This window comes from Heterodontus francisci, unplaced genomic scaffold (assembly GCF_036365525.1).
Source record: "Heterodontus francisci isolate sHetFra1 unplaced genomic scaffold, sHetFra1.hap1 HAP1_SCAFFOLD_106, whole genome shotgun sequence".
Classification (NCBI taxonomy): domain Eukaryota; kingdom Metazoa; phylum Chordata; class Chondrichthyes; order Heterodontiformes; family Heterodontidae; genus Heterodontus; species Heterodontus francisci.
Window position 1 is genome coordinate 2,432,738 of NW_027140940.1, and position 72,089 is coordinate 2,504,826.

General features: G+C 49.9%; 1 long non-coding RNA gene across 1 annotated transcript; it reads left to right on the forward strand.

Moving 5' to 3' along the window:
* The first annotated feature begins 6,350 nt into the window (after positions 1-6,350).
* Positions 6,351-54,619, forward strand: LOC137361429 (uncharacterized). Its single transcript, XR_010972205.1, has 3 exons — positions 6,351-6,404; positions 37,351-37,446; positions 54,489-54,619. It is a non-coding gene; the product is annotated as an uncharacterized lncRNA (long non-coding RNA).
* Positions 54,620-72,089: the final 17,470 nt, after the last annotated feature.

The window sequence follows — 72,089 nt, forward strand, 5'->3', positions numbered from 1 at the left end:
GGGACACAATCACTGACCAACGCAAACAAATGGACATGAAGTCCTGCGACATTGATCACAAGTCATGGGAGTCAGTTGCCAGCAATCGCTAGAGCTGGCGGGCAGCCATAAAGGCGGGGCTAAAGTGTGGCGAGTCGAAGAGACTGAGCATTTGGCAGGAAAAAAGACAGAGGCACAAGGGGAGAGCCAACTGTGTAACAGCCCCGACAAACAAATTTTTTCTGCAGCACCTGTGGAAGAGTCTGTCACTTTAGAATTGGCCTTTATAGCCGCTCCAGGCACTGCTCCACACACCACTGACCACCTCCAGGCGCTTACCCATTGTCTCTCGAGATAAGGAGGCCAAAGAAGAGATCCCATCTGCTTTATCATCCTGCCACCTTCAATGATTTGCGCACATATACCCCCAGGTCCCTCTGCACATCCATTCCACCAGTCTGTCTATGTCCTGTTGCAGTTTATCACGATCCTCTTCACAGTTGACCATATTTCCACGTTTTGTGTCATCTGCAAATTTTGAAATTGTACCCTCTACATCGAAGACTCAGTCATTAATATATATCGAGAAAAGCAGGGATCCCAACACCAACCCCTGGTGACCCCACTACATACCTTCCACCAGTTACAAAACTCTGTTTCCTGTTACTCAGCCAATTTTGTATCCATGCTGCTCCTGTCCCTTTTATTCCACAGGATTTAATTTTGCTGACAAGCCTGTTTTGTGGCTCTTTATGAAATGGCATTTGGAAGTCCATGAGCACCACATTAACCACATTACCATCATCAACCCTCTCTGTTAGCTCATCAAAAAACTCAAGCAGGTTAGTGAAAAACAATTTGCCCTTAACAAATGAAAGAGAGGTAGTGAAAGAGGATGTTGTGCTCGACTGTGTCAATGACTGCAGAGGTCGAGAAGAATGAGGAGGGATAGTTTATCACAGTCAGAGAAGGTGTTATTTGTGATTTGATTATCAGTTCAGTGCTGTGACAGGAGCGGAAACCTGATTGGAAAGATTTAAATACAGAGTTGTGAGGAAGAGGAACAGTGATTCGGGAGGTGACAAAACATTGAGAGGAAAGGGAGGCTGGAGATGGAGAGACACATGTCTAAATCTTCATCCACAGGTCAAACTGGGCAAGTCTCTGATCAAATCCTCTCCGCTGAAAAACCCAATTCACCTTTGTGCTTAAAGTTATAGAAGCTGTTAAACTCAGGTCACTTTGAATATTCCACACACTCTGGATGGGAGACTGGAATCTCTCAGTTCCACCAGAGCAGTTTGCTTGTTGCAGTCTCCAGAATTACAGCAAAGCTACAAAATATGCGGAATTGTCACTTCCCTTTTTAAATAGAATTTTTAAATGGAATTAACAGAACATATAAACAGGTTATTCGACCCAACTGCTCCACATGAGACTCCACCCACCCTTTTCTCAAGCCCTATCAGTGTATCCTTCTAATTCTTTCTCACTTGTGTGTTTATCCAACTTCTCCTGAAATGGATATTTTCTTTGCAGTGAGGATCAGTAACCTGAGCTTCCCTTCACATCGTCCCTGTACAGTTCACCTGTTGTTCCTCTGTCCTACTGACCCAGTCCCGCACCCACAACCACTGTCCCAGTCCCGCACCCACAACCACTGTCCCAGTCCCGCACCCACAACCACTGTCCCAGTCCCGCACCCACACCCACTGACCCTGCCCACACGCACTGACCCAGCCCCGCACCCACACCCACCGACCCAGCCCCGCACCCACACCCACCGACCCAGCCCTGCACCCACACCCACCGACCCAGCCCCGCACCCACCGACCCAGCCCCGCACCCACACCCACTGACCCAGTCCCACATCCACACCCACTGACCCAGTCCCACATCCACACCCACTGACCCTTCCCCGCACCCACCGACCCAGCCCCGCACCCACCGACCCAGTCCCACATCCACACCCACTGTCCCAGCCGCACACCCACCGACCCAGCCCCGCACCCAGAACCACTGACCCAGTCCCGCACCCAGAACCACTGACCCAGTCCCACACCCACTACCACTGACCCAGTCCCACATCCACACCCACTGACCCTGCCCCACACGCACTGACCCAGCCCCACACCCACTGACCCTGCCCCACACGCACCGCCCCAGCCCCGCACCCACCGCCCCAGCCCCGCACCCACACCCACCGCCCCGCATCCACCGACCCAGCCCCGCACCCACCGACCCAGCCCCGCACCCACAACCACTGACCCAGCCCCGCACGCACAACCACTGACCCAGTCCCGCACCCACAACCACTGACCCAGTCCCGCACCCACAACCACTGACCCTGCCCCGCACCCACTGACCCAGCTCCGCACCCGCAACCACTGACCTGGCCCCGCACCCACACCCATTGTCCCAGCCATTTAAAAATTCCTTTGGAATCTGCTTCCACCAATATTTCATGTCATGCATTCCAGATTTTAACAACCCTTTTTGTTCCATTCCCTCTCTTCATTTACCAATTATTTTAAATCTGTGATCTCTGGTTGCTGACACTTGCCAGAGGAAACAGATTCTCCAGACTTACTCAAACACAACCTCTCTATTTTTAATATCTCTGTTCAGTCTGCTCTTAAACTTCTCTGCTCTAAAACGAACAATTCCAGCTTCTCCAATCTCACCATGTAACTGAAACCTCACACCCCTGGTATTAACGTGGTAAATTTCCTCTGTACCCCCTCCAAGGACTTCCTGAAATGTGATTCCCAGAATTGTACAGAATTTTTTTCTTTTTTTTTCTTTGGCCTCCTTGTCTCAAGAGGCAATGGGTAAGTGCCTGGAGGTGGTCAGTGGTTTGTGAAGAAGTGCCTGGAGTGGCTATAAAGGCCAATTCCAGAGTGACAGACTCTTCCACAGGTGCTGCAGATAAAATTGGTTGTCGGGGCTGTTACACAGTTGGCTCTCCCCTTGCACTTCTGTCTTTTTTCCTGCCAACTGCTGAGTCTCTTTGACTCGCCACACATTAGCCCCGCCTTTATGGCTGCCCGCCAGCTCTGGCGATTGCTGGCAACTGACTCCCACGACTTGTGATCAATGTCACAGGACTTCATGTCGCGTTTGCAGACGTCTTTAAAGCGGAGACATGGACGGCTAGTGGGTCTGATACCAGTGACGAGCTCGCTGTACAATGTGTCTTTGGGGATCCTGTCATCTTCCATGCGGCTCACATGGCCAAGCCATCTCAAGCGCCGCTGGCTCAGTAGGGTGTATATGCTGGGGATGTTGGCCGATTCGAGGACTTCTGTGTTGGAGATACGGACCTGCCACCTGATGCCAAGGATTCCCCGGAGGCAGCGAAGATGGAATGAATTGAGACGTCGCTCTTGGCTGACATACATTGTCCAGGCCTCGCTGCCGTAGAGCAAGGTACTGAGGACACAGGCTTGATACACTCGGACTTTTGTGTTCCGTGTCAGTGCGCCATTTTCCCACACTCTCTTGATAAGTCTGGACATAGCAGTGGAAGCCTTTCCCATGCGCTTGTTGATTTCTGCATCTAGAGACAGGTTACTGGTGATAGTTGAGCCTAGGTAGGTGAACTCTTGAACCACTTCCAGAGCGTGGTCGCCAGAATTGAAATGTGGTTCCCAGAATTGTACAGAATTCTCCAGCTGAAACCTCACTAGTAACCAAGGCAGTAACAAGGACTTTAAACTAGTAAATGGAGGGAAGGGGTGGAGGTGGAAAAATAGTAATACAATAATGAATTATAAATAATAGCTCAAAAACAAATGAAAGAGATGAGAGTAGCAGTTAGAAACTGTTTTGGGGTGGCACAGTGGTGCAGTGGTTAGCACCGCAGCCTGACAGCTCCAGCGACCTGGGCTCAGTTCTGGGTACTGCCTGTGTGGAGTTTGCAAATTCTCCCTGTGACCGCGTGGGTTTCTGCCGGGTGCTCCGGTTTCCTCCCACAGCCAAAGACTTGCAGGTTGATAGGTAAATTGGCCATTGTAAATTGCCCCTCGTGTAGGTAGGTGGTAGGAGAATTGTGGGGATGTGGTAGGGAATATGGGATTAATGTAGGATTAGTATAAATGGGTGGTTGATGGTCGGCACAGACCTGGTGGGCTGAAGGGCCTGTTTCAGTGCTGTATCTCTCTATCTATAACTCTAACCTGTGTTTTATGCACTATAGGTATAGGGAAAACTAAAAAATGTAAAGAAATTTAATGGGCAGAAAGGAATAAACGTGATTAACATATTTGAGCAGAAGCACAGGTTAGGGGTTGTGACCAAAGTCCAAAATAAGCGTTCTTAATACAAACACACAGAGTGTAAAGAATAAATTGAATTCGGTGCAGAGTCAGCTTGGAGGATATTATATTGTAGCCCTGACTAGGACATGGCACCGGGAACTAAACAGGTTCGGGAACTAAATTAAATTATATTATATTATTATTACTGTTAATTTATCCGGTCTTTGAGAAGGAATGGGTGAATGAAATGTAAACAGGAGGTGCGATCCCTGCCCTTTCACCTCCTCCTTTATCATCATCCAGGGCCCCAAACACCCCTTCCAGGTGAAATAGTAATTGCCTTTTACTCCTTTCAGTTTAGTAACTGTATTTACTGATTACGATGCCATCTCCTCTACATTGAGGAGACTAAACATGTTTGAGTGCTCACCTTCCTCCATTCAGATAACTAACCTGGCCCTGACTCCCAGATCCCTGTCATTTTAATTCTGGTCTCCATTCCCACACTGTTCGCTCTGGCCTTGGCCTCCAGCCCTGTTCCAATGAAACTCAGCCTAAGGTCCAGGAACAATAGCTCATCTTTCAATTCAGCTCTTTACAGCCTCCAGATTCAGCCTCGATCAGGGCAGAACCTCTGCCCCAGGTCTATTTTAAATTTATTTTGTTTGTTTTTGTCCGGGAGCTCCTGGTGTTGACTCCCCATGTTCCCATTGACATGGACTCTCCCCCGGCTCCATCCTCCCTTTTTCCATTGATTCTCCCCCGGCTCCATCCTCCCTTTTCCCATTCCCACTGACTCTCCCTCGGCTCCATCCTCCCTTTTCCCACTGACTCTCCCTCGGCTCCATCGTCCCTTTCTCCGTTGACTCTCCCCCGGCTCCCTCGTCCCTTTTCCCATTGACTCTCCCGCGGTCCATCCTCCCCTTTCCCATTGACTCTCCCCCGGCTCCATCCTCCCTTTTCCCATTGACTCTCCCCTGGCTTCATGGTCCCTTTTCCCATTGACTCTCCCCCTGCTCCATCCTCCCTTTTCCCCATTGACTCTCCCCCGGCTCCATCCTCCCTTTTCCCATTGACTCTCCCCCGGCTCCATCCTCCCTTTTCCCATTGACTCTCCCCCGGCTCCATCCTCCCTTTTCCCATTGACTCTCCCCCTTTTCCCATTTCGCTGCCTTTACTCTCGGGTTTCCTAGTGACGGGCGGCAGGGGCTGATCGGAGTGATGCTGATGAACAGTTCCGGCCCCAACATTGGACAATATAAATATAAAGTGATATAAATATAAAGTGATACAATATTAATTTCAGCTGTCAGTACAGGGCCCGGTTAATTAATCTGCTGTTCCTGTAAATGGTGAATTTCCACCTCCATCAGTGAGAATATGGAAACAATTGGTGCAGACAGATCAAACAGAAATGATGAACCTTTTTTGAACTGAAACATTAATTTTCTTTCTATCTGCACAGTTATTGCCAAAGCTGCTGAATATTTCACTAAAAGCAAAATATGTGGATGCTGGAATATCTGAAATAAAAACAGGAAATGCTGGAAATACTCAGCAGGTCTGGCAGCAGCTCTGGAGAGAGAAGCAGAGTTAACGCTTCAGGGCAGTGACCCTTCTTTAGAACTGGCAAATATTAGAAATGTAAAAGACTAAAAGCAAGTAAAACGGGGATGGGGCAAGAGATAAGAAAGGAGATGTTGATAGGACAAGGTCACAGAATAGCTGACCAGAAGGTCATGGACCAAAAGCAAACAATATGTGAATGATGTTTTGAAAGACAAAGCATTAGTACAGAGAGGGTGTTAATGGACTGAATGGACTAAAGTATAAACATGAACAAAAACAGTGGGTGAGCAAACTGATCAAACTGAGATGAAATAAAATAAACACAAACAAAAAAGAAAAAAATAACTAAAAATAACAGTAAAATGAGGAGCCCCATCATGTTCCGATATTATTGAATTGTTTGTGTTTATTTTATTTCAGTTTGTTCACCCACTGACTCAGCAGGATTTTAAATTCACTGCGAATTCGAAATCGTTCAACGGCTCCTCGGCCGCGCAGGCGCAGTTACAGCCTTTCCCGCGCAGGCGCACCGTTCCTCGCTTCCGGTAATCCGGGGATTCCCAGTGACGGGCAGCGCGAGCTGTTGTCTCAGTGACGGTGAGGAAAAGCTGCAGCATTGAATAGTATTAATATCGAGTAAAATAGCAGGAATATAGAGTGATATAGTATTAATACAGTTATATATTAATGTAGAGTGTTAGTACAGGTTTAGACCTGGTTGGGTTAATCTGCAATTCGTAGACAAGATGGAGAATTTCCCGGGGAGGATCAGACAGTGAATAACCCGGGAAGGATGGACCCAGTGTGATCAGACAGTGTGTAACCCGGGGAGGATGGACCCAGTGTGATCAGACAGTGTGTAACCCGGGGGAGGATGGACCCAGTGTGATCAGACAGTGTGTAACCCGGGGGAGGATGGACCCAGTGTGATCAGACAGTGTGTAACCTGGGGAGGATGGACCCAGTGTGATCAGACAGTGTGTAACCTGGGGAGGATGGACCCAGTGTGATCAGACAGTGTGTAACCCGGGGGAGGATGGACCCAGTGTGATCAGACAGTGTGTAACCTGGGGAGGATGTACCCAGTGTGATCAGACAGTGTGTAACCTGGGGAGGATGGACCCAGTGTGATCAGACAGTGTGTAACCTGGGGAGGATGGACCCAGTGTGATCAGACAGTGTGTAACCCGGGGGAGGATGGACCCAGTGTGATCAGACAGTGTGTAAGCTGGGGAGGATGGACCCAGTGTGATCAGACAGTGTGTAACCCGGGGAGGATGGACCCAGTGTGATCAGACAGTGCGTAACCCGGGGGAGGATGGACCCAGTGTGATCAGACAGTGTGTAACCCGGGGAGGATGGACCCAGTGTGATCAGACAGTGTGTAACCTGGGGAGGATGGACCCAGTGTGATCTGACAGTGTGTAACCTGGGGAGGATGGACCCAGTGTGATCAGACAGTGAATAACCCGGGGAGGATGGACCCAGTGTGATCAGACAGTGTGTAACCTGGGGAGGATGGACCCAGTGTGATCAGACAGTGTGTAACCTGGGGAGGATGGACCCAGTGTGATCAGACAGTGTGTAACCCGGGGAGGATGGACCCAGTGTGATCAGACAGTGTGTAACCCGGGGAGGATGGACCCAGTGTGATCAGACAGTGTGTAACCCGGGGAGGATGGACTCAGTGTGATCAGACAGTGTGTAACCTGGGGAGGATGGACCCAGTGTGATCAGACAGTGTGTAACCCGGGGGAGGATGGACCCAGTGTGATCAGACAGTGAATAACCCGGGGAGGATGGACCCAGTGTGATCAGACAGTGTGTAACCTGGGGAGGATGGACCCAGTGTGATCAGACAGTGTGTAACCTGGGGAGGATGGACACAGTGTGATCAGACAGTGAATAACCCGGGGAGGATGGACCCAGTGTGATCAGACAGAGTGTAACCTGGGGAGGATGGACCCAGTGTGATCAGACAGTGTGTAACCTGGGGAGGATGGACCCAGTGTGATCAGACAGTGTGTAACCCGGGGAGGATGGACCCAGTGTGATCAGACAGTGTGTAACCTGGGGAGGATGGACCCAGTGAGATCAGACAGTGTGTAACCCGGGGAGGATGGACCCAGTGTGATCAGACAGTGTGTAACCCGGGGAGGATGGACCCAGTGAGATCAGACAGTGTGTAACCCGGGGAGGATGGACCCAGTGTGATCAGACAGTGTGTAACCCGGGGAGGATGGACCCAGTGAGATCAGACAGTGAATAACCCGGGGAGGATGGACCCAGTGAGATCAGACAGTGTGTAACCCGGGGAGGATGGACCCAGTGTGATCAGACAGTGAATAACCCGGGGAGGATGGACCCAGTGAGATCAGACAGTGTGTAACCCGGGGAGGATGGACCCAGTGTGATCAGACAGTGAATAACCCGGGGAGGATGGACCCAGTGAGATCAGACAGTGTGTAACCCGGGGAGGATGGACCCAGTGTGATCAGACAGTGTGTAACCCGGGGAGGATGGACCCAGTGTGATCAGACAGTGAATAACCCGGGGAGGATGGACCCAGTGAGATCAGACAGTGTGTAACCCGGGGAGGATGGACCCAGTGTGATCAGACAGTGAATAACCCGGGGAGGATGGACCCAGTGTGATCAGACAGTGAATAACCCGGGGAGGATGGACCCAGTGAGATCAGACAGTGAATAACCCGGGGAGGATGGACCCAGTGAGATCAGACAGTGAATAACCCGGGGAGGATGGACCCAGTGAGATCAGACAGTGAATAACCCGGGGAGGATGGACCCAGTGTGATCAGACAGTGAATAACCTGGGGAGGATGGACCCAGTGTGATCAGACAGTGTGTAACCCGGGGAGGATGGACCCAGTGTGATCAGACAGTGTGTAACCCGGGGAGGATGGACCCAGTGTGATCAGACAGTGTGTAACCTGGGGAGGATGGACCCAGTGTGATCAGACAGTGTGTAACCCGGGGAGGATGGACCCAGTGAGATCAGACAGTGTGTAACCTGGGGAGGATGGACCCAGTGTGATCAGACAGTGTGTAACCTGGGGAGGATGGACCCAGTGTGATCAGACAGTGTGTAACCCGGGGGAGGATGGACCCAGTGTGATCAGACAGTGTGTAACCTGGGGAGGATGGACCCAGTGTGATCAGACAGTGTGTAACCTGGGGAGGATGGACCCAGTGTGATCAGACAGTGTGTAACCCGGGGGAGGATGGACCCAGTGTGATCAGACAGTGTGTAACCTGGGGAGGATGGACCCAGTGAGATCAGACAGTGTGTAACCCGGGGAGGATGGACCCAGTGTGATCAGACAGTGTGTAACCCGGGGAGGATGGACCCAGTGAGATCAGACAGTGTGTAACCCGGGGAGGATGGACCCAGTGTGATCAGACAGTGTGTAACCCGGGGAGGATGGACCCAGTGAGATCAGACAGTGAATAACCCGGGGAGGATGGACCCAGTGAGATCAGACAGTGTGTAACCCGGGGAGGATGGACCCAGTGTGATCAGACAGTGAATAACCCGGGGAGGATGGACCCAGTGAGATCAGACAGTGTGTAACCCGGGGAGGATGGACCCAGTGTGATCAGACAGCGAATAACCCGGGGAGGATGGACCCAGTGAGATCAGACAGTGTGTAACCCGGGGAGGATGGACCCAGTGAGATCAGACAGTGTGTAACCCGGGGAGGATGGACCCAGTGTGATCAGACAGTGAGTAACCCGGGGAGGATGGACCCAGTGTGATCAGACAGTGAATAACCCGGGGAGGATGGACCCAGTGAGATCAGACAGTGTGTAACCCGGGGAGGATGGACCCAGTGTGATCAGACAGTGAATAACCCGGGGAGGATGGACCCAGTGTGATCAGACAGTGAATAACCCGGGGAGGATGGACCCAGTGAGATCAGACAGTGAATAACCCGGGGAGGATGGACCCAGTGAGATCAGACAGTGAATAACCCGGGGAGGATGGACCCAGTGAGATCAGACAGTGAATAACCCGGGGAGGATGGACCCAGTGTGATCAGACAGTGAATAACCTGGGGAGGATGGACCCAGTGTGATCAGACAGTGTGTAACCCGGGGAGGATGGACCCAGTGTGATCAGACAGTGTGTAACCCGGGGAGGATGGACCCAGTGTGATCAGACAGTGAATACCCCGGGGAGGATGGACCCAGTGAGATCAGACAGTGTGTAACCCGGGGAGGATGGACCCAGTGTGATCAGACAGTGAATAACCCGGGGAGGATGGACCCACTGTGATCAGACAGTGAATAACCCGGGGTGGATGGACCCAGTGAGATCAGACAGTGAATAACCCGGGGAGGATGGACCCAGTGAGATCAGACAGTGAATAACCCGGGGAGGATGGACCCAGTGAGATCAGACAGTGAATAACCCGGGGAGGATGGACCCAGTGTGATCAGACAGTGAATAACCTGGGGAGGATGGACCCAGTGTGATCAGACAGTGTGTAACCCGGGGAGGATGGACCCAGTGTGATCAGACAGTGAATAACCCGGGGAGGATGGACCCAGTGTGATCAGACAGTGAATAACCCGGGGAGGATGGACCCAGTGAGATCAGACAGTGAATAACCCGGGGAGGATGGACCCAGTGTGATCAGACAGTGAATAACCCGGGGAGGATGGACCCAGTGTGATCAGACAGTGAATAACCCTGAGAGGATGGACCCAGTGAGATCAGACAGTGAATAACCCGGGGAGGATGGACCCAGTGTGATCAGACAGTGAATAACCCGGGGAGGATGGACCCAGTGAGATCAGACAGTGTGTAACCCGGGGAGGATGGACCCAGTGTGATCAGACAGTGAATAACCCGGGGAGGATGGACCCAGTGTGATCAGACAGTGTGTAACCCGGGGAGGATGGACCCAGTGAGATCAGACAGTGTGTAACCTGGGGAGGATGGACCCAGTGTGATCAGACAGTGTGTAACCTGGGGAGGACGGACCCAGTGAGATCAGACAGTGTGTAACCTGGGGAGGATGGACCCAGTGAGATCAGACAGTGTGTAACCTGGGGAGGATGGACCCAGTGTGATCAGACAGTGTGTAACCTGGGGAGGATGGACCCAGTGAGATCAGACAGTGTGTAACCTGGGGAGGATGGACCCAGTGTGATCAGACAGTGAATAACCCGGTGAGGATGAACCCAGTGTGATCAGACAGTGTGTAACCTGGGGAGGATGGACCCAGTGTGATCAGACAGTGAATAACCCGGGAGGATGGACCCAGTGAGATCAGACAGTGTGTAACCTGGGGAGGATGGACCCAGTGTGATCAGACAGTGAATAACCCGGGAGGATGGACCCAGTGAGATCAGACAGTGTGTAACCTGGGGAGGATGGACCCAGTGTGATCAGACAGTGAATAACCCGGTGAGGATGGACCCAGTGTGATCAGACAGTGTGTAACCTGGGGAGGATGGACCCAGTGAGATCAGACAGTGTTTAACCTGGGGAGGATGGACCCAGTGTGACCAGACAGTGAATAACCCGGTGAGGATGGACCCAGTGTGATCAGACAGTGTGTATCCCGTGGAGGATGGACCCAGTGTGATCAGACAGTGTGTAACCTGGGGAGGATGGACCCAGTGTGATCAGACAGTGAATAACCCGGTGAGGATGGACCCAGTGTGATCAGACAGTGTGTAACCTGGGGAGGATGGACCCAGTGTGATCAGACAGTGAATAACCCGGGAGGATGGACACAGTGAGATCAGACAGCGTGTAACCTGGGGAGGATGGACCCAGTGTGATCAGACAGTGAATAACCCGGGAGGATGGACCCAGTGTGATCAGACAGTGTGTAACCTGGGGAGGATGGACCCAGTGTGATCAGACAGTGAATAACCCGGGAGGATGGACCCAGTGAGATCAGACAGTGTGTAACCTGGGGAGGATGGACCCAGTGTGATCAGACAGTGAATAACCCGGGAGGATGGACCCAGTGAGATCAGACAGTGTGTAACCCGGGGAGGATGGACCCAGTGAGATCAGACAGTGAATAACCCGGGGAGGATGGACCCAGTGTGATCAGACAGTGTGTAACCTGGGGAGGATGGACCCAGTGTGATCAGACAGTGTGTAACCTGGGGAGGATGGACCCAGTGTGATCAGACAGTGTGTAACCTGGGGAGGATGGACCCAGTGTGATCAGACAGTGAATATCCCGGGAGGATGGACCCAGTGAGATCAGACAGTGTGTAACCCGGGGAGGATGGACCCAGTGAGATCAGACAGTGAATAACACGGGGAGGATGGACCCAGTGTGATCAGACAGTGAATAACCCGGGGAGGATGGACCCAGTGTGATCAGACATTGTGTAACCTGGGGAGGATGGACCCAGTGTGATCAGACAGTGAATAACCCGGGAGCATGGTCCCAGTGAGATCAGACAGTGTGTAACCCGGGGAGGATGGACCCAGTGTGATCAGACAGTGAATAACCCGTGGAGGATGGACCCAGTGTGATCAGACAGTGAATAACCCGGGGAGGATGGACCCAGTGTGATCAGACAGTGTGTAACCTGGGGAGGATGGACCCAGTGTGATCAGACAGTGAATAACCCGGGAGGATGAACCCAGTGAGATCAGACAGTGTGTAACCCGGGGAGGATGGACCCAGTGAGATCAGACAGTATGTAACCCGGGGAGGATGGTCCCAGTGTGATCAGACAGTGTGTAACCCGGGGAGGATGGACCCAGTGAGATCAGACAGTGTGTAACCCGGGGAGGATGGACCCAGTGAGATCAGACAGTGTGTAACCCGGGGAGGATGGACCCAGTGTGATCTGACAGTGTGTAACCCGGGGAGGATGGACCCAGTGAGATCAGACAGTGTGTAACCCGGGGAGGATGGACCCAGTGTGATCAGACAGTGTGTAACCCGGGGAGGATGGACCCAGTGTGATCAGACAGTGTGTAACCCGGGGAGGATGGACCCAGTGAGATCAGACAGTGTGTAACCTGGGGAGGATGGACCCAGTGTGATCAGACAGTGAATAACCCGGGGAGGATGGACCCAGTGAGATCAGACAGTGTGTAACCCGGGGAGGATGGACCCAGTGTGATCAGACAGTGTGTAACCCGGGGAGGATGGACACAGTGAGATCAGACAGTGTGTAACCCGGGGAGGATGGACCCAGTGAGATCAGACAGTGTGTAACCCGGGGAGGATGGACCCAGTGTGATCAGACAGTGTGTAAGCCGGGGAGGATGGACCCAGTGTGATCAGACAGTGTGTAACCCGGGGAGGATGGACCCAGTGTGATCAGACAGTGTGTAACCCGGGCAGGATGGACCCAGTGAGATCAGACAGTGTGTAACCCGGGGAGGATGGACCCAGTGTGATCAGACAGTGTGTAACCCGGGGAGGATGGACCCAGTGAGATCAGACAGTGTGTAACCCGGGGAGGATGGACCCAGTGTGATCAGACAGTGTGTAACCCGGGGAGGATGGACCCAGTGTGATCAGACAGTGTGTAACCCGGGGAGGATGGACCCAGTGTGATCAGACAGTGAATAACCCGGGGAGGATGGACCCAGTGTGATCAGACAGTGAATAACCCGGGGAGGATGGACCCAGTGTGATCAGACAGTGAATAACCCGGGGAGGATGGACCCAGTGAGATCAGACAGTGTGTAACCCGGGGAGGATGGACCCAGTGTGATCAGACAGTGTGTAACCCGGGGAGGATGGACCCAGTGTGATCAGACAGTGTGTAACCCGGGGAGGATGGACCCAGTGTGATCAGACAGTGTGTAACCCGGGGAGGATGGACCCAGTGTGATCAGACAGTGAATAACCCAGGGAGGATGGACCCAGTGTGATCAGACAGTGTGTAACCCGGGGAGGATGGACCCAGTGTGATCAGACAGTGAATAACCCGGGGAGGATGGACCCAGTGTGATCAGACAGTGTGTAACCCGGGGAGGATGGACCCAGTGTGATCAGACAGTGTGTAACCTGGGGAGGATGGACCCAGTGAGATCAGACAGTGTGTAACCCGGGGAGGATGGACCCAGTGTGATCAGACAGTGTGTAACCCGGGGAGGATGGACCCAGTGTGATCAGACACTGTGTAACCCGGGAAGGATGGACCCAGTGAGATCAGACAGTGTGTAACCCGGGGAGGATGGACCCAGTGAGATCAGACAGTGTGTAACCCGGGGAGGATGGACCCAGTGTGATCAGACAGTGTGTAACCCGGAGAGAATGGACCAAGTGAGATCAGACAGTGTGTAACCCGGGGAGGATGGACCCAGTGTGATCAGACAGTGTTTACCCCGGGGAGGATGGACCCAGTGTGATCAGACAGTGTGTAACCCGGGGAGGATGGACCCAGTGTGATCAGACAGTGTGTAACCCGGGGAGGATGGACCCAGTGTGATCAGACACTGTGTAACCCGGGGAGGATGGACCCAGTGTGATCAGACAGTGTGTAACCCGGGGAGGATGGACCCAGTGTGATCAGACAGTGTGTAACCCGGGGAGGATGGACCCAGTGAGATCAGACAGTGTGTAACCCGGGGAGGATGGACCCAGTGTGATCAGACAGTGCGTAACCCGGGGAGGATGGACCCAGTGTGATCAGACAGTGTGTAACCCGGGGAGGATGGACCCAGTGTGATCAGACACTGTGTAACCCGGGGAGGATGGACCCAGTGAGATCAGACAGTGTGTAACCCGGGGAGGATGGACCCAGTGTGATCAGACAGTGTGTAACCCGGGGAGGATGGACCCAGTGAGATCAGACAGTGTGTAACCCGGGGAGGATGGACCCAGTGTGATCAGACAGTGTGTAACCCGGGGAGGATGGACCCAGTGTGATCAGACAGTGTGTAACCCGGGGAGGATGGACCCAGTGTGATCAGACAGTGTGTAACCTGGGGAGGATGGACCCAGTGAGATCAGACAGTGTGTAACCGGGGAGGATGGACCCAGTGTGATCAGACAGTGTGTAACCCGGGGAGGATGGACCCAGTGTGATCAGACAGTGTGTAACCCGGGGAGGATGGACCCAGTGAGATCAGACAGTGTGTAACCCGGGGAGGATGGACCCAGTGAGATCAGACAGTGTGTAACCCGGGGAGGATGGACCCAGTGTGATCAGACAGTGTGTAACCCGGGGAGGATGGACCCAGTGAGATCAGACAGTGTGTAACCCGGGGAGGATGGACCCAGTGTGATCAGACAGTGTGTAACCCGGGGAGGATGGACCCAGTGTGATCAGACACTGTGTAACCCGGGGAGGATGGACCCAGTGTGATCAGACAGTGTGTAACCGGGGAGGATGGACCCAGTGAGATCAGACAGTGTGTAACCCGGGGAGGATGGACCCAGTGTGATCAGACAGTGTGTAACCCGGGGAGGATGGACCCAGTGTGATCAGACAGTGTGTAACCCGGGGAGGATGGACCCAGTGTGATCAGACACTGTGTAACCCGGGGAGGATGGACCCAGTGAGATCAGACAGTGTGTAACCCGGGGAGGATGGACCCAGTGTGATCAGACAGTGTGTAACCCGGGGAGGATGGACCCAGTGAGATCAGACAGTGTGTAACCCGGGGAGGATGGACCCAGTGTGATCAGACAGTGTGTAACCCGGGGAGGATGGACCCAGTGAGATCAGACAGTGTGTAACCCGGGGAGGATGGACCCAGTGTGATCAGACAGTGTGTAACCCGGGGAGGATGGACCCAGTGTGATCAGACAGTGTGTAACCCGGGGAGGATGGACCCAGTGTGATCAGACACTGTGTAACCCGGGGAGGATGGACCCAGTCAGATCAGACAGTGTGTAACCCGGGGAGGATGGACCCAGTGTGATCAGACAGTGTGTAACCCGGGGAGGATGGACCCAGTGAGATCAGACAGTGTGTAACCCGGGGAGGATGGACCCAGTGTGATCAGACAGTGTGTAACCCGGGGAGGATGGACCCAGTGAGATCAGACAGTGAATAACCCGGGGAGGATGGACCCAGTGAGATCAGACAGTGTGTAACCAGGGGAGGATGGACCCAGTGTGATCAGACAGTGAATAACCCGGGGAGGATGGACCCAGTGAGATCAGACAGTGTGTAACCCGGGGAGGATGGACCCAGTGTGATCAGACAGTGAATAACCCGGGGAGGATGGACCCAGTGAGATCAGACAGTGTGTAACCCGGGGAGGATGGACCCAGTGAGATCAGACAGTGTGTAACCCGGGGAGGATGGACCCAGTGTGATCAGACAGTGTGTAACCCGGGGAGGATGGACCCAGTGTGATCAGACAGTGTGTAACCCGGGGAGGATGGACCCAGTGAGATCAGACAGTGTGTAACCCGGGGAGGATGGACCCAGTGAGATCAGACAGTGTGTAACCCGGGGAGGATGGACCCAGTGTGATCAGACAGTGTGTAACCCGGGGAGGATGGACCCAGTGAGATCAGACAGTGTGTAACCCGGGGAGGATGGACCCAGTGTGATCAGACAGTGTGTAACCCGGGGAGGATGGACCCAGTGTGATCAGACACTGTGTAACCCGGGGAGGATGGACCCAGTGTGATCAGACAGTGTGTAACCGGGGAGGATGGACCCAGTGAGATCAGACAGTGTGTAACCTGGGGAGGATGGACCCAGTGTGATCAGACAGTGTGTAACCCGGGGAGGATGGACCCAGTGTGATCAGACAGTGTGTAACCCGGGGAGGATGGACCCAGTGTGATCAGACACTGTGTAACCCGGGGAGGATGGACCCAGTGAGATCAGACAGTGTGTAACCCGGGGAGGATGGACCCAGTGTGATCAGACAGTGTGTAACCCGGGGAGGATGGACCCAGTGAGATCAGACAGTGTGTAACCCGGGGAGGATGGACCCAGTGTGATCAGACAGTGTGTAACCCGGGGAGGATGGACCCAGTGAGATCAGACAGTGTGTAACCCGGGGAGGATGGACCCAGTGTGATCAGACAGTGTGTAACCCGGGGAGGATGGACCCAGTGTGATCAGACAGTGTGTAACCCGGGGAGGATGGACCCAGTGTGATCAGTCTCTGTGTAACCCGGGGAGGATGGACCCAGTGAGATCAGACAGTGTGTAACCCGGGGAGGATGGACCCAGTGTGATCAGACAGTGTGTAACCCGGGGAGGATGGACCCAGTGAGATCAGACAGTGTGTAACCCGGGGAGGATGGACCCAGTGTGATCAGACAGTGAATAACCCGGGGAGGATGGACCCAGTGAGATCAGACAGTGTGTAACCCGGGGAGGATGGACCCAGTGTGATCAGACAGTGTGTAACCCGGGGAGGATGGACCCAGTGTGATCAGACAGTGTGTAACCCGGGGAGGATGGACCCAGTGTGATCAGACAGTGTGTAACCCGGGGAGGATGGACCCAGTGTGATCAGACAGTGAATAACCCGGGGAGGATGGACCCAGTGTGATCAGACAGTGTGTAACCCGGGGAGGATGGACCCAGTGTGATCAGACAGTGAATAACCCGGGGAGGATGGACCCAGTGTGATCAGACAGTGTGTAACCCGGGGAGGATGGACCCAGTGTGATCAGACAGTGTGTAACCTGGGGAGGATGGACCCAGTGAGATCAGACAGTGTGTAACCCGGGGAGGATGGACCCAGTGTGATCAGACAGTGTGTAACCCGGGGAGGATGGACCCAGTGTGATCAGACACTGTGTAACCCGGGAAGGATGGACCCAGTGAGATCAGACAGTGTGTAACCCGGGGAGGATGGACCCAGTGAGATCAGACAGTGTGTAACCCGGGGAGGATGGACCCAGTGTGATCAGACAGTGTGTAACCCGGAGAGAATGGACCAAGTGAGATCAGACAGTGTGTAACCCGGGGAGGATGGACCCAGTGTGATCAGACAGTGTTTACCCCGGGGAGGATGGACCCAGTGTGATCAGACAGTGTGTAACCCGGGGAGGATGGACCCAGTGTGATCAGACAGTGTGTAACCCGGGGAGGATGGACCCAGTGTGATCAGACACTGTGTAACCCGGGGAGGATGGACCCAGTGTGATCAGACAGTGTGTAACCCGGGGAGGATGGACCCAGTGTGATCAGACAGTGTGTAACCCGGGGAGGATGGACCCAGTGAGATCAGACAGTGTGTAACCCGGGGAGGATGGACCCAGTGTGATCAGACAGTGCGTAACCCGGGGAGGATGGACCCAGTGTGATCAGACAGTGTGTAACCCGGGGAGGATGGACCCAGTGTGATCAGACACTGTGTAACCCGGGGAGGATGGACCCAGTGAGATCAGACAGTGTGTAACCCGGGGAGGATGGACCCAGTGTGATCAGACAGTGTGTAACCCGGGGAGGATGGACCCAGTGAGATCAGACAGTGTGTAACCCGGGGAGGATGGACCCAGTGTGATCAGACAGTGTGTAACCCGGGGAGGATGGACCCAGTGTGATCAGACAGTGTGTAACCCGGGGAGGATGGACCCAGTGTGATCAGACAGTGTGTAACCTGGGGAGGATGGACCCAGTGAGATCAGACAGTGTGTAACCGGGGAGGATGGACCCAGTGTGATCAGACAGTGTGTAACCCGGGGAGGATGGACCCAGTGTGATCAGACAGTGTGTAACCCGGGGAGGATGGACCCAGTGAGATCAGACAGTGTGTAACCCGGGGAGGATGGACCCAGTGAGATCAGACAGTGTGTAACCCGGGGAGGATGGACCCAGTGTGATCAGACAGTGTGTAACCCGGGGAGGATGGACCCAGTGAGATCAGACAGTGTGTAACCCGGGGAGGATGGACCCAGTGTGATCAGACAGTGTGTAACCCGGGGAGGATGGACCCAGTGTGATCAGACACTGTGTAACCCGGGGAGGATGGACCCAGTGTGATCAGACAGTGTGTAACCGGGGAGGATGGACCCAGTGAGATCAGACAGTGTGTAACCCGGGGAGGATGGACCCAGTGTGATCAGACAGTGTGTAACCCGGGGAGGATGGACCCAGTGTGATCAGACAGTGTGTAACCCGGGGAGGATGGACCCAGTGTGATCAGACACTGTGTAACCCGGGGAGGATGGACCCAGTGAGATCAGACAGTGTGTAACCCGGGGAGGATGGACCCAGTGTGATCAGACAGTGTGTAACCCGGGGAGGATGGACCCAGTGAGATCAGACAGTGTGTAACCCGGGGAGGATGGACCCAGTGTGATCAGACAGTGTGTAACCCGGGGAGGATGGACCCAGTGAGATCAGACAGTGTGTAACCCGGGGAGGATGGACCCAGTGTGATCAGACAGTGTGTAACCCGGGGAGGATGGACCCAGTGTGATCAGACAGTGTGTAACCCGGGGAGGATGGACCCAGTGTGATCAGACACTGTGTAACCCGGGGAGGATGGACCCAGTCAGATCAGACAGTGTGTAACCCGGGGAGGATGGACCCAGTGTGATCAGACAGTGTGTAACCCGGGGAGGATGGACCCAGTGAGATCAGACAGTGTGTAACCCGGGGAGGATGGACCCAGTGTGATCAGACAGTGTGTAACCCGGGGAGGATGGACCCAGTGAGATCAGACAGTGAATAACCCGGGGAGGATGGACCCAGTGAGATCAGACAGTGTGTAACCAGGGGAGGATGGACCCAGTGTGATCAGACAGTGAATAACCCGGGGAGGATGGACCCAGTGAGATCAGACAGTGTGTAACCCGGGGAGGATGGACCCAGTGTGATCAGACAGTGAATAACCCGGGGAGGATGGACCCAGTGAGATCAGACAGTGTGTAACCCGGGGAGGATGGACCCAGTGAGATCAGACAGTGTGTAACCCGGGGAGGATGGACCCAGTGTGATCAGACAGTGTGTAACCCGGGGAGGATGGACCCAGTGTGATCAGACAGTGTGTAACCCGGGGAGGATGGACCCAGTGAGATCAGACAGTGTGTAACCCGGGGAGGATGGACCCAGTGAGATCAGACAGTGTGTAACCCGGGGAGGATGGACCCAGTGTGATCAGACAGTGTGTAACCCGGGGAGGATGGACCCAGTGAGATCAGACAGTGTGTAACCCGGGGAGGATGGACCCAGTGTGATCAGACAGTGTGTAACCCGGGGAGGATGGACCCAGTGTGATCAGACACTGTGTAACCCGGGGAGGATGGACCCAGTGTGATCAGACAGTGTGTAACCGGGGAGGATGGACCCAGTGAGATCAGACAGTGTGTAACCTGGGGAGGATGGACCCAGTGTGATCAGACAGTGTGTAACCCGGGGAGGATGGACCCAGTGTGATCAGACAGTGTGTAACCCGGGGAGGATGGACCCAGTGTGATCAGACACTGTGTAACCCGGGGAGGATGGACCCAGTGAGATCAGACAGTGTGTAACCCGGGGAGGATGGACCCAGTGTGATCAGACAGTGTGTAACCCGGGGAGGATGGACCCAGTGAGATCAGACAGTGTGTAACCCGGGGAGGATGGACCCAGTGTGATCAGACAGTGTGTAACCCGGGGAGGATGGACCCAGTGAGATCAGACAGTGTGTAACCCGGGGAGGATGGACCCAGTGTGATCAGACAGTGTGTAACCCGGGGAGGATGGACCCAGTGTGATCAGACAGTGTGTAACCCGGGGAGGATGGACCCAGTGTGATCAGTCTCTGTGTAACCCGGGGAGGATGGACCCAGTGAGATCAGACAGTGTGTAACCCGGGGAGGATGGACCCAGTGTGATCAGACAGTGTGTAACCCGGGGAGGATGGACCCAGTGAGATCAGACAGTGTGTAACCCGGGGAGGATGGACCCAGTGTGATCAGACAGTGCGTAACCCGGGGAGGATGGACCCAGTGAGATCAGACAGTGAATAACCCGGGGAGGATGGACCCAGTGAGATCAGACAGTGTGTAACCCGGGGAGGATGGACCCAGTGTGATCAGACAGTGAATAACCCTGGGAGGATGGACCCAGTGAGATCAGACAGTGTGTAACCCGGGGAGGATGGACCCAGTGTGATCAGACAGTGAATAACCCGGGGAGGATGGACCCAGTGAGATCAGACAGTGTGTAACCCGGGGAGGATGGACCCTGTGAGATCAGACAGTGTGTAACCCGGGGAGGATGGACCCAGTGTGATCAGACAGTGTGTAACCCGTGGAGGATGGACCCAGTGTGATCAGACAGTGAATAACCCGGGGAGGATGGACCCAGTGAGATCAGACAGTGTGTAACCCGGGGAGGATGGACCCAGTGTGATCAGACAGTGAATAACCCGGGGAGGATGGACCCAGTGTGATCAGACAGTGAATAACCCGGGGAGGATGGACCCAGTGAGATCAGACAGTGAATAAACCGTGGAGGATGGACCCAGTGAGATCAGACAGTGAATAACCCGGGGATGATGGACCCAGTGAGATCAGACAGTGAATAACCCGGGGAGGATGGACCCAGTGTGATCAGACAGTGAATAACCCGGGGAGGATGGACCCAGTGAGATCAGACAGTGTGTAACCCGGGGAGGATGGACCCAGTGTGATCAGACAGTGAATAACCCGGGGAGGATGGACCCAGTGAGATCAGACAGTGTGTAACCCGGGGAGGATGGACCCAGTGTGATCAGACAGTGAATAACCCGGGGAGGATGGACCCAGTGAGATCAGACAGTGTGTAACCCGGGGAGGATGGACCCTGTGAGATCAGACAGTGTGTAACCCGGGGAGGATGGACCCAGTGTGATCAGACAGTGTGTAACCCGGGGAGGATGGACCCAGTGTGATCAGACAGTGAATAACCCGGGGAGGATGGACCCAGTGAGATCAGACAGTGTGTAACCCGGGAAGGATGGACCCAGTGTGATCAGACAGTGAATAACCCGGGGAGGATGGACCCAGTGTGATCAGACAGTGAATAACCCGGGGAGGATGGACCCAGTGAGATCAGACAGTGAATAAACCGGGGAGGATGGACCCAGTGAGATCAGACAGTGAATAACCCGGGGATGATGGACCCAGTGAGATCAGACAGTGAATAACCCGGGGAGGATGGACCCAGTGTGATCAGACAGTGAATAACCTGGGGAGGATGGACCCAGTGTGATCAGACAGTGTGTAACCCGGGGAGGATGGACCCAGTGTGATCAGACAGTGTGTAACCCGGGGAGGATGGACCCAGTGTGATCAGACAGTGAATAACCCGGGGAGGATGGACCCCGTGAGATCAGACAGTGTGTAACCCGGGGAGGATGGACCCAGTGTGATCAGACAGTGAATAACCCGGGGAGGATGGACCCAGTGTGATCAGACAGTGAATAACCCGGGGAGGATGGACCCAGTGAGATCAGACAGTGAATAACCCGGGGAGGATGGACCCAGTGAGATCAGACAGTGAATAACACGGGGAGGATGGACCCAGTGTGATCAGACAGTGAATAACCTGGGGAGGATGGACCCAGTGTGATCAGACAGTGTGTAACCCGGGGAGGATGGACCCAGTGTGATCAGACAGTGAATAACCCGGGGAGGATGGACCCAGTGTGATCAGACAGTGAATAACCCGGGGAGGATGGACCCAGTGAGATAAGACAGTGAATAACCCGGGGAGGATGGACCCAGTGTGATCAGACAGTGAATAACCCGGGGAGGATGGACCCAGTGTGATCAGACAGTGAATAACCCGGAGAGGATGGACCCAGTGAGATCAGACAGTGAATAACCCGGGGAGGATGGACCCAGTGTGATCAGACAGTGAATAACCCGGGGAGGATGGACCCAGTGAGATCAAACAGTGTGTAACCCGGGGAGGATGGACCCAGTGTGATCAGACAGTGAATAACCCGGGGAGGATGGACCCAGTGTGATCAGATAGTGAATAACCCGGGGAGGATGGACCCAGTGAGATCAGACAGTGTGTAACCCGGGGAGGATGGACCCAGTGTGATCAGACAGTGTGTAACCCGGGGAGGATGGACCCAGTGTGATCAGCCAGTGAATAACCCGGGGAGGATTGACCCAGTGTTATCAGATAGTGAATAACCCGGGGAGGATGGACCCAGTGAGATCAGACAGTGTGTAACCCGGGGAGGATGGACCCAGTGTGATCAGACATTGAATATCCCGGGGAGGATGGACCCAGTGTGATCAGACAGTGAATAACCCGGGGAGGATGGACCCAGTGAGATCAGACAGTGTGTAACCCGGGGAGGATGGACCCAGTGAGATCAGACAGTGTGTAACCCGGGGAGGATGGACCCAGTGTGATCAGACAGTGTGTAACCCGGGGAGGATGGACCCAGTGTGATCAGACAGTGTGTAACCCGGAGAGGATGGACCCAGTGTGATCAGACAGTGTGTAACCCGGGGAGGATGGACCCAGTGAGATCAGACAGTGTGGAACCCGGGGAGGATGGACCCAGTGTGATCAGACAGTGTGTAACCCGGGGAGGATGGACCCAGTGTGATCAGACAGTGTGTAACCCGGGGAGGATGGACCCAGTGTGATCAGACACTGTGTAACCCGGGGAGGATGGACCCAGTGAGATCAGACAGTGTGTAACCCGGGGAGGATGGACCCAGTGTGATCAGACAGTGTGTAACCCGGGGAGGATGGACCCAGTGAGATCAGACAGTGTGTAACCCGGGGAGGATGGACCCAGTGTGATCAGACAGTGTGTAACCCGGGGAGGATGGACCCAGTGAGATCAGACAGTGAATAACCCGGGGAGGATGGACCCAGTGAGATCAGACAGTGTGTAACCCGGGGAGGATGGACCCAGTGTGATCAGACAGTGAATAACCCGGGGAGGATGGACCCAGTGAGATCAGACAGTGTGTAACCCGGGGAGGATGGACCCAGTGTGATCAGACAGTGAATAACCCGGGGAGGATGGACCCAGTGAGATCAGACAGTGTGTAACCCGGGGAGGATGGACCCTGTGAGATCAGACAGTGTGTAACCCGGGGAGGATGGACCCAGTGTGATCAGACAGTGTGTAACCCGGGGAGGATGGACCCAGTGTGATCAGACAGTGAATAACCCGGGGAGGATGGACCCAGTGAGATCAGACAGTGTGTAACCCGGGGAGGATGGACCCAGTGTGATCAGACAGTGAATAACCCGGGGAGGATGGACCCAGTGTGATCAGACAGTGCATAACCCGGGGAGGATGGACCCAGTGAGATCAGACAGTGAATAAACCGGGGAGGATGGACCCAGTGAGATCAGACAGTGAATAACCCGGGGAGGATGGACCCAGTGAGATCAGACAGTGAATAACCCGGGGAGGATGGACCCAGTGTGATCAGACAGTGAATAACCTGGGGAGGATGGACCCAGTGTGATCAGACAGTGTGTAACCCGGGGAGGATGGACCCAGTGTGATCAGACAGTGTGTAACCCGGGGAGGATGGACCCAGTGTGATCAGACAGTGAATAACCCGGGGAGGATGGACCCAGTGAGATCAGAGAGTGTGTAACCCGGGGAGGATGGACCCAGTGTGATCAGACAGTGAATAACCCGGGGAGGATGGACCCAGTGTGATCAGACAGTGAATAACCCGGGGAGGATGGACCCAGTGAGATCAGACAGTGAATAACCCGGGGAGGATGGACCCAGTGAGATCAGACAGTGAATAACCCGGGGAGGATGGACCCAGTGTGATCAGACAGTGAATAACCTGGGGAGGATGGACCCAGTGTGATCAGACAGTGTGTAACCCGGGGAGGATGGACCCAGTGTGATCAGACAGTGAATAACCCGGGGAGGATGGACCCAGTGTGATCAGACAGTGAATAACCCGGGGAGGATGGACCCAGTGAGATAAGACAGTGAATAACCCGGGGAGGATGGACCCAGTGTGATCAGACAGTGAATAACCCGGGGAGGATGGACCCAGTGTGATCAGACAGTGAATAACCCGGAGAGGATGGACCCAGTGAGATCAGACAGTGAATAACCCGGGGAGGATGGACCCAGTGTGATCAGACAGTGAATAACCCGGGGAGGATGGACCCAGTGAGATCAGACAGTGTGTAACCCGGGGAGGATGGACCCAGTGTGATCAGACAGTGAATAACCCAGGGAGGATGGACCCAGTGTGATCAGATAGTGAATAACCCGGGGAGGATGGACCCAGTGAGATCAGACAGTGTGTAACCCGGGGAGGATGGACCCAGTGTGATCAGACAGTGTGTAACCCGGGGAGGATGGACCCAGTGTGATCAGACAGTGAATAACCCGGGGAGGATTGACCCAGTGTGATCAGATAGTGAATATCCCGGGGAGGATGGACCCAGTGAGATCAGACAGTGTGTAACCCGGGGAGGATGGACCCAGTGTGATCAGACATTGAATAACCCGGGGAGGATGGGCCCAGTGTGATCAGACAGTGAATAACCCGGGGAGGATGGACCCAGTGTGATCAGACAGTGTGTAACCCGGGGAGGATGGACCCAGTGTGATCAGACAGTGAATAACCCGGGGAGGATGGACCCAGTGAGATCAGACAGTGTGTAACCTGGGGAGGATGGACCCAGTGTGATCAGACAGTGTGTAACCCGGGGAGGATGGACCCAGTGTGATCAGACAGTGAATAACCCGGGGAGGATGGACCCAGTGTGATCAGACAGTGTGTAACCCGGGGGAGGATGGACCCAGTGTGATCAGACAGTGTGTAACCTGGGGAGGATGGACCCAGTGTGATCAGACAGTGAATAACCCGGGGAGGATGGACCCAGTGAGATCAGACAGTGTGTAACCCGGGGAGGATTGACCCAGTGTGATCAGATAGTCAATAACCCGGGGAGGATGGACCCAGTGTGATCAGACAGTGTGTAACCCGTGGAGGATGGACCCAGTGTGATCAGACAGTGTGTAACCTGGGGAGGATGGACCCAGTGAGATCAGACAGTGTGTAACCTGGGGAGGATGGACCCAGTGAGATCAGACAGTGTGTAACCTGGGGAGGATGGACCCAGTGTGATCAGACAGTGTGTAACCCGGGGAGGATGGACCCAGTGTGATCAGACAGTGTGTAACCTGGGGAGGATGGACCCAGTGAGATCAGACAGTGTGTAACCCGGGGAGGATGGACCCAGTGAGATCAGACAGTGTGTAACCTGGGGAGGATGGACCCAGTGAGATCAGACAGTGTGTAACCCGGGGGAGGATGGACCCAGTGTGATCAGACAGTGTGTAACCCGGGGAGGATGGACCCAGTGTGATCAGACAGTGTGTAACCCGGGGGAGGATGGACCCAGTGTGATCAGACTGTGTGTATGCCGGGGAGGATGGACCCAGTGTGATCAGACAGTGTGTAACCTGGGGAGGATGGACCCAGTGAGATCAGACAGTGTGTAACCTGGGGAGGATGGACCCAGTGAGATCAGACAGTGTGTAACCTGGGGAGGATGGACCCAGTGAGATCAGACAGTGTGTAACCCGGGGGAGGATGGGCCCAGTGTGATCAGACAGTGTGTAACCCGGGGAGGATGGACCCAGTGTGATCAGACAGTGTGTAACCTGGGGAGGATGGACCCAGTGAGATCAGACAGTGTGGAACCCGGTGAGGATGGACCCAGTGAGATCAGACAGTGTGTAACCCGGGGGAGGATGGACCCAGTGTGATCAGACAGTGTGTAACCCGGGGAGGATGGACCCAGTGTGATCAGACAGTGTGTAACCTGGGGAGGATGGACCCAGTGAGATCAGACAGTGTGTAACCTGGGGAGGATGGACCCAGTGAGATCAGACAGTGTGTAACCTGGGGAGGATGGACCCAGTGAGATCAGACAGTGTGTAACCCGGGGGAGGATGGACCCAGTGTGATCAGACAGTGTGTAACCCGGGGAGGATGGACCCAGTGTGATCAGACAGTGTGTAACCTGGGGAGGATGGACCCAGTGAGATCAGACAGTGTGTAACCCGGGGGAGGATGGACCCAGTGTGATCAGACAGTGTGTAACCTGGGGAGGATGGACCCAGTGAGATCAGACAGTGTGTAACCCGGGGGAGGATGGACCCAGTGTGATCAGACAGTGTGTAACCCGGGGAGGATGGACCCAGTGTGATCAGACAGTGTGTAACCCGGGGAGGATGGACCCAGTGAGATCAGACAGTGTGTAACCCGGGGAGGATGGACCCAGTGTGATCAGACAGTGTGTAACCTGGGGAGGATGGACCCAGTGAGATCAGACAGTGTGTAACCCGGGGGAGGATGGACCCAGTGTGATCAGACAGTGTTTAACCTGGGGAGGATGGACCCAGTGAGATCAGACAGTGTGTAACCCGGGGAGGATGGACCCAGTGTGATCAGACAGTGTGTAACCCTGGGAGGATGGACCCAGTGTGATCAGACAGTGTGTAACCCGGGGAGGATGGACCCAGTGAGATCAGACAGTGTGTAACCCGGGGAGGATGGAGCCAGTGTGATCAGACAGTGTGTAACCCGGGGAGGATGGACCCAGTGTGATCAGACAGTGAATAACCCGGGGAGGATGGACCCAGTGTGATCAGACAGTGTGTAACCTGGGGAGGATGGACCCAGTGAGATCAGACAGTGTGTAACCCGGGGGAGGATGGAACCAGTGTGATCAGACAGTGTGTAACCCGTGGAGGATGGACCCAGTGTGATCAGACTGTGTGTAACCCGGGGAGGATGGACCCAGTGAGATCAGACAGTGTGTAACCCGGGGAGGATGGACCCAGTGTGATCAGACAGTGTGTAACCCGGGGAGGATGGACCCAGTGAGATCAGACAGTGTGTAACCCGGGGAGGATGGACCCAGTGTGATCAGACAGTGTGTAACCCGGGGAGGATGGACCCAGTGAGATCAGACATTGTGTAACCTGGGGAGGATGGACCCAGTGTGATCAGACAGTGTGTAACCCGGGGAGGATGGACCCAGTGTGATCAGACAGTGTGTAACCTGGGGAGGATGGACCCAGTGAGATCAGACAGTGTGTAACCTGGGGAGGATGGACCCAGTGAGATCAGACAGTGTGTAACCCGGGGAGGATGGACCCAGTGAGATCAGACGGTGTGTAACCCGGGGAGGATGGACCCAGTGTGATCAGACAGAGTGTAACCCGGGGAGGATGGACCCAGTGTGATCAGACAGTGTGTAACCCGGGGAGGATGGACCCAGTGTGATCAGACAGTGTGTAACCTGGGGAGGATGGACCCAGTGAGATCAGACAGTGTGTAACCCGGGGAGGATGGACCCAGTGTGATCAGACAGTGTGTAACCCGGGGAGGATGGACCCAGTGTGATCAGACAGTGTGTAACCTGGGGAGGATGGACCCAGTGAGATCAGACAGTGTGTAACCCGGGGAGGATGGACCCAGTGTGATCAGACAGTGTGTAACCTGGGGAGGATGGACCCAGTGTGATCAGACAGTGTGTAACCCGGGGAGGATGGACCCAGTGTGATCAGACAGTGTGTAACCCGGGGAGGATGGACCCAGTGTGATCAGACAGTGAATAACCCGGGGAGCATGGACCCAGTGTGATCAGACAGTGAATAACCCGGGGAGGATGGACCCAGTGTGATCAGACAGTGTGTAACCCGGGGAGGATGGACCCAGTGTGATCAGACAGTGTGTAACCCGGGGAGGATGGACCAAGTGTGATCAGACAGTGTGTAACCAGGGGAGGATGGACCCAGTGTGATCAGACAGTGTGTAACCCGGGGAGGATGGACCCAGTGTGATCAGACAGTGTGTAAACCGGGGAGGATGGACCCAGTGTGATCAGACAGTGAATAACCCGGGGAGCATGGACCCAGTGTGATCAGACAGTGAATAACCCGGGGAGGATGGACCCAGTGTGATCAGACAGTGTGTAACCCGGGGAGGATGGACCCAGTGAGATCAGACAGTGTGTAACCCGGGGAGGATGGACCCAGTGTGATCAGACAGTGTGTAACCCGGGGAGGACGGACCCAGTGTGATCAGACAGTGTGTAACCCGGGGAGGATGGACCCAGTGTGATCAGACAGTGTGTAACCCGGAGAGGACGGTCCCAGTGAGATCAGACAGTGAATAACCCGGGGAGGATGGACCCAGTGAGATCAGATAGTGTGTAACCCGGGGAGGATGGACCCAGTGTGATCAGACAGTGTGTAACCCGGGGAGGATGGACCCAGTGTGATCAGACAGTGTGTAACCCGGGGAGGATGGACCCAGTGAGATCAGACATTGTGTAACCCGGGGAGGATGGACCCAATGTGATCAGACATTGTGTAACCCGGGGAGGATGGACCCAGTGAGATCAGACATTGTGTAACCCGGGGAGGATGGACCCAGTGTGATCAGACATTGTGTAACCCGGGGAGGATGGACCCAGTGAGATCAGACATTGTGTAACCCGGGGAGGATGGACCCAGTGAGATCAGACATTGTGTAACCCGGGGAGGATGGACCCAGTGTGATCAGACAGTGTGTAACCCGGGGAGGATGGACCCAGTGAGATCAGACATAGTGTAACCCGGGGAGGATGGACCCAGTGAGATCAGACAGTGTGTAACCCGGGGAGGATGGACCCAGTGTGATCAGACTGTGTGTAACCCGGGGAGGATGGACCCAGTGAGACCAGACAGTGAGTAACCCGGGGAGGATGGACCCAGTGTGATCAGACAGTGTGTAACCCGGGGAGGATGGACCCAGTGTGATCAGACAGTGTGTAACCCGGGGGAGGATGGACCCAGTGTGATCAGACAGTGTGTAACCCGGGGGAGGATGGACCCAGTGTGATCAGACAGTGTGTAACCCGGGGAGGATGGACCCAGTGTGATCAGACAGTGTGTAACCCGGGGAGGATGGACCCAGTGAGATCAGACAGTGTGTAACCCGGGGAGGATGGACCCAGTGTGATCAGACAGTGTGTAACCTGGGGAGGATGGACCCAGTGAGATCAGACAGTGTGTAACCCGGGGGAGGATGGACCCAGTGTGATCAGACAGTGTTTAACCTGGGGAGGATGGACCCAGTGAGATCAGACAGTGTGTAACCCGGGGAGGATGGACCCAGTGTGATCAGACAGTGTGTAACCCTGGGAGGATGGACCCAGTGTGATCAGACAGTGTGTAACCCGGGGAGGATGGACCCAGTGAGATCAGACAGTGTGTAACCCGGGGAGGATGGAGCCAGTGTGATCAGACAGTGTGTAACCCGGGGAGGATGGACCCAGTGTGATCAGACAGTGAATAACCCGGGGAGGATGGACCCAGTGTGATCAGACAGTGTGTAACCTGGGGAGGATGGACCCAGTGAGATCAGACAGTGTGTAACCCGGGGGAGGATGGAACCAGTGTGATCAGACAGTGTGTAACCCGTGGAGGATGGACCCAGTGTGATCAGACTGTGTGTAACCCGGGGAGGATGGACCCAGTGAGATCAGACAGTGTGTAACCCGGGGAGGATGGACCCAGTGTGATCAGACAGTGTGTAACCCGGGGAGGATGGACCCAGTGAGATCAGACAGTGTGTAACCCGGGGAGGATGGACCCAGTGTGATCAGACAGTGTGTAACCCGGGGAGGATGGACCCAGTGAGATCAGACATTGTGTAACCTGGGGAGGATGGACCCAGTGTGATCAGACAGTGTGTAACCCGGGGAGGATGGACCCAGTGTGATCAGACAGTGTGTAACCTGGGGAGGATGGACCCAGTGAGATCAGACAGTGTGTAACCTGGGGAGGATGGACCCAGGGAGATCAGACAGTGTGTAACCCGGGGAGGATGGACCCAGTGAGATCAGACGGTGTGTAACCCGGGGAGGATGGACCCAGTGTGATCAGACAGAGTGTAACCCGGGGAGGATGGACCCAGTGTGATCAGACAGTGTGTAACCCGGGGAGGATGGACCCAGTGTGATCAGACAGTGTGTAACCTGGGGAGGATGGACCCAGTGAGATCAGACAGTGTGTAACCCGGGGAGGATGGACCCAGTGTGATCAGACAGTGTGTAACCCGGGGAGGATGGACCCAGTGTGATCAGACAGTGTGTAACCTGGGGAGGATGGACCCAGTGAGATCAGACAGTGTGTAACCCGGGGAGGATGGACCCAGTGTGATCAGACAGTGTGTAACCTGGGGAGGATGGACCCAGTGTGATCAGACAGTGTGTAACCCGGGGAGGATGGACCCAGTGTGATCAGACAGTGTGTAACCCGGGGAGGATGGACCCAGTGTGATCAGACAGTGAATAACCCGGGGAGCATGGACCCAGTGTGATCAGACAGTGAATAACCCGGGGAGGATGGACCCAGTGTGATCAGACAGTGTGTAACCCGGGGAGGATGGACCCAGTGTGATCAGACAGTGTGTAACCCGGGGAGGATGGACCAAGTGTGATCAGACAGTGTGTAACCAGGGGAGGATGGACCCAGTGTGATCAGACAGTGTGTAACCCGGGGAGGATGGACCCAGTGTGATCAGACAGTGTGTAAACCGGGGAGGATGGACCCAGTGTGATCAGACAGTGAATAACCCGGGGAGCATGGACCCAGTGTGATCAGACAGTGAATAACCCGGGGAGGATGGACCCAGTGTGATCAGACAGTGTGTAACCCGGGGAGGATGGACCCAGTGAGATCAGACAGTGTGTAACCCGGGGAGGATGGACCCAGTGTGATCAGACAGTGTGTAACCCGGGGAGGATGGACCCAGTGTGATCAGACAGTGTGTAACCCGGGGAGGATGGACCCAGTGAGATCAGACATTGTGTAACCCGGGGAGGATGGACCCAATGTGATCAGACATTGTGTAACCCGGGGAGGATGGACCCAGTGAGATCAGACATTGTGTAACCCGGGGAGGATGGACCCAGTGTGATCAGACATTGTGTAACCCGGGGAGGATGGACCCAGTGAGATCAGACATTGTGTAACCCGGGGAGGATGGACCCAGTGAGATCAGACATTGTGTAACCCGGGGAGGATGGACCCAGTGTGATCAGACAGTGTGTAACCCGGGGAGGATGGACCCAGTGAGATCAGACATAGTGTAACCCGGGGAGGATGGACCCAGTGAGATCAGACAGTGTGTAACCCGGGGAGGATGGACCCAGTGTGATCAGACTGTGTGTAACCCGGGGAGGATGGACCCAGTGAGACCAGACAGTGAGTAACCCGGGGAGGATGGACCCAGTGTGATCAGACAGTGTGTAACCCGGGGAGGATGGACCCAGTGTGATCAGACAGTGTGTAACCCGGGGGAGGATGGACCCAGTGTGATCAGACAGTGTGTAACCCGGGGGAGGATGGACCCAGTGTGATCAGACAGTGTGTAACCCGGGGAGGATGGACCCAGTGAGATCAGACATTGTGTAACCCGGGGAGGATGGACCCAGTGTGATCAGACAGTGTGTAACCCGGGGAGGATGGACCCAGTGAGATCAGACATAGTGTAACCCGGGGAGGATGGACCCAGTGAGATCAGACAGTGTGTAACCCGGGGAGGATGGACCCAGTGTGATCAGACTGTGTGTAACCCGGGGAGGATGGACCCAGTGAGACCAGACAGTGAGTAACCCGGGGAGGATGGACCCAGTGTGATCAGACAGTGTGTAACCCGGGGAGGATGGACCCAGTGTGATCAGACAGTGTGTAACCCGGGGGAGGATGGACCCAGTGTGATCAGACAGTGTGTAACCCGGGGAGGATGGACCCAGTGAGATCAGATAGTGTGTAACCCGGGGAGGATGGACCCAGTGAGATCAGATAGTGTGTAACCCGGGGAGGATGGACCCAGTGAGATCAGAGAGTGTGTAACCCGGGGAGGATGGACCCAGTGTGATCAGACAGTGTGTCACCCGGGGAGGATGGACCCAGTGTGATCAGACAGTGTGTAACCCGGGGAGGATGGACCCAGTGAGATCAGACATTGTGTAACCCGGGGAGGATGGACCCAATGTGATCAGACATTGTGTAACCCGGGGAGGATGGACCCAGTGAGATCAGACATTGTGTAACCCGGGGAGGATGGACCCAGTGTGATCAGACATTGTGTAACCCGGGGAGGATGGACCCAGTGAGATCAGACATTGTGTAACCCGGGGAGGATGGACCCAGTGAGATCAGACATTGTGTAACCCGGGGAGGATGGACCCAGTGTGATCAGACAGTGTGTAACCCGGGGAGGATGGACCCAGTGAGATCAGACATTGTGTAACCCGGGGAGGATGGACCCAGTGAGATCAGACAGTGTGTAACCCGGGGAGGATGGACCCAGTGTGATCAGACTGTGTGTAACCCGGGGAGGATGGACCCAGTGAGATCAGACAGTGAGTAACCCGGGGAGGATGGACCCAGTGTGATCAGACAGTGTGTAACCCGGGGAGGATGGACCCAGTGTGATCAGACTGTGTGTAACCCGGGGGAGGATGGACCCAGTGAGATCAGACAGTGAATAACCCGGGGAGGATGGACCCAGTGTGATCAGACTGTGTGTAACCCGGGGGAGGATGGACCCAGTGAGATCAGACAGTGAATAACCCGGGGAGGATGGACCCAGTGAGATCAGACAGTGTGTAACCCGGGGAGGATGGACCCAGTGAGATCAGACAGTGAATAACCCGGGGAGGATGGACCCAGTGTGATCAGACAGTGTGCAACCTGGGGAGGATGGACCCAGTGAGATCAGACAGTGTGTAACCCGGGGAGGATGGACCCAGTGAGATCAGACAGTGTGTAACCCGGGGAGGATGGACCCAGTGTGATCAGACAGTGTGCAACCTGGGGAGGATGGACCCAGTGAGATCAGACAGTGAATAACCCGGGGAGGATGGACCCAGTGTGATCAGACAGTGTGTAACCCGGGGAGGATGGACCCAGTGAGATCAGACAGTGTGTAACCCGGGGAGGATGGAGCCAGTGTGATCAGACAGTGTGCAACCTGGGGAGGATGGACCCAGTGAGATCAGACAGTGAATAACCCGGGGAGGATGGACCCAGTGTGATCAGACAGTGTGCAACCCGGGGAGGATGGACCCAGTGAGATCAGACAGTGTGTAACCCGGGGAGGATGGACCCAGTGAGATCAGACAGTGTGCAACCCGGGGAGGATGGACCCAGTGAGATCAGACAGTGTGTAACCCGGGGAGGATGGACCCAGTGAGATCAGACAGTGTGTAACCCGGGGAGGATGGACCCAGTGAGATCAGACAGTGTGTAACCCGGGGAGGATGGACCCAGTGAGATCAGACAGTGTGTAACCCGGGGAAGATGGACCCAGTGAGATCAGACAGTGTGTAACCCGGGGAGGATGGACCCAGTGTGATCAGACAGTGTGTCACCCGGGGAGGATGGACCCAGTGAGATCAGACAGTGAATAACCCGGGGAGGATGGACCTAGTGTGATCAGACAGTGTGTAACCCGGGGAGGATGGACCCAGTGTGATCAGACAGTGAATAACCCGGGGAGGATGGACCCTGTGTGATCAGACAGTGTGTAACCGGGGGAGGATGGACCCAGTGTGATCAGACATTGTGTAACCCGGGGAGGATGGACCCAGTGTGATCAGACAGTGTGTAACCCGGGGAGGATGGACCCAGTGTGATCAGACAGTGTGTAACCCGGGGAGGATGGACCCAGTGTGATCAGACATTGTGTAACCTGGGGAGGATGGACCCAGTGAGATCAGATAGTGTGTAACCGTGGAGGATGGACCCAGTGTGATCAGACAGTGTGTAACCCGGGGAGGATGGACCCAGTGTGATCAGACATTGTGTAACCCGGTGAGGATGGACCCAGTGTGATCAGACAGTGTGTAACCCGGGGAGGATGGACCCAGTGTGATCAGACAGTGAATAACCCGGGGAGGATGGACCCAGTGAGATCAGACAGTGTGTAACCCGGGGAGGATGGACGCAGTGTGATCAGACAGTGTGTAACCCGGGGAGGATGGACCCAGTGAGTTCAGACATTGTGTATCCCGGGGAGGATAGACCCAGTGAGATCTGACAGTGTGTAACCCAGGGAGGATGGTCCCAGTGAGATCAGGCAGTGTGTAACCCGGGGAGGATGGACCCAGTGTGATCAGACAGTGAATAACCCGGGGGAGGATGGACCCAGTGTGATCAGACAGTGAATAACCCGGGGGAGTATGGACCCAGTGTGATCAGACAGTGAATAACCCGGGGGAGGATGGACCCAGTGTGATCAGACAGTGTGTAACCCGGGGAGGATGGACCCAGTGAGATCAGACAGTGTGTAACCCGGGGAGGATGGACCCAGTGAGATCAGACAGTGTGTAACCTGGGGAGGATGGACCCAGTGAGATCAGACAGTGTGTTACCGGCCCTCTGTACCCTGCACCCACATCCTCTTCTGCAGCTGCAACAAGCAAGCTCCTCTGATGGAACTGAAAGATTCCTGTCTTCCAGCTGGAGCACGTGGAATATCCTGTAAAAGTGAACTGACTTTAATGGTTTCTATAACATTAAACCACAAATGAGATTGTGTATTCCAGAAGATAGGGTTCAATCAGAGACTCGCCCAGTCTGACCTGTGGGTGAAGAGTTCAACATGTACGTCTCCATCTCCAGCCTGACTTTCCTTTCAGTCTTTGACACTGTCGAGCACAACATCCTCCTTCAGTGCCTCTCCTTCATTGTCCAGCTCAGTGGGACTCAACTCACTTGTTTCCACTCTTACCCATCCAATGATAACTGGAGAATCTTGTTCAATGGCTTCTCTCTCTGCCGCTGCACCATTACCTCTGGAGACCCCCATGGATCTCTCCTCGCTCCCTCCTATTTCTCATCCTTATGCTGCTCCTTGGAGACACGATGTAAAGACAAGGACTCAGCTTTCACATGTGCACTGACAACACTCTGCTCCACCTCTCTCGACACCTCCACTGCCTCTGCGATTTCATGCTACAAGTTTGACTGCAAGTCTAAAAATCCATCATTATGGCACAGAAGGAGCCCATTGCGTCCATGCTGGCTCTCGTGCAATCCAATCAGCCGCATACCCCTGTTCTATCCGTATAGCCTTTCAAATTTATTTCCCTCAAGTGCCCATCCAATTTCATTTATAAATCATTGATCATCTCCACTTCCACTGTCCTTATAGACAGCGAGTTGCAGCTCATTGACACTTGCTGTGAAGAAAATTCTTCCTCACATCCCCCCGCCCCCCCACCAGCCCACACTGGCATCTCTTACCCAAAATCTTTAATCTGTGGCCCCTCGTCCTCATACCATCAACTAATGGGAACATGTTTTCTTTGTTGACCTTATCCAAACCGGTCATAATCTTGTAAAGTTGCAGCTATGAGAAAAGATTGGTTTGGCTGGGGTCGTTTTCCTTAGAACCGAGGAGGCTGAGGGCTGACTGAATTGAGGTGTATAAAATTATGCGTGGCCAAGATAGAGTAGACATGAAGGACCTGTTTCCCCTCGCGGAGAGGTCACTTACCGGGGGCACAGATTGAAGGTGATTGGTAGAAGGATTAGAGGGGCCTTGAGGAAAATCTTGTCCACCCAGAGGGTGGTGAGTGTCTGGAATTCACTGCCCGGATCAGTGGTGGAGGCAGAAACCCTCAACCCATTTAAAAGGTACCTGGACCTGCAGCTGAAGTGCAGTAACCTGCAAAGCTATGGAGCAGGTGTTGGAAGGTTGGATTAGATTGGGTAGCTCGGTTTTTCAGCTGGCGCAGACACGATGGGCTGAATGGCCTCCTTCTGTGCTGTAACTTTTCTATGGTTCTAAACCTCTATCAAAATCTCCACTGGCCATAATCTTCCAATCTTTCTTAGATACAGGGGTGGTGCCAGAGGACGAGACAAGTACAAATGTTACACCCTTGTTCAAGAAAGGATGTAAGGATGAACCCAGCAACTACAGGCCAGTCAGATTAACCTCAGTGGTGGGAAAGCTTTCAGAAATGAGTTTTTTATTTGTTTGGGGGATGTGGGTGTCGCTGACTAGGTCAGCATTTATTGCTCATCCCTAATTGACCTGAGTGGCTTGATGGGACCTTTCAGAGGGCAGATAAGAGTCAATCACATTGCTGTGGGTCTGGAGTCACTCGTAAACCAGACCAGCTAAAGATGGCAGATCTCCTTCCCTAAAGGACATTCGTTAACCAGATGGGTTTTTACCACAATTGATAGTTTCATAGGCTTGAGGGGCTGAATGGCCTACTCCAGCTCCTATTTCTTATGTTCTTATGGCACCATTACTGAGACGAGCTTTTAATTCCAGATTGTTATTAATTTATTGAATTAAATTCCACCAGCTGCTGTATTACTAGTTCAGTGACATTATCATTACAACACTGTCTTTCCCACTTCTAGTGCAGAGTCTCGGTGAAGGGTGTCCATCTGGAACAGGGTGATGGAGCTCAGCGGGACTGACTGGGCAGCTTTCTGGGTCACACCTGATGCTCGATCCCAGAGATAACAGCTGTTATACTGATGGGGAGGAGGGACTGATATCATGTTTAACTAGGCAACGTTCTCTTTTTTTTAGTATTTCTGTCTAACCCTCTTATTAATTTTACCTTTATTACAGAGAACCAGAATCTGGGAACGCCTGTCACCACCATGGCTGAATGTCCAAATAGGGGAGAAGATCCAACATCTTCAAAAAGAATGAGAATGGATACAGGTAGGTTCACAAAATACTTGAAAATATCATCTCTGACCTGATCTTGTGCAAGAACCTGCAGCTCACACAGCAAGAGGGAACAGAATGGGCTGAGTAGAAAGAGGGAGGTGAGTGACCATCTCAAGCAGCACAGTGGCGCAGTGGTTAGCACCGCAGCCTCACAGCTCCAGCGACCCGGGTTCAATTCTGGGTACTGCCTGTGTGGAGTTTGCAAGTTCTCCCTGTGTCTGCGTGGGTTTCCTCCCACATGCCAAAGACTTGCAGGTTGATAGGTAAATTGGCCATTAGCAATTGCCCCGAGTATCGGTCGGTGGTAGGGAAATATAGGGACGGGGGAGGGGGGGATGTGGCAGGAATATGGAATTAGTGTAGGATTAGTATAAATGGGTGGTCGATGGTCGGCACAGACTCGGTGGGCCGAAGGGCCTGTTTCAGTGCTGTATCTCTAAACTAAACTAAACTCGAGGGATATTGCTGTCACAGGTGGAGGGAGCCCCTGAGTACTGGAACTGTCCAGGAGATAGATGTTATTGGGGACTGAAAGATGGATAGAGACAGTGGCTTGGAGAAGGATCTTCCTCTGCAACAGGGTGACACCAGGGAGCAGGAGGTCACCACGAGTGAGTGGGGGTGAGAGACAGGTGGAGCAAGGGAATAGGAGAGTGTAGTGGTGGGAGATTCTATAGTCAGGAGGATTTTCTTTTCTAATTCATTCATGGGATGTGGGCATCGATGGCCAGGCCAGCATTTATTGCCAATGCCTAATTGCCTTTGAGGAGGTGGTGGTGAGCTGCCTTCTTGAACTGCTGCAGTCCATGTGGGGTTGGAACACCCACAGTGCTGTAAGGAAGGGTGTTCCAGGAATTTGCACCAGTGACAGTGAAGGAGCGGTGATATAGTTCCAAGTGAGAATGGTTTGTGACTTGGAGGGGAACTTGCAGGTGGTGGTGTTCCTAAGCATCTGCTGCCCTTACCCTTCTAGGTAGGAGAAGGTTTTGAAGGTGCTGTCGAAGGAGCCTTGGTGAGTTGCTGCTGTGCATCTTGTAGATAGTACACACTGCTGCCACTGTGCACCTCCCTCGCTGGTGGATGGAGTGAATGTTTGTTGATGGGGTGCCAGTCAAGCAGACTGCTGAGTCCTGGATGGGGTTGAGCTTCTTGAGTATTGTTGGAGCTGCACCCATCCTGGCAAGTGGAGAGCATTTCATCTTACTCCTGACTTGTGCCTTGGAGATGTTGAACAGGCTTTGGGGAGTCAGCAGGTGAGTTACATGCTGCAGAATTCCCAGCCTCTGACCTGCTTTTGTAGCCACAGTATTTATATGGCTACTCCTCATTTTCTGGTCAATGGTAACCCAGTGTGTGATAGTGGGGGATTCAGTGATGGTAATGTAATTGAAAGTGAAGAGGAGATGGTTAGATTCTCTCTTGTTTGAGATAGTCATTGCCCAGCACTTGTATAGTGTGACTGCTACTTGCCACTTATCAGCCCAAGCCTGGATATTGTCCAGGGCTTGCTGCATTTCTACACGGACTGCTTCAGTACCTGAGGAATCACAAATGGTGCTGAACATTGTGCAATCATCAGCGAACATCCCCACTTCTGACCTTATGATTGAAGGAAGGTCATTGATGAAGCAGCTGAAGACGGTTGGGCCTAGGACACTCCCTGAGGATCTCCTGCAGTGATGTCCTGGAGCTGAGATGATTGATCTCCAACAACCACAACCATTTTCCTTTGCACTAGGTACACTCCAACCAGCGGAGAGTTTGACCACTTTTCCTTGGGCTCCTTGATGCCATACTCGGTCAAATGCTGCCTTGATGTCAAGGGCAATCAATCTCACCTCACCTCTTGAGTTCAGCTCTTTTGTTCATGTTTGAACCAAGGCTGAAATGAGGTCAGGAGCTGAATGACCCTGGCGGAACACAAACTGTGCGTCAGAGTAGGTTATTGATAAGCAAGTGCCGCTTGATAGCACTGTCAACGATACCTTCCATCACATTACTGATGATTGAGAGTAGACCGATTGGGTGGTGATTGACAAGGTTGGATTTGTCCTGCTTTTTATGTACAGGACATAACAGGTCAATTTTCCACATTGCAGGGTAGATGCCAGTGTTATAGCTGTACTGAAACAGCTTGGCTCGGGGCACGGAAAGTTCTGGAGCACAGGTCTTCAGTATTATTGCCGGACTGTTGTCAGGACCCATAGCTTTGCAGTATCCAGTGACTTCAGTCGTTTCTTGATATCACACAGAGTGACTCGAATTGGCTCAAAGACTGACATTTGTGATGCTGGGGACTCCAGGAGGAGGCAGAGATGGATTATCCACTCAGCACTTCTGGCTGAAGATTGTTACAAATGCTTCAGCCTTATCTTTCACACTGATGTGCTGGGTTCCCCCATCATTGAGGATGGGGATATTTGTAGAGCCACCTCCTCCTGTTAGTAGTTTAATTGTCCAGCACTATTCACGACTGGATGTGACAGGACTGCAAAGATGAGATCCTATCCGTTGTTGTGGGATCGTTTAGCTCTGTCTATCGCATACTGCTTACGCAGTTTGGCATGGAAGTAGTCCTGGGTTATAGCTTCACCAAGTTGACACCTCATTTTCAGGTATGCCTGGTTCTGCTCCTGGCATACCCTCCTGCACACTTCAATGAAGAAGGGTTGGTCTCCTGGCTTGATGGTAATGGTGGAGTGGGGAATCTGCCAGGCCATGAGGTTACAGATTGTGGTTGAGTACAGTTCTGCTGCTGCTGATGGCCCACAGCGCCTCATGGATGCAGAGTTTTGCATTGATAGATCTGTTCGAAATCTATCCCATTTAGCACGGTGATAGTTCTAAACAAGAGGATGGAGGATATCCTCAATGTGAAGGCGGGACCTCATCTTCACAAGGACTGTGAGGTGGTCCCTCCTACCAATACTGCTATGGACAGATGCATCTGCGACAGGTAGATTGGTGAGGGCAATGTCAAGTATATTTTTCCCTCTTATTAGTTCCCTTACCAGCTGCTGTGGACTCAGTCTAGCAGCTATGTCCTTTAGGACTCAGTCAGTAGTGGTGCTACTGAGCCACTCTTGGTGATGGACATTGAAGTCCCCCACCCAGATTTCATTCTGTGCCCTTTTGCTACCCTCAGTGCTTCCTCCAAGTGCTGTTCAACATGGAAGAGTACTGATTCATCATCTGAGGGAGACCGGTAGGTGGTCATCAGCAGGAGGTCCATCTTTGACCTGACGCCATGAGACTTCATGGGGTCTGGAGTCCATGTTGAGGACTCCCCAGACAACTGCCTCCTGACTGTATACCACTGTAAAGCCTGGCTACCCAACCCGAACCCAAATAGACCTGACTGCATGTGTCGGGTTAGTGTCCGGTCGAAATTCCGAATCCAGCATTAGAGCTCGGCTCGGATCGGGCTGGACAGTGCTGTTTCCGGGAAGTCACGGGATCAGGCTTACCCATGATTCCCCACAACTCCATCTGCAGAAATAGCCTGCTGCTGGAACAGATGAAGGATTTTCGTGTCAGGTCGGGTCGGGTGCGAAAAAAAATAAACAGCTCGGGTTGGCTGTGGTCAGGTCAGGTTTTAATTTTATACCCGGGCCATGCTGCATACCACTGTGCTGCCCGCCTCTGCTGGGCGGTGGTGATGGTGGTGTCTGGAACATTATCTGCAAGATATGATTCTCTGAGTGTGACTATGTCAAATTGTTGCTTGACTAGTCTATGAATCAGCTCTCCCAGCTTTGGCACAGGCCCCCAGATGTTACTAAGGAGGACTTTGCAGAGTCGACAGGGCTGGGTTTGCCGTTGTCGTTTCTGGTGCCTCGGTCAATGCCGGGTGGTCCGTCTAATTTCATTCTTTACTGACTTTGTAGCAGTTAGATACAACTAAGTGACTTGCTGGGCCATTTTAAGAGTCGACCAAATTGCTGTGGGTCTGGAGTCACATGTAGACCAGACCAGGTAAGGACAGCAGATTTCCTTCCCTAAAGGCCATTAGTGAATCAGTTGTTTTTGATGACAATGTGATATTTTCATGGCCATCATTAGACTAGCTTTTAATTCCAGATTTGTTAGTTGAATTCAAATTCCACCTTCTGCCGTGGTGGGATTCGAACACATGTCCCCAAAGCAGTACGTCAGATCTTTGGGTTACTCGTCCACTGACAATAACACTACGCCACCACCTCCCCCAGTATTATTCCCTTTGAGGTTCTGCTTCTTAATTTGGTGCCCAGTTCCTCATACTGAATATGCAGAACCTCCTTCCTTGTCCTGCCTGTATCTTTGGTACCTACATGGACCACGACGACTGGATCCTCCCGCTCCCACTGTAAGCTCCTCTCCTGAGGAGATGTCACGCACCCTGGCACCGGGCAGGCAACACAGCCTTCTGGACTCTCGCTCTTTGCTACCGAGAACAGTGTCAATCTCCCCCACTATATTGTCCCCGACTACCAGTACTTTCCTTTTTGATCCCCCCACTTGAATGGCTTCCTGGTGCCATGGTCAGTCTGCTCCCCCACACTACAGCCCTCGCTGTTTTCCGTACAAGATGCAAGAACCTCGAACTTGTTGCTCAATTGCATGGGCTGTGCCTCCTCCGCTCCCACCTTCTTGATCTCTTTACCTGCTTGACTCGCAGTCACACCCTCCTGTCCCTGACCACTGACCAAAGGGGTGTGACTGCCTTCTGGAGCAAAGTGTCCAGGTAACTTTCCCCCTCCCTAATGCATTGCAGTGTCTGCAGCTCGGCCTCCAGCTCAATGACTCTGAGCTGAAGCTTCTCAAGCTGCACTCACTACAGATGTGGTTGCCATGGATTGCTGTGGCATCCAGGAGCTCCCACATACTGCAGTCGCGACACATCACTTGTCCTGCCTTCTTTATTCTGTTAATTTAAGTTAAATTATTTTCTCTTAATTATTTTACAGTTGCCCTCTTTACCGAACTTCCTCACTTACCAAACTCCCTGCTTCACACTCTGTGCCCTCCAGCAGCACTCAATGTAGACAAGCAGCACTGAGAGGCCCCTGAATTTATACTCTCTGAAGCAAGTTTTTCCTCATGCTGCCTCTGACTCTTTTGCCAATCACCTTAATTCTGTGTTTCTGGTCATTGACCTTCAACCATTGGAAACAGTTTATTTTTATTTACTGTTCAAAGTCTTGATAATTTAAACGTCACTATCAAATTTCCTCTTAGCCTTCTCTTCTGAGAACAACTCCAGTTTGTACAGTATATCTGTAACGTTAATCCCTCAGCCCTGTAACCATTCTACTAAATCTTTTTGTACCCTCTTCAAAGCCTTCATGCTCTTCCTAAAGTGTGGTGTCCAGAATTGGACAGTATGGTTGGTGCTGAACTGTATTATATAGGTTTAGTATAACCTCCTGACTATTGTGCTCTATGTCTCTATTTATAAAGCCCAGGATCCCATATGTTTTATTAACTGCTTTGTTAGCCTGTCCTGCCACTGTCCAAGATTTGTTCACTAACACCCCAGGCTTCTCTGTTCTGACACCTCCTTTAAAATTGTACCATTAGCTTGTATTGTCTCTCCTCATTATTCCAGACATCACACTTTGCTGTATTGAATTTCAGCTGCCATGTGCCCACTCATTCTACCAGCCTGTCTATGATCTCTTAATGTCCATTATCATTTTCCTCACCAGACTTCCAAGTTTCATGTGACCTGCAAATTTCGAAATTGTTCCCTGCACTTGCACACCCAATTCCAAGTCATTGAGGTGCATCAAAAACACCAGTGGTCCTAGTGCTGAACCATGGGAACCAACAGTTTTCTAACCCTTAACCAATTTTGTATCCATGCTGCTACTGCCCCCTTTATCCCATAATTTTTAAATCACCACCTGATATTAACATTTTCATCCATGTGTTCAAATCCTTCCATTGACTTCCTTTACACATCTCTGTAACCTCCTCCAATCCTACAACACTGAGAATGTTCCTCTAACTCGTGTCTCTTGTGCAGCCCCCATTTCTTTTGCCTCGCCGTTGGCAACGGCCCTTCAGCTGTCCAGATCCTAAGTTCTGGAATTCCCTGCCTGATCCCCTCAGCCTCTCCACCTCACTTTTTGAGATGTTCCTTCAAGCCCAGCTCGTTGAGCAAACTTTGATTGTTCTCAGGCTGCGTTTGCTGACAATACAACCACTAGGTGGCGCAGCGCTTGCACATGCGCAAATAGAGGCTCTTCAACTGGAACGTCAGTGTCTGCGACGTTCAGTCAGCTGCCAGGATTAAAGATGGTGCTGCTCAATTTATCACAGGAAATGCTTATAGCGACATTGTTCCAGCAAACTAACCTTACATTAAGTTGGATGGAAGCCCAGTCATATGCTACTATGTAGTTATCGGATACTAACTGTAATCCTCAGAAACATTTAATATTCCAGTAATCCTATTGAATGCAAAAGGAATTTTATACTTGATTTTCCAATTGATCCCCGCTCACGCCACCCCACTCTCCAGAGCAAGTGGCCGAGAGGAGGGAAGCAGCGCAGCCCAGAGCTAGCAGCCGGAGAGCGGGGTGGTACGAAGCGAGTAACAATCGGTTGTGGGGAGGGGGAGCAGCGAGGTCTGGAGCGAGCAACTAAGGGAAGGAAGGGACGAGGCTTAGAGTGAGTTGCCGAGGCGATCAAGGTCCAGCCTCAAAGTCTCCCATTCAGCCACTTCCTCCAGCGAAACAGGGGGGGGGGCGTGGTGCTGGATACCCGATGCTTCAATGCGCATGTGCGAAGATGGACCAGGTGCCGATACGCGATGACATTAGTGCTGCATGATGACATCATCCCGCGCATGCCACTTAGTCCTGGCAAGATGTAGCTGCGTGTCTGTGCATCTTGGTGCACTCTGATGTCAGCGGTCTGCTGCGTTGTCAGGAATCACTTTGTTGTTCTATTGCCCCCTCCTTTGACTTGATGTCAGCTATCCTATGAATACACCCATTTTTCACCAGCTATCTCTTCACAACATTATTTGTCTACCTTTAGAGATGTGTGCATTATGTCATGCTCATGTGGAGTGCAGCGATTGAAAATACAGAACTCAATTGAAGCGTTATAAAAAAATTGACTTTTAAAAATGTGGATAATGTGCTGGAAGGAAATGGCCACTGAAGGTCACAGTATATTCAAACTGTCTTCCTGTCTGGCAAGGACAAAAGGATACATTTCAAGCTAAGAGGTGTCAATTACACTCATCCTGAACCATCAAGAGACATTTTTCAATTGAATGGATTCTTCTGAAACAACAAAGGTGTGAAATAACCACATCCTGGTCCATTGTTGGTCACCACAGGGAAGAAGACCAGTGTCTCCTAACAGAAGCTAATGTGAGAGATTTCTTACCTTAAAAAAGCAGCACTCTGGGGAGAGGGAGAGAGATCTCAGCAAGTCATCCAGCTGACAGCTTTGAAAGCAGCCCAGCCAAGGCAGATGAACCCTGCTACACCACAGCACAGAATTTAAAATGACCATCAACTCAATTCTGAAATCTGAACCACCAGAAAATATACAAACATCTCAACAAGTTCAAGTCTACAAGCAACCCAGGCCTGCAACTTTAAATGAAAAAGCCCAACCACCAGAGAAGTTCCAACAGGTTTACTGCAAACCACGAACACCAACCTCACTTTGACCTACTTACCCCTTTTCCTTTCTATTCTTGTGTATGAGTGTGTGAGTGAATGCGGATGTGACTGGGGTTACCACCATTTTGGGAATAGTGAAAAAATAAATATTTAATCTTTTGTGTTAACCCTGTGATAAAACCTGTCATTTATTTGTTTATTTGACCTAAAGATACTCAAAGGACTAACCCATCACTTTACCTTTCAACTGACCACAAACGTGTTTAGTTAAACAGTGGGAATGACCCACACCCCTTACCACCTGTCAGTAAGAAATTGGGGGTTTGAAGCCAGCAGCTGAACCAGCAGGTTAGACAAGAGATTTGTGGAAAATTAAGCAAACAGGTTTTCTCATATCATTTACAGCATAGAAGGAGGCCATTTGGCCCGTCGAGTCCATGCCAGCTCTCCACGTAGTTATGCTGTCAGTCTCACTCCCTGGCTCGATCCCCGTCGCCCTGCAAGTCTATTTCTCTCAGGTGACCATCCAACTTCCTCTTGAAGTTATTGATCGTCTCCACTTCCACCACCCTTGTGGGCAGTGAGTTCCAGGTCATTACCACCCTGTGTAAAAAAGTATTTCCTCATATTCCCCCGACATCTTTTGCCCAAAGCTTTCAATCTGTGTCCCCTAGTCCTTGTAACATTTGTTAATGGGAACAGCTTTTCCTTATCTAACTTATCAAAGCCGGTCATAATCATGCACACTTTTAGTAAATCTCCGCTCAATCTCCTTTGTTCCATGGAGAACAAACCCAGCTTTTCCAACCTAACCTTGTAACTAAATTCTCCACCGCTGAAACCATTCTGGTAAATCTCCTCTGCACCCTCTCAAGGACCCTCACATCCTTCCTGAAGAGTGGTGACCAGAACTGGACAGTTCTCTAGTTGGGGCCTAACCAGAGACACGTAGAGGTTCATTCTTTTCTTCTCCACGTTGGTAAAAACAAAAGACATGGCCATCTTTAATGCTAAGGAGTTGTAGAGCAGGGAGACATATCCCATAATACATTCAATTAAGTATTGAAGATTTAAAAGTTGTAGTTACTGACGTGGGAGACACTTTTATACAGAAAACAAAGAAACCTGAAATATTGAAGAGTCTAGCTAGCCATTTTAAATTTACCTCTCAACCAGAAGGAAAAAAAAAGCATTGAACTGGAGTCTGAGAAAATAATCCCAGCTAAAATTCAGTCGAAAAGAGGAGATGCAGTTTCAGAAAGAAAAAGAGGAAAGAGCGTTTCAGTTGAAAAGGGAGTAAATACAATTGCAGGAAGAAAGGGAGGTGAGAGAGTTCGAGTTAAACAGGCTGCCAGTACAAGGTGGAAATGTTACCAGCCACTCAAACCTTATCCCCAATTCGGAGCAAAATTTTGATGTTTTGAGACACTCACGGTTAGTGCCAAAATTCAATGAGGAAGAGGTCGAGTCCTATTTTAACTCATTTGAGAAAATAGCTAATTGGCTAAAGTGACTGAAAGAATATTGGACTCTCCTCTTGCAAGACGAATTGGCATGAAGAGCTCGTAAAGCTTTTTCTCTGTTATCAGAAGAAAGCTGTCTCGATTATGAACAAACTAAAACAGCAATTCTGAATGTGGACAAGTTAGTCCCTGAAGCCTGTCGGTAACAGGTTTGAAATGTTAGGAAGAGACCTGCCTGGACTGGCAATGAATTTGAAAGAATTAAACATTTGGCTCTCGATCTCTCAAGCTAAAACCCTCATGTGAAAATTTGACAGAAGTGATTTTTCTGGAAGAATCTAAAAGTAATGTGCCAACTGATATAAGAACCCAAATTGAAGAACAAAGAATTAACAGAGTGAGAGACACAGCAAAAATGACCGATTATGAATTAACACACAGACCTTAAATTCAGAATAAACAAGTAACTCTTACAGGTCAGGGAGAAATGAGATGGATGTAGAAGAATCAGAAATGGGCTTGAGAAAAGGAGAGAAGGGAAGGAAAAACAGATCAGTCTTCAACGATTAAAAGAAGGAACCAAGATGATAAACCAGTCGGTGCACGCACAGTGTGTTACCACTGTGGAAAATCTGGGCCTGTTAAGGTAGATTGGACACTGCAGTCAAGCCAGTGACTATCGCGATACAAGTTGTGAGCATGTGTTCCAATATCACACAAGATCAGGTTGGCTACAAAAAATTTTGCACAACGGGAAAATGACTCCTTTTGTATCCCAGGCACCAGGCAAAGAGATAACTATCCTCAGGGATACCAGTTGTCTACAAACACTGCTGGTAGTAAAGATTGCAAAAATGCTGCACGAAAGCTGAACAAGTACCATTGTATTGGTAAAGGGCCGACCAGCAAATGCTTAAAGGTTCCCTCATTTAATGTTAACCTGCGAAGTAAGTTGGTCACCAGTGTAGTGATGGTTAGGGTCATTCTGAGCTTACCAGTGCCGGGGTCGACCTATTGCTGGGCAATGACTTGGCAGGAAGCACAGTATTTTTTCCAGAAGGTCCAGAACAGTCCACGGAGACTGGGGAAACTGAAGTGAACAAGCAAATTTCTGTGCAGCTGCTGTGGGCTGAGGAAGTTCCAAAATTCCCACAGGGGGTCAATAAAAATTAAAGACACTAAAGGAAAGCCAGTAGAATTTAAAAAGGCCAGGATGGAGCCAGTAGAATTTAAAGGAGCTGTGATAAAAGCAGCAAAGATTGAAGGAAAAGTGCCAGATATATGGTGAGCCGAAACCTTCTTTAAAGATTTAAATAGGGACAAAGAAAGTTGCCAAACAGGCAAGTCAAAAGTGAGGGAGCTGCCTCATCTAGCTTAAGTGCCACAAGGAAGTGCAGTGGAAGCTGGACAGCCACCTGCGAACAATAATATCCCAGAGGGCATGGGTCAGGTTAAAGAAAAACCCATCCCCGAGGTAAAGGAAAAGGGAAGGTAAAATTTCCTGAGGTAAGCAGCATTTGTGAAAGTCACAAGAAAACTAGGAGTGAGGTCAGTGTGGATTTGTCCACTGAAGAATCAAACAATCAGTTTCTAAATCCAAAGCTAATGAAACCCAGCGATTAGAATCCACTAAGGACAAAGTGCAGGAGGAGAATCCCTATGCTTCACTGGGGCTAAAAATCAGTTTATCAACCGAGAGATGAGTTATCGATATGCTGGAGTTTGAGCTACTGAGTCCATGTGTTGTGGAAACAGCAGTTAAGGGGTTAAAGTCTGTACAGACAGTATCTCTTGCCACCAGCCAAAAACAATGCAGTAACAGAAATTTCCACATTACAAACCTTGGCTCAGAAAAGAGGTCCCTGCATCCCCCTGAAAAAAAATGATCACTTCAAGGACTCAGGAGCCAAAATTGAATTACTCTTCAGGCAAAACCTCACAAACAACGACATGTTTGATATTAAAGTTCCCAAAGTACTACAGATGCTAGAGTAAAACCAATTCTGTTTGACAACACGTAACTCGGACTTAAAGGCAAGAGACAATTCACAGCACCAGGTTTAAAACAAATTCTGGGGCTACATTTAGATGTGAAAGGAATTTTAAGTATAATTGTGCCTCAAAGAAGGGGATGATCTAAAACACTGAAACAAGAAATGGCTGTTAATGCCAGCTGTAGCAGTTGGAAAATTGAGGTGTGGGTATCATGTGTGCAGTCGTGTGACCCCCATTCCTTCCTTCCTTCCTCCCTCAATTGAAAATGTAGAACTCAAATTGAAGACTTGTATAAAAAAAAATCACTTTTCCACCGAGGATCAAACAGTATATGTATTCCAAGCTAAGCGGTGTCAATTACACTCATCCTGAACCGTCAAGAGACATTTTTGAATTGTGAGAGATTTTTACCTTCGAAAGCCAGCCCTCTGCAGAGAGACAGAGATTTCAACAAATCATCCAGGTGACACCTTCGAAAGCAGCCCAGCCAAGGAGGACAAACCCTGCTGCACCACAACATAGAGTTTAAAGTGACCATCAACTCAAAGAACAAAAAGAACAGTACAGCACAGGAACAGGCCATTCGGCCCTCCAAGCCTGCGCCGATCTTGATGCCTGCCTAAACTAAAACCTTCTGCACTTCCGGGGTCCGTATCCCTCTCTTCCCATCCTATTCATATATTTGTCAAGATGCCTATTAAACGTCATTATCGTACCTGCTTCCACCACCTCCCCCGGCAGCAAGTTCCAGGCACTCACCACCCTCTGTGTAAAGAACTTGCCTCGCACATCCCCTCTAAAGTTTGCCCCTCTCACCTTAAACCGATGTCCCCTAGTAACTGACTCTTCCACCCTGGGAAAAAGCTTCTGACTATCCACTCTGTCCATGCCGCTCATAACATTGTAAACCTCTATCATGTCACCCCTCCACCTCCGTCGTTCCAGTGAAAACAATCCGAGTTTATCCAACCTCTCCTCACAGCTAATGCCCTCCAGACCAGGCAACATCCTGGTAAACCTCCTCTGTACTCTCTCCAAAGCCTCCACATCCTTCTGGTAATGTGGTGACCAGAATTGCACGCAATATTCTAAGTGCGGCCTAACTAAAGTTCTGTACAGCTGCAGCATGACTTGCCAATTTTTATACTCTATGCCCCGACCGATGAAGGCAAGCAAACCGTATGCCTTCTTGACTACCTTATCCACCTGCGTTGCCACTTTGTGACCTGTGGACCTATACGCCCATATCTCTCTGCCTGTCAATACTCCTAAGAGTTCTGCCATTTACTGTATACTTCCCACCTGCATTAGATCTTCCAAAATGCATTACCTCACATTTGTCCGAATTAAACTCCATCTGCCATTTCTCCGCCCAAGTCTCCAACCGATCTATATCCTCTGACAATCCTCATCACTATCCGCAACTCCTCCAAACTTTGTGTCGTCTGCAAACTTACTAATCAGACCAGCTGCATTTTCCTCCAGATCATTTATATATACTGCAAAGAGCAAAGGTCCCAGCACTGATCCCTGCGGAACACCACTAGTCACATGCCTCCATTCAGAAAAGCACCCTTCCGCTGCTACCCTCTGTCTTCGATGACAGAGCCAGTTCTGTATCCATCTTGCCAGCTCACCTCTGATCCTGTGTGACTTCACCTTTTGTATCAGTCTGCCATGAGGGACCTTGTCAAAGGCTTTACTGAAGTCCATATAGATAACATTCACTGCCCTCCCATCATCAATCATCTTGGTCACTTCCTCAAAAAACTCAATCAAATTAGAGAGACACGACCTCCCCTTCACAAAACCATGCTGCCTCTGGCTAATAAGTTTGTTTGTTTCTAAATGGGAGTAAATCCTGTCCCAAAGAATCCTCTCTAATAATTTCCCTACCACTGATGTAAGGCTCACCGGCCTATAATGTCCTGGATTATCCTTGCTACCCTTCTTAAACAAAGGAACAACATTGGCTATTCTTCAGTCCTCTGGGACCTCACCTGTAGCCAATGAGGATGCAAAGTTTTCTGTCAAGGCCCCAGCAATTTCTTCCCTTGACTCCCTTAGTATTCTGGGGTATATCCCATCAGGCCCTGGGGACTTATCTACCATAATGCTTTGCAAGACACCCAACACCTCCTCCTTTTTGATAATGAGATGACTGAGACTATCCACACTCCCCTCCCTAGGCTCATCATCCACCAAATCCTTCTCTTTGGTGAATACTGATGCAAAGTACTCATTTAGTACCTCGCCCATTTCCTCTGGCTCCACACATAGATTCCCTTCTCTGTCCTTGAGCGGGCCAACCCTTTCCCTATTTACCCTCCTGCTCTTCATATATGTATAAAAAGCCTTGGGATTATCCTTAATCCTGTTTTCCTATGACTTTTCATGACCCCTTTTAGCCCTCCTGACTCCTTGCTTAATTTTTTTCTACTGTCTTTATATTCCTCAAGGGATTTGTCTCTTCCTAGCCTTCCAGCCCTTACGAATGCTTCCTTTTTCTTTTTGACCAGGCTCACAATATTCCCGCGTTATCCAAGGTTCCCGAAACTTGCCAAACTTATCCTTCTTCCTCACAGGAGCATGCTGGTCCTGGATTCTAATCAACTGACATTTGAAAGATTCCCACATGTCAGATGTTGATTTACCCTCAAACAGCCGCCCCCAATCTAAATTCTTCAGTTCCTGCCTAATATTGTTATATTAGCCTTCCCCCAATTGAGCACCTTCACCCGAGAACTACTGTTATCCTTATCCACAAGTACCTTAATACTTATGGAATTATGGTCACTGCTCCCGAAATGCTCCCCCACTGAAACCTCAACCACCTGGCCGGGCTCATTCCCCAATACCAGGTCCAGAATGGCCCCATCCCTAGTTGGACTATCTACATACTGTTTCAAGAAGCCCTCCTGGATGCTCCTTACCAATCCTTCCCCATCTCAGCCCCTAGCACGAAGTGAGTCCCAGTCAATATTGGGGAAGTTAAAATCACCCACCACCACAACCCTGTTACCTTTACATCTTTCCAAAATCTGTCGACATATCTGCTCCTCTACCCCACCCCCCCCCCCGGCTGGCTGTTGGGAGGCCTGTAGAAAACCCCCAACATCGTGACTGCACCCTTCCTATTCCTGAGCTCCACCCATATTGCCTCGCTGCACGACCCCTCCGAGGTGTCCTCCCACAGTACAGCTGTGATATTCTCCTTAACCAGTAATGCAACTCCCCCACCCCTTTTACATCCCCCTCTATCTCGCCTGATGCATCTAAATCCTGGAACATTTAGCTGCCAATCCTGTCCTTCCCTCAATCAAGTCTCTGTAATAGCAACATCATAGTTCCAAGTACTAATCCAAGCTCTAAGTTCATCTGCCTTATCTGTTATACTTCTCGCATTGAAACAAATGCACTTCAGACTACCAGTCCCGCTGTGCTCCGCAACATCTCCCTGCCTGCTCTTCCTCTTAGTCTTACTGGCCTTATTTACTAGTTCCCCCTCATTTATTTCACTTGTTGTCCTACTGTTCTGGTTCCCACCCCCCTGCCACACTAGTTTAAACCCTCCCAAGTGACGCTAGCAAACCTCGCAGCCAGGATATTTGTGCCCCTCCAGTTTAGATGCAACCCGCCCTTCTTGTACAGGTCCCATCTGTCCCTGAAGAGATCCCAATGCTCCAGATATCTGAAACCCTCCCTTCTACACCAGCTGTTCAGCCACATGTTTCGCTGTACTATCTTTCTATTTCTCGCCTCACTGGCATGTGGCACAGGGAGTAATCCCGAGATTACAACCCTCGAGGTCCTGTCTTTTAACTTTCTATCTAACTCCCTAAACTCCCCCTGCAGGACCTCATCACTCTTCCTGCCTATGTTATTGGTACCGATGTGTATCACAACATCTGGCTGTTCACCCTCCCCCATCAGAATGCCCCCTGTCCGTTCAGAGACATCTTTGACCCTGGCACCAGGGAGGCAACATACCATCCTGGAGTCTCTTTCACGTCCACAGAAGCGCCTATCTGTGCCCCTGACTATAGAGTCCCCTATAACTATTGCTCTTCTGCGCTTTGTCCCTTCCTGCTGAACAACAGTGCCAGCCGTGGTGCCACTGCTCTGGCTGCTGCTGTTTTCCCCTGATAGACCAACCCCCCCAACAGTATCCAAAACAGTATATTTGTTCGAGAGGGGAATAGCCACAGGGGATTCCTGCACTGACTGCCTGCCCCTTCTAGCGGTCACCCATCTATCTGCCTGCACCTTGGGTGTAACCACTTCTCTAAAACTCCTGTCTATGATGCTCTCTGCCACCTGCATGCTCCTAAGTGCATCCAGTTGCCGCTCCAACCGATCCATGCGGGCTGTGAGGAGCTGCAACTGGGTACACTTCCTGCAGATGTAGTCGTCTGGAACGCTGGAAGTGTCACGGACCTCCCACATCTCACAGGTGAAGCACTTCACCCCTCTAACTGACATTTCTAGCACAAATTAATAAGTATTTATTTATCTTAAATTAATTTATTAAATCCTTACTAAATTGTTATAACTATATGGTCCCTTGTGCTAGATTCCTACTATAAATATTAAATGCTAACTAAGTACAGTAATCTCCTCCCTCTGGTTTAGTTACTCATTTATCAGTTAATTAAGGTTTTAATCTATTTTTATCAATTTTTTCAAATTCAGTAAAAAAAATTCCCTACCAGCCAATCAGGTCACAGATTTCCTGTGACATCATGTTCAGTTTTTTTTTACCAGAGGTAAGTTTTTTTTATACTTACCGGTCCAGAACACCGCCCTCTGAGTCTTCTCCCAGTCAGCTGTGCTCTTTGGAAGCTCTGACCGCCCCTCACTCTGAGGACAGGTAGGAAATGAAAGGAGCTCCTCGCTCCCTCCTTCCCGAACTTCCTCACTGACCAAACTTCCACTGTAGTACTCCATTGCAACACAAGTCAGCACTCCAATGCAAAGAAAGTCAGCACTGTAAGGTGGCTCACTTTTATACTGACTCACTCTCGCCCCCTGAAAACTGGTTTAAACCAATTCTCTAATTAACGAGGTGCAGCTGCAAGCAGAGCCTGAGTGAACCCTGTTTAAAGCTGGTCGAAAACTCACCTTCCCCAACCCTAACAGCAACTGTTAAGTTGATCTGCGAAATAAAAGACAGATTAGATTTAAGATAAACTCAAGTCTGAAATCGTAACCACCAGAAATCCTACAAACATTTCAACAAGCTCAAGTCTACAAGCAACCCAAGCCTGCAACTTTAAAAGAAAAAGCCCATCCACCAGAGAAGTTCTCACAGGGTTACTGTAAACCACGAACACCATCCTCACTTTGACCTACTTACCCCTTTACCTCTCTATCTATCTATCCCTGTGCATGAGTGTGAGAGTAAATGTGGACATGAATGAGGTGACAGCCATTTTGGGAATAGTGAAAAAATATTTAATCTTCTGTTTTCAACCTATGAGAAAACCTGTCACTTGTCTGTTTATTTGACCAAAAGACACTCAGAGCACTGGCACATCACTTTAACCAAACACATTTTCGGTCAGTTGGAAGGTAAAGAGTGGGAACCACCCACACCCCTTATCACCGGTCAGTAACCACTAGAATCCCCAATCACTTTCTCCAATTTCTTCAATACTTTTCCCTGAAGGGTTTGTGAATATTGAGCATTTACCCTACCCATGTGTAGAGTGTTTATAAGTATGTAAGTATCTATCCAAAGTAAACATTATTTTCCATTCATGAGCACAATATCCGAACACATTAAGAGACATCTTTGTTGAGATTTATAGAATGTAGCACATGTGGTATATCTGGGTTTTCAGAAGATGTTTGTCTCAGTGAAGGTTGTAGCCGTTTGTTATAAGAGGAAATGTCACATTCTGGATAGAATGTCGATAATGTGTTTAGTTTTCTCCATTTGTGTTCACAGATCCGAACTCCACCATCAATGATTTCTTCACAAATTACGACGATTACCAGTTGTTCAAGTTGACAAAATTCTACCGGGACAGACTAGAACAGGCGATTGAAGAAGGAGTGGACGGAGTCAGCTCATTGTTAACATATGAGAGACATTTCAGTGGACAAGAACATCGGGTAAGTGAGAGGGACACAGAATGAGTTTGGATTATTTAAACACCACAGAACTAACAGGATATCAGATTTTACAATCATAGAATGTTACAGAAGAGAAACAGGTTAAACAGGAAAGAAATGGATAAACCTGAACATATTATGAATCTGAAACAATGATATGAAGAGGTGAAAATACCCAGCGGGTATTACCGGCATTTCAAGAACAAAAACAAAAATCTTCAAATGGATAAAATGTGAGACCCAAACAGGGAAACTAACCAGAAGCCAGCGATGGGGATTGAAAACCTGATGTTGTGCAGGGTTTATTCTCCCCCACACATCACCAATTCCAACTTCAGTGCAGGCACAATCTGGACAGTAGAACTTGCTGTGGAGGGTCACTCCCCGGAAGAGCACTTTAGAAAATTCCATACAAACAGCGTGTAATGTTCTGTTAGTTCCTTTTAATGGAAGAGAAGTAAATGGGAATGAAAATGAGACAGGGTATATAATGGACGATGGATCTGCTACCACCTGCACAAGTTGAAAAACTATTCTAATCTCAAGCATCTGTTTACCACCCATTAACATTAATATCCACTCAATCTACTCCCAGTTTTATGATCATTCTCCATACTCTAGCTTTCCTACTTCTCCACACACCAACAGAATTCTCATTAATAAACATTTGCCCAGTAGTTTTTGGGAGTAAATTATGCTTTTTAAACACATTGTGTGTATGAAGACATTTTTCCAAATTCAACCTGAATGCATCAAATTTACTTAAAGATTTGCTCTTTGGCCAATCAGTGAAAACTATAATCTATTTATTTGATCATTTCTCTTCAGAATCTGAAGACCTGCAGCAACTTCTCACTTAATCTGCTCACCCTCGAGTGGAATGAGCCTAAAGTTCTCAAATCCCTCACTGTAACAGTAATTCCACATTCCTCATTAACAGCATCCTAGCAATCTGCATGTCAGTTTTTCTTTCCCCGATGCTTTTATTTCCTATACGTGTCTTACTGTGGAACCTCACTGCAGAGAAATAGCAGGAAATTGAGCTCATTCACTCTGTAATTTCCTACCCCTGTGCTCTTGCTGTGGAACACCACAGCCTGGCGGAACATCAGGAAATTGAATATATTCTGTCTGTTATTTTCCGATAAATGGATTGACTTCTGCTCCATTTTGGTTCTGGAAAGCATGACTAGGAGATAAAATGTTGTAGTTTAATGTTTTTATCAGCAGCTGGATTTTGCAGTAGAAATAATAGTGAGGCTAACAGCGCTTGTCATTATTAACATTAAACCGGACAGTAACTTTTAGCCACTGCACATGCCCAGTTAAACACAGAAATCTCACAGTTTCTGTCTGAGACACCGTGCTCCTCCAAAAGCTTCATTGGTGATTTACCATTGAACTGTGTGAAATTGCTGAATTTACCGAATAGATACACTTTAAACTGGTCAAAAAAAATGTTACAGCTTGTTCATTCCAGTGTAAGTAATTTTTTAGCAGAGTGATAAATCTTAGTTACTGCCAAACAACCTCTCTGGCATGGAAAAATAACTTTTACAATTGTGGAGTCTCGTTCCTTCAAATTTAAATTATTGTTGGAGATTAAAGAAAATAAATGCATTTTAATATTTATTACTTTTTCTTGCTGTCTCTTTTCCCTCTCTCCCGATCTGATTATTCTTTCCCTCATGTTATTGTGCTTTCTGTACCTGGTTTGACATTGAATTAAATATCCAAACTGACACTTCCTGCTTCAGACTCCGTGCTGTTTATTAACAAATTTTCAATCTGACTGGTTAAGGATACACACTATCATCCCCTGTTCACACGGATCCCAGATGCTTTGTAAAGGGGTTTGTGTGTTTTCAAGAGTTGACTGAGAAGAACCTCCAGCACAAATGCCTATAAAATTTTGATGGACAAGTGCCAGTGTGATGATTGACTGGCGTAATCCTTTCACCACTGATCACAAAATCCGGCTCATTGTTCTTTCACAGTTTATTTAGTTTGAATTTTCCTCAAGTTAAATATTGTGATGACTAATGACATTGTCTTCTTCTTTTACCACAAACTCTGTCTCCTTGCCACTTCTTTCCATCCCCCTCCATGACCACTGTTTGAGGCTGCACCTAAATGTTCATAAACTCTGCATCCCATTTCCTCGGACTGGAGGAAGTTATATAGTGAGTTTCCTCAGGGGTCGGTGTTGGTACCAGTGCTTTTCTTGATATATATTAATGACCTAGGGTTGTGTGTACAGGGCACAATTTCAAAATTTGTGGATGACAGAAAACTTGAAAGTATTGTGAACTGTGAGGAGGACAGTGAACTTCAAGTGGACGTAGACAGGCTGGTGGAATGGGTGGACAAGTAGCAGGTGAAATTTAATGCAGTGAAGTATGAAGTGATACGTTTTGATAGGAAGAATGAGGAGAGACAATATAAAATAAAGAGTGAAATTCTAAATGAGGTGCAGGAGCAGAAGGACCTGGGGTATATGTGCAGAAATAATTGAAGGTGGCAGAGCAGGTTGAGAAAGCAGTTCACAAAGCATACGGCATCCTGGGCTTTATAATTAGGGGCATAGAGTACAAAAACAAGGCAGTTAAGATAAACCTGTGTAAAACACTGGTTCAGACCCTCCAGGATATTGTGTCCTGTTCTGGGCACCACCCTTTAGGAGAATGTGAAGGCATTAAAGAGGGTGCAGAGAAGATTCAGGAGAATGGTTCCAGGGATGAGGAACTAGAGCATGGCTACCCAACCCGAATCCGACGGGACCCGATGACATGTGTTGGGTTCGGGTTGGGTTGGGTCGCTCTTCCGGGTCCAGCATTCGGGTTCAGGTCGGGTTGGGCTGGGTCAGACACAGTGACAGCCAGTATGTCAAGTTGGGAAACACTGCGCACCAGTATGCAGTGAGTGATTCCATCGAAGGTAGAGCACAACATCTTCAATAAATTTGATTATATTCCGGTGGTTGGGTCAGGCGCGGGAAAAATGAAAGAGCTCGGGCCAGGTTGGGCTCGGCTCGGATGTAGTGCTGTTGGACTCGGGTCGGGTTTCATTTGCAGACCCAAGCAGGCCTTTATGAGGAACTTTATTTTGGTGGATTGATTGGAGAAGCTGGAGATGTTCTGCTCAGAGAAGAGAAGGTTGAGAGGAGATTATTCAAAATCATGAGGGGTCTGGACAGAGTAGATCGGGAGAAATTACTCCCGTTGGCAGAGGATCGAGAACCAGAGGACACTGATTGAAGGTGATTGGTAAAAGAAACAACAGTGACATGAGGAAGAAGTTTTTTTATGCAGTGAGTGGTTCGGATCTGGAATACACTGTCTGAGAGTGTGGTTGAGGCAGATTCAATTGAGGCTTTCAAAAGAGAATTGAATAATTATCTGAAGAGATGAAGAGGAAAAAAATTTGCAGGACTTCGGAGAAAAGGCAAGGAAGTGGGACTAGGTGAGTTGCTCTTGCAGAGAGCTAGCACGGACACAATGGACAAAGGGCCTCCTGTCTAACAGTCTTTGATACTAAGATTCTATTTGCTTCGAACTGAGCTTTCGATCCCATACCCTCCACATCAAAAATACACCATACTGCTGTTGTGCCTAATCTGCACTTACTCTGAAAGAATCCACGGAATCCGATTGGTGAAAGGTATATCAATATTTTATTCACACATTAAATCATCAAAGTACAAGCTCTCACTACTTGCTCAGTATTCTACCCGCCAAGGCACGAGGTGATCAGTCTCGGACTTGTGGCTGCTCTTCTCTGAGCCCTTGGCTCAGGGGTATCTTCTCGAGTGTTCTTCCCCGGGGTTCTCGTGCCTTTCCCAGTTTCAGTCAGGGATTAAATCTTATTTCCAAGACCCTCCCCTCTCACTTACTCATAGGGATCTGGTATAATGACAGAATGATAATTCCTTATTTGGCTCAGTGAGAACCTGTTCAACATTTTACAGTTTCCCATTGTCTACTATGAGTCTAATTATATCTGGTGTCCATGTTTATCTGTTATGTGCAAGGACTGTGTATTGGATCATCAATATGTCTTTTCTATACTGTCTACAATTCCTTGGCCATCCGTGTGCTGTGGCCCCTTTCTACCCAGCCCCCCTATGCCTTAACACACTGTTCATTGTCGTGTGATTAGCCCCTTTGTTTCAACTAAGTTCTGATGTGCTTTTACTATATGTGTTTTTACTGGGTCTACACTGCTGTCTCCATTATATTGCCTGACTCAACTCCTATCTTAGCCCATCTGCTGATTAAACCATCATCCGTGTCTAAGTCATTAAACTCGATTATTTAAATGATTCCCTGACCAGCCTCCCGACTGTCACATTCTGTAAACTTCAGTTCATCTAAAACTCTGCTGCCTGTTCCCTGTCCTGTCCACGTCCTGCTCAGCTACCACTCATTTGCTCACTCACTTATTGTGGTTCCTGATTCTCTAATGACTCCATGAAAGTTCACATGAAAGGTCATTGATCTGAAATGTTAACTCTGTTTCTGTCTCCACAGATGCTGCTTGACCTGCTGAGTATTTTCAGCATTTTCAGTTTTTATTTCTGACTCCAATTTAAAATTCCCCATTTCCAATTTAAATACCTTCATTGTCTTGCCCTTCCCTATCTCTGTAAACTGCTCTATCCCTGTAAACTTCTGGTGCCACTGGAATTCTCTGTTCCCTCTTACACTGGCCTCTGTGCACTCACCCAGCACCTAGTTCTTTGCCTTACCAATGGTGGCCGGAGATGGTAATGTCATTGAAGGAGGAAGGAAAGTGGTTAGACTGTCCCTTATTGGAGACAGAGAGTAGAAGTAGGAAGGTAAGGAGCATCAATGTGTGACTTGAGGTATGGTGCAGGAGGGAGGGCTTTAGATTCTTGGGCCATTGGGACCAGTTTTGGGCCAGGCGGCACAAATTCAAAAGGGATGGGTTTCACCTCAACAGGACTGTTTTATTCAGTGGATCAGCACCAGCATATAGAAGTAGAAAAGAGGAATGAGGTGCAGAAAGGAACATAACCTAAGAAATAGGAGCAGAAGTAGGCCATTCAGCCCTTCGAGCCCACTCCGCCATTCAATGAGATCATGGCTGATCTACTTCAACACCATTTTCCTGCACTATCCCCATATCCCTTGATGTTTTCAATATGTAGAAATCTATCAATCTCAGTCTTGAACATCCTCAATGACTGAACCTCCACAGCCCTCTGGGGCAGAGAATTCCAAAGATTCACCACCATCTGAGTGAAGAAATTCCTCCTCATGTCAGTCCTGAATGGCCTGCCCCTTATTCTGACACTGTGTCCCCTGATTATAGACTCCCCAGCCAGGGGAAATATCCTTCCTGCATCTACCCTTTCGAGCCCTGTAAGAATTTTGTATGTTTGTATGAGATCACCTCTCATTCTTCCAAACCAATAACCTTTGCTTCGTTCAATGTGTTCAACCATTTCTTGATGATCTGTGAGGTGAATCAAATTGGTTGGAAACTGAACATTTAAATTCCCCACCTAGCCTAGGTTCTATGCATTTTATATCCTCAGTGCATCCTCCATGTGCATTTCAACATGGAACAGAACTGAGTCTTCAGTTCCGGAGGGTGACAGGTTGTAATGAGCAGGAGATTTCCATGCTCTAGTTTTACTGAATTCATGAGACTACATTGGGTCTGCAGTCAGTGTGGTAGATTCTCAGGGTCAGACCCAGCCGAGTGTATTCCACTGTGCCCCATTGCCAGTGCAACAGAACCTACCCAGGGATGCTGTTGAAGGAGTCTGGGACGTTGGCCAATAAATGTGATTTTATGAGTATAATTTCACAGAATCACAGAATTGTTACAGTGCAGAAGGTATCTGCACTGGCTCTCTGAATGAGCAATTCACCCAGTGCCATTCCTCTGCCTTCTCCCCATAATCCTGCACATTCTTCCTTTTCAGATAACAGTCTAATTCCCTTTTGAATGCTTCAGTTGAACCTGCCTCCACCACCCTCTCAAGCAGTACATTCCAGATCCTAACCACTCGCTGCGTGAAGAAGTTTTCCCTCAAGTCATTTTGCTTCTTTTGCCAATCACTTTAAATCTGTGTCCTCTCGTTCTCAATCTTTTCATGAGTGGGAACAGCTTTCCCATATCCACTCTGTCCAGAACCCTCATGATTTTGAATGCCTCTATCAAATCTCCACTCAGTCTTCTCCAAAGAAAACAGTCCCAACTTCTTCAAGTATCTTCATAACTGAAGTTTCTCAACCTTTGAACCATTCTCATGAATCTTTTCTGCACCCTCTCTAACGCCTTCACATCATTGCTAAGGCGCAGTGCCCAGAACTGGACACAGTACTCTCGCTGAGGCTGAACTGGTGTCTTGTATAAGTTCAGCATAACCTCCTTGCTCTTGTACTCTATGCCCCTATTAATAAAGTCCAAGATACTGTGTGCTTTATTTAACGCTCTCACAACCTGTCCTGTCACATTCAATGACTTCTGCACATATACCCCCTGGTCCCTCTGCTCTTTGCTCTTTCATCTCTTGAGAGTTGTACCCTTTGTTATATTGTCTCTCCATATTCTTCCCATCAAAATGAATCACTTCACATTTATCCACATTTAACTTCATCTGCCATTTGTCTGCCCATCCCTTGGCCCTGTACACCAAGGTCTAAGTCATTAATTTATAACAGGAAAAGCAAGGGTCCCAATATTTATCCCTGGGGATCCCCACTACAAAGCTTCCTCCAGCCTGAAGAACATCCATTAACCACTACCCACTGTTTCCTGTCACTCAACTAATTTCATATTCATGCCACTGGCCCTTTTATTCCATGTGCCATAATTTGTCTCAAGTCGCTTGTGCAGCATCATTTCAAATACATTCTGGGAGTCCATTTACACCACATCAACAACATTCCCCTCATCAACTCTCTCTGTTATCTCTTCAAAAAACTCCAGCAACTTAGTTAAACATGATTTTCCCTTAAGAAATCGGTGTTGGCTTTCCTTAATTAACCTGTATTTGTCTATGCGACTTAATTTGGTCTTGAATTATTGTTTCTCGGAGTTTCCCCACCACTGAAGATATACTGACTGGCCTTTTCTTTACATCATTTTTTGAACTGAGATGTAACATTTGCAACTCCTGTTACGACCGAGGTGGGAGGAGTGCACAATTTATTCTGGTTCCACTTCTCCATGGGTCACAACATATATTGAAATGTTTTCCCACTTACTGATATGGTCAATTATAGACTCTATTTTTATCCCAGAGTGAAACAAACCACCAGGTTTCTTTAATAAACAGCAAAGTTATCAGTTTATTATAAAACAAGTGTTAACCAGTAATGAAGTAAAGCATAAACACATAGATTGAAATTTGAAAGTTCCCTTTTGACCTTAGTCTCACACACACACACACCCTAAAATGGCTTGTTGTTTAGAGCTCTGTTACAAAAGAAAAAGATGAAAAAGCCACTTAAGCCGAATACCTGCTCATTCTTGAACAAAAACAGATGAGATATGTTGTGTTCCAAAATTGGCGTACAGGCTGGCCTCCGAGTACACGTTGACGCGTCACTGGGATCTTTGAGAACAGTTTTTTTCATGCGGCGTTGAGAATTAATTTAGCAGGCTTTTCTTGCAAGACAGGAGACGAGATGAGTTGACATAGTGGACCTTTCAGGGTCTTTCAGAGAGGTGCTGGAAAGCTGAGCTGGGTTGTGATCTTCTCCTCCTTCCTTAGGAATTCTCTTCTCTCCTTGGAAGTTCTCTTCCTTTTTGTGCAGTTCAACACCAATTCAAAAGTGAAACCGACAACAGGAGTTGACCTCCATCAATCGTGACCTGTCACTGTTTTATAAACAACTTGTCCAGGTGTCCAAAGTTCTCTTGTTTATTGATCTGGAAGTCACGTGGTTTCCCAGAAAGGCTTGTTGTTGTTGCTGGAAGTCAGGTGGTTTCCTGGAAAGACTTGTTTCCTCACAAGACCACTCTGTGCCCCTTTTTAAAAAAAAACATTTCCAGGGACTGTTTTTCAAAGTCAAGTGGCCTTTAAATGGCCCATTTTGAAAACCCCAAAGTTTAACATTGCTTCAACCTTACAAAAATGAATCATTAAAAAATATATTTAACAAAAAGGGCGGCACAGTGGCGCAGTGGTTAGCACTGCAGCCTCACAGCTCCAGCGACCTGGGTTCAATTCTGGGTACTGCCTGTGTGGAGTTTGCAAGTTCTCCCTGTGTCTGCGTGGGTTTCCTCCGGGTGTTCCGGTTTCCTCCCACATGCCAAAGACTTGCAGGTTGATAGGTAAATTGGCCATTATAAATTGCCCCTAGTATAAGTAGGTGGTAGGGAAATATAGGGACAGGTGGGGATGTGGTATATGGAATTAGTATAGGGTTAGTATAAATGGGTGGTTGATGGGCGGCACAGACTCGGTGGGCTGAAGGGCCTGTTTCAGTGCTGTATCTCTAAACTAAACTAAACTAAAACACAGAGGAACTTTCATAACACTCTCCAGTCCTTTGGCACCACCCCTGAGTCGAAGGAAGACAGAAAAATTTGGCCTCTGCAATTTCCACTCTCACTTCCTGCAGTAACCTTGGATGCATCTCATCTGTCCCTGGTGATTTATCAACTTTAAGTATAGAAAGCTTATCCAATACCACCTCCTTATCAATTTTAAATCCTTCTAATGTATTAATTACCTCCTCTTCCACTGTGGTCTGGGCAGCAATATCTTCTTTGGTAAAGACATGCAAAGTATTCATTTAAGACCTCAACTATTCCCCCTGCCTCCTTGTGTAAATCCCCCTTTTGGTCCCTAATCGGCCCTACTCGACCTTTGACCACCCTTTTACCATTTACATGCCAATAGAAGACCTTGGGTTTCCATTTTATGTAAGCTGCCAGTCTCTTTTTATACTCACTCTTTGCTTCTCTTATTTTCTTTTTCACTTTCCCTCTGAACCTTCTATGTTCGGCCTGGTTCTCTATTGTATTATTTATCTGATATCTGTCATAAACACACTTCTGCTTCTTCATCACTGTCTCTTTTGTCATCCAGGCAGCTCTGGATTTATTTGCCCTACCTTTGTGCTTCAAAGGAATACACCTTGATTGTGTCCAAACTATCTCTTCTTTGAAGGTGGCCCATTGTTCAGTGACTGTTTTTCCTGACAACCTTTAATTCCAATTTATTCGGCCCAGATCCATTCTTATCCCATTGAAGTTGGCTTTACCCGAGTTAATTATTCTGACTCTAGATTGTTCTTTATTCTTTTCAATTACCAATCTAAGCCTTATGATACAATGATCACTGTGCCCTAAACGTACTGCTACTTATATTTGATCCACTTGGCCCATCTCATTCCCAGGAGCCAGTTCTAGCAGTGCCTCCTTTCTCATTGGACTGGAAACATACTGCTGTAGAAAATTTTCCTGAACATCCTCTAGGAATTCTTGCACCTCTCTGCCCTTTGCACTTCTAATATCCCAGTCTATGTTTGGATAATTAAAGTCCCCCTTTATAAGATAGTAATAGGACTGAAGACCTGTGCTCCAGAACTTGCCGCGCCCCTAGCCAAGCTGTTCCAGTACAGCTGCAACACTGGCATCTACCCTGCAATGTGGAAAATTGCCCAGGTATGTCCGGTACACAAAAAGCAGGACAAATCCAACCCGGCCAACTACCGCCCCATTAGCCTCCTCTCAATCATCAGTAAAGTGATGGAAGGTGTCATCAACAGTGCCATCAAGCGGCACTTGCTCAGCAACAACCTGCTCAGTGACGCTCAGTTTGGGTTCCACCAGGACCACTCAGCTCCGGACCTCATTACAGCCTTGGTTCAAACATGGACAAAAGAGCTGAACTCAAGAGGTGAGGTGAGAGTGACTGCGCTTGACATCAAGGCAGCATTCGACCGAGCATGGCATCAAGGAGCCCAAGCAAAACTGAGGACAATGGGAATCAGGGGGAAAACCCTCCACTGGCTGGAGTCATACCTAGCACAAAGGAAGATGGTTGTGGTTGTTGGAGGTCAATCATCTGAGCTCCAGGACATCACTGCAGGAGTTCCTCGGGGTAGTGTCCTGGGCCCAACCATCTTCAGCTGCTTCATCAATGACCTTCCTTCAATCATAAGGTCAGAAGTGGGGATGTTCGCTGATGATTGCACAATGTTCAGCACCATTCGTGACTCATCAGATACTGAAGTAGTCTGTGTAGAAATGCAGCAAGACCTGGACAATATCCAGGCTTGGGCTGATAAGTGGCAAGTAACATTCGCGCCACACAAGTGCCAGGCAACGACCATCTCCAACAAGAGAGAATCTAACCATCTCCCCTTGACATTCAACGGCATTACCATCACTGAAACCCCCACTATCAACATCCTAGGGGCTACCATTGACCAGAAACTGAACTGGAGTAGCCATATAAATACCGTGGCTACAAGAGCAGGTCAGAGGCTAGGAATCCTGAGATGAGTAACTCACCTCCTGACGCCCCAAAGCCTGCCCACCATCTACAAGGCACAGGTCAGGAGTGTGATGGAATACTCTCCACTTGCCTGGATGGGTGCAGCTCCAACAACACTCAAGAAGCTCGACACCATCCAGGACAAAGCTGCCCGCTTGATTGGCACCCCATCTTCAAACATTCACTCCCTCCACCACCGACGCACAGTGGCAGCAGTGTGTACCATCTACAAGATGCACTGCAGCAATGCACCAAGGCTCCTTGGACAGCACCTTCCAAACCCGCGACCTCTACCAACTGGAAGGACAAGGGCAGCACATACATGGGAACACGACCACCTACAAGTTCCCCTCCAAGTCACACACCATCCTGACTTGGAACTACATCGGCGTTCCTTCACTGTCGCTGGGTCAAAATCCTGGAACTCACTTCCTAACAGCACTGTGGGTGTACCTACCCCACATGGACTGCAGCGGTTCAAGAAGGCAGCTCACCACCACCTTCTCAAGGGCAGTTAGGGATGGGCAATAAATGCTGGCCTGGCCAGCGAAGCCGACATCCCATGAAAGAATTATTTTAAAAAAAGAATCCTATAGTTCTTGCATCTCTCTGTAATTTCCTTGCAACTTTGTTCCTCTTCATCCTTTCCTGCTAGTTGGTGGCCTATAGTCTACACCGAGCAATGTAATTGCACCTTTTTTTTGTTCCTTATCTCCAGCCAAACAGATTCCATCCTGGACCCCTCAGGGATATCCTCTCTCTCCAGCACTGCAATGTTCTCCTTAATCAGTACCTCCATTCCTCTCCCCTTTCTTGCTTTACTCTCTTTCCTGAACACCTTGTATCCAGGAATATTTAACACCCAGTCCTGCCCTTTCTCACACTGTTGTTGAGTAACGTGTGGTGCAGCTCTCCCAATTTTTGCACTAGTCCCAGATGTTAGTGAGATGTTACAAGGGCGAGTGGACTCCGTTTTCCTTCATCGTGTCCAAATCTGATGCTGAGGTGAAAAGTACGTGACCTACTCGGTTTTGTTCTTGTATATCCTCCTTTATCGAGACTTGTTCGGCCATTTCAGAGGTGACCACATTGATGAAGGACTGGAGTCACGTAGAGGCCAGACCTAAAGGACATTAGGTTTTATGACAATCTTCATTAAAGCCACTATACAGAGCTAAGCTGTTGATGAAAGTCCTGACTACACAAGCCCCATTGCTCAATATATGCTCCCAGTCGAGGTTTCCACCCAACAGTGGGCATGTAAAATACTGGGAATCAAATGTATAATTAGCGAGGGACAAGTGAGTGGATTTTCATTATTATTGGTTGATCCTCCTGAACGATAAATCAACAGTGGTTATTTCGATTAGTCGGTGGTCATTTCTCAGACAGTTTTCTAGCTGCTTCCCTCACTTCAGAATTAACCCTTCCCTGTCACTTGAATTCTGATTCTCTGGTCTTTTATTTCTGAGTAAATCAGAAAGTGTGACAACAGGAAGAAAGTGTGAGAAACAAGTGGATCATTTTGTCAGTCAGTATCTGATGTCATGTTGGACACTGAAGGACAGAGAAAACTAATCCCATTAAAATTGCTGCAGATTCTCAGTGATTCCTCACTCTCCTGGAACAACTCTTCTGATTTCTATTTTGGTTCCATCTAATTGATTTCCATTAATGACTGAATCAAGATCAGAGATTGATAGATTATTGCTAACCCAGGGTATTAAGGGATATGGAGCCAAAGTGAGTGGATGGAGTTAGGGTACAGATCAGCCATGATCTGATTGAATTGTGGAGCAGCCTCGAGGAGTGAATGGCCTCCTCCTGTTCCCATGTTCCGAAGATGTTTCTAGAATATTCCGCTCATGTTCAGAATGGATCAGTAACCAGCCCAGTGACTGCTTTCTGTGCTGAAAACCACTGGGAGATATCATCATTGAGCAGATCCTTTCCTTCTCATTCTCTATGTGTGTCTTTCACTCCCCTCCTCAATGTAATCATTATTATTCTTCACAGAAGATCATTGAACTCACAAAGAAGGGAAACAGGGCGGACAGTTCCAAACTTCTCCTAAATCTGGTAATGGAGAAAGGCTCTCAGGCCCGAAGGGTGATGTGGGAATCCTTTGTGAAAATGCGTCACGGAGTACCAAAGTTGGACAAAATACTGAAAGAAATACAGGAACTCGGTACGGTAAAATCACACACTGAATTCAACTTCAGATTCAAACACTGCAGAATTTACTATAATATTACACAAATCTGATTTCATGAAATCTAAATAATTTAAACAGGTTCTGATCCATTTGACGATATGAATATCGCACAAGGTTTATCCGAAGTACCCGGTAACCTGAAAGGTAAGTGATGATACAGAGATTTCAAACCGTTTATTTCACTTTTGAGAAACAAAATGTTTGACTGCATCCGTTTGTCAGAATCTGGGAATCAAATTCAAAGAATGTGGAACAGGATTGAACGTTGTTGAAATTTGTCATCAATCCTCATATATTCTGCAGAGATTCAAATTTCAATTTGTACAATTTCTGATCTATGCTGTAAATATGTGGACTTGACATTATTTCACACAATGCAGCTGATGATGGGCATCACTTGTGAAGCCTTTCAATCAAGACCCTGTAAACTGTGAAACCCCATACACACCTGGCAGGATCCTGATACACTGTGAAACCCTGTACACACCTGACAGGATCCTAATACACTGTGAAACCCAAACACAGCCGGCAGGATCGTGATACACTGTGAAACCCATACACACCTGGCAGGATCCTGATACACTGTGAAACCCTGTACACACCTGACAGGATCCTAATACACTGTGAAACCCAAACACAGCCGGCAGGATCGTGATACACTGTGAAACCCATACACACCTGGCAGGATCCTGATACACTGTGAAACCCCATACACACCTGGCAGGATCCTGATACACTGTGAAACCCCATACACACCTGGCAGGATCCTGATACACTGTGAAACCACATACACACCTGACAGGATCCTAATACACTGTGAAACCCAAACACAGCCGGCAGGATCGTGATACACTGTGAAACCCATACACACCTGGCAGGATCCTGATACACTGTGAAACCCTGTACACACCTGACAGGATCCTAATACACTGTGAAACCCAAACACAGCCGGCAGGATCGTGATACACTGTGAAACCCATACACACCTGGCAGGATCCTGATACACTGTGAAACCCCATACACACCTGGCAGGATCCTGATACACTGTGAAACCCCATACACACATGGCAGGATCCTGATACACTGTGAAACCCCATACACTCCTGGCAGGATCCTGATACACTGTGAAACCCCATACACACCTGGCAGGATCCTGATACACTGTGAAACTTCATACACACCTGGCAGGATCCTGATACACTGTGAAACTCCATACACACCTGGCAGGATCCAGATACACTGTGAAACCCCATACACACCTGGCAGGATCCTGATACACTGTGAAACCCCATACACACCTGACAGGATCCTGATACACTGTGAAACTCCATACACACCTGGCAGGATCCTGATACACTGTGAAATCGCATACACACCTGACAGGATCCTGATATACTGTGAAACTCCATACATACCTGGCAGGATCCTGATACACTGTGAAACCCCATACACACCTGGCAGGATCCTGATACACTGTGAAACCCCATAGACACCTGGCAGGATCCTGATACACTGTGAAACCCCATACACACCTGGCAGGATCCTGATACACTGTGAAACCCCATACACACCTGGCAGGATCCTGATACACTGTGAAACCCCATACACAACTGGCAGGATCCTGATACACTGTGAAATCGCATACACACCTGACAGGATCCTGATACACTGTGAAATTCTATACACACATGGCAGGATCCTGATACACTGTGAAACCCCATACACACCTGGCAGGATCCTGATACACTGTGAAACCCCATACACACCTGGCAGGATCCTGATACACTGTGAAACCCCATACACACCTGGCAGGATCCTGATACACTGTGAAACCCAATACACACCTGGCAGGATCCTGATACACTGTGAAATTCTATACACACATGGCAGGATCCTGATACACTGTGAAACCCCATACACACCTGGCAGGATCCTGATACACTGTGAAACCCCATACACACCTGGCAGGATCCTGATACACTGTGAAACCCCATACACACCTGGCAGGATCCTGATACACTGTGAAACCCAATACACACCTGGCAGGATCCTGATACACTGTGAAACCCCATACACACTGGGCAGGATCCTGATGCACTGTGAAACCCCATACACACCGGGCAGGATCCTGATACACTGTGAAACCCCATACACACCTGGCAGGATCCTGATACACTGTGAAACCCCATACACACCTGACTGGATCCTGATACACTGTGAAATCGCATACACACCTGACAGGATCCTGATACACTGTGAAACCCCATACACACCTGGCAGGATCCTGATACACTGTGAAACCCCATACACACCTGGCAGGATCCTGATACACTGTGAAATCGCATACACACCTGACAGGATCCTGATACACTGTGAAACCCCATACACAGCTGGCAGGATCCTGATGCACTGTGAAACCCCATACACACCTGGCAGGATCCTGATACACTGTGAAATCGCATACACACCTGACAGGATCCTGATACACTGTGAAACTCCATACACACCTGGCAGGATCCTGATACACTGTGAAACCCAAACACAGCTTGCAGGATCCTGATACATTGTGAAACCCCATACACACCTGGCAGGATCCTGAAACACTGTGAAACCCATACACAGCTGGCAGGATCCTGATACACTGTGAAAACTCCATACACACCTGGCAGGATCCTGATACACTGTGAAACCCTGTACACACCTGGCAGGATCCTGATACATTGTGAAACTCCATACACACCTGGCAGGATCCTGATACACTGTGAAACCCTGTACACACCTGACAGGATCCTAATACACTGTGAAACCCAAACACAGCCGGCAGGATCGTGATACACTGTGAAACCCATACACACCTGGCAGGATCCTGATACACTGTGAAACCCTGTACACACCTGACAGGATCCTAATACACTGTGAAACCCAAACACAGCCGGCAGGATCGTGATACACTGTGAAACCCATACACACCTGGCAGGATCCTGATACACTGTGAAACCCCATACACACCTGGCAGGATCCTGATACACTGTGAAACCCCATACACACCTGGCAGGATCCTGATACACTGTGAAACCCCATACACACCTGACAGGATCCTAATACACTGTGAAACCCAAACACAGCCGGCAGGATCGTGATACACTGTGAAACCCATACACACCTGGCAGGATCCTGATACACTGTGAAACCCTGTACACACCTGACAGGATCCTAATACACTGTGAAACCCAAACACAGCCGGCAGGATCGTGATACACTGTGAAACCCATGCACACCTGGCAGGATCCTGATACACTGTGAAACGCCATACACACCTGGCAGGATCCTGATACACTGTGAAACCCCATACACACCTGGCAGGATCCTGATACACTGTGAAACCCCATACACACCTGGCAGGATCCTGATACACTGTGAAACCCCATACACACCTGGCAGGATCCTGATACACTGTGAAACTTCATACACACCTGGCAGGATCCTGATACACTGTGAAACTCCATACACACCTGGCAGGATCCAGATACACTGTGAAACCCCATACACACCTGGCAGGATCCTGATACACTGTGAAACCCCATACACACCTGGCAGGATCCTGATACACTGTGAAACCCCATACACACCTGGCAGGATCCTGATACACTGTGAAAACCCAAACACACCTGGCAGGATCCTGATACACTGTGAAACCCATACACACCTGGCAGGATCCTGATACACTGTGAAACCCCATACACACCTGGCAGGATCCTGATGCACTGTGAAACCCCATACACACCGGGCAGGATCCTGATACACTGTGAAACCCCATACACACCTGGCAGGATCCTGATACACTGTGAAACCCCATACACACCTGGCAGGATCCTGATACACTGTGAAATCGCATACACACCTGACAGGATCCTGATACACTGTGAAACCCCATACACACCTGGCAGGATCCTGATACACTGTGAAACCCCATACACACCTGGCAGGATCCTGATACACTGTGAAATCGCATACACACCTGACAGGATCCTGATACACTGTGAAACCCCATACACAGCTGGCAGGATCCTGATGCACTGTGAAACCCCATACACACCTGGCAGGATCCTGATACACTGTGAAATCGCATACACACCTGACAGGATCCTGATACACTGTGAAACTCCATACACACCTGGCAGGATCCTGATACACTGTGAAACCCAAACACAGATTGCAGAATCCTGATACATTGTGAAACCCCATACACACCTGGCAGGATCCTGAAACACTGTGAAACCCATACACAGCTGGCAGGATCCTGATACACTGTGAAAACTCCATACACACCTGGCAGGATCCTGATACACTGTGAAACCCTGTACACACCTGGCAGGATCCTGATACATTGTGAAACTCCATACACACCTGGCAGGATCCTGATACACTGTGAAACCCTGTACACACCTGACAGGATCCTAATACACTGTGAAACCCAAACACAGCCGGCAGGATCGTGATACACTGTGAAACCCATACACACCTGGCAGGATCCTGATACACTGTGAAACCCTGTACACACCTGACAGGATCCTAATACACTGTGAAACCCAAACACAGCCGGCAGGATCGTGATACACTGTGAAACCCATACACACCTGGCAGGATCCTGATACACTGTGAAACCCCATACACACCTGGCAGGATCCTGATACACTGTGAAACCCCATACACACCTGGCAGGATCCTGATAC